Consider the following 72,089-nt stretch of genomic DNA (forward strand, 5'->3'; position numbering starts at 1 on the left):
GAGTATGTGTCTGATACAAGATATCAACTTTCTGACACCAATACACACACTGTATGGCGGCATCACAGGCCACATGCCATTACATTTATATTGCAGGACACACCCACCCAGAGGGTTGTATTCCTCACACAGGCCAACAGCTGCTTATCCACACTAATTAGTCTATCATGTACCATATGTGTACACCGGTATTTGCGCTTTCCGTCAGTGGCAGAGCTCACGTACGAGTATGGGGGACTGGACATTGTAACGGTGACACTGCATGACACCCTGAGGGACACATTTCTTTTGAGTCTATTAACCTTCCACATTGACTTTCACAGGGCATACGTTGTCATTCACATTTGTCGGAGTACATGCGTATGACTTGTACATGTTTTGTCATTTGTCCTGATGTCTTTCTTCTCACCTGTCCACCTAGTATCAGTAGTTCTGTACATGTATTTTGGACAGGTTACCTTCATACCCCTAACCTGCACACATTATGGGTAAATGGCCTGACGTTTGACCTTTGCTCTTGTTACATTTGTCATAGGAATGTGCCTTTCTGGTAAATTACTGGCAAGGCATTACGAACTGTGCGGTTAGAAAATAGTGACTGACATTTCTATGTCATGATTAGTAACACTCATAACATTCATATTCCTGGCTACGCCAGTATTCTATCAACGTTCTGACTTTGTCTGGGGTATATCTAATATAGTCCCTATTTGTATTTCATGTACTATGCCTTAGTGCAGCTGTCTTATTCTGACAGTTTGCCAGTTATGGTTACCATCTTGGTAGTACGCATGTCCATCCATGATAATCGCCTACATGACACTGATATAGGGCCCTACATATTCCCACAATGGTTTACGCAATATCCAGTGGATGGTTTGCCCCATTATTGAGAATATAGGTGTGTGCTATACCCACATCACTCCCACGGGGCGGGCCTACTAAATCTCTGCCAAACAACACCTAGGCCCATTTCTGCATACCCATGATTCCCATACCTGACACCCCTCCACAGTACCCATTACACATGTTTAATGTGAGTGGTACTGAAGTGTGGTGACACTTATATGCACTCCCCACTCTCCGGATATCAGTTCGTACGTCATACATTCTATCGACACATGTGTCATTACCCTTGCACCTGCTACTGTTGCATGTACAGCTATATCGTATTTGATGAGGTCACTTATTTTGCGTCAATGTCGGTTGACACTACGTATGGATCAATTTTTGGGGTCCTGCAATGGACACCTATATGCATGTTTAAAGTGTAGAACTTGCTGGACTGTCACTTTCTGGCCAATGGTTTGGAAGGCAGTGGTTTATTCACCTTTCGTGCATGTCTGTTTGTCTACCCATATTAGCTATGCGTGCCTATTTATGTACATATGTCATATCTACGGGACATATGTTTGTTGTGTATACATATATACATGTACAGTCCTCATTTCATAATTTGCTTTGGTTTACGTCTGTGGATTATGTGTATACACATATATCTATATCCATACCATACCTTTCCACTGTACAGATTGTCGCAGAGTGTACAGCTGGTTGCCTCTTTATCTTCGGTGTGTTTTTCATAAACTTGTGTCTATCTGGCAATGTAGTGGCATTTCATTTAAAACTTACGTTGGGAAATACTTGCAAGCAGTTCAGGTTACGACTGCATACCCTTCAGAGAATCCATGCTACTGACACACCCATTATTCTATCCACTTTCTATGTTTGTTCTGGCACATATCTGAGAAGAAGAAATAGGAGGAGAATTAGAAAAAGAAGAAGAAGAGCATAGACACCAGTCACATCACCTGCACAGACACCAGTCACATCTCCTGCACAGACACCAGTCACATCACCTGCACAGACAACACTCACATCTCCTGCACAGACACCAGTCACATCACCTGCACAGACACCACTCACATCACCTGCACAGACACCACTCACATCTCCTGCACAGACACCAGTCACATCACCTGCACAGACACCACTCACATCTCCTGCACAGACAACAGTCACATCTCCTGCAGAGACACCAGTCACATCACCTGCAAAGACACCACTCACATCTCCTGCACAGACACCAGTCACATCTCCTGCACAGACACCAGTCACATCTCCTCCACAGACACAATTCACATCTCCTGCACAGACACCACTCACATCTCCGGCAAAGATACCACTCACATCTCCTGCATAGACACCAGTCACATCTTCTGCACAGACACCAGTCACATCTCCTGCACAGACACCACTCACATCTCCTGCAAAGACACCACTCACATCTCCTGCATAGACACCAGTCACATCTCCTGCATAGACAACACTCACATCTCCTGCACAGACACTACTCACACCTCCTGCACACACACCAGTCACATCTCCTGCATAGACACCACTAACATATCCTGCACAGACACCAGTCACATCTCCTGCATATACACCAGTCACATCTCCTGCATAGACACCAGTCACATCTCCTGCATAGACACCACTCATACCTCCTGCACAGACACCAGTCACATCTCTTGCATAGACACCAGCCACATCTCCTGCACAGACACCACTCACATCTCCTGCACATATACCACTCACATATCCTGCATAGACACCAGTCACATCTCCTGCACAGATATCACTCACATCTCCTGCATAGACACCAGTCACATCTCCTGCACGTATACCACTCACATCTCCTGCATAGACACCAGTCACATCTCCAGCACATAAACCACTCACATCACATGTGTAGACACCAGTCACATCTCCTGCATAGACACCAGTCACATCTTCTGCATAGACACCAGTCAAATCTCCTGCAAAGACAGAAGTCACATCTCCTGCATAGACACCACTCACATCTCCTACACAGACACTAGTTACACCTCCTGCATAGACACCAGTCACATCTCCTGCACATATACCACTCACATCTCCTGGATAGACACCAGTCACATCTCCTGCACAGACACCAATCACATCTCCTGCACAGATATCACTCACATCTCCTGCATAGACACCAGTCACATCTCCTGCACATATACCACTCACATCTCCTGCATAAACACCAGTCACATCTCCTGCACAGATATCACTCACATCTCCTGCATAGACACCATTCACATCTCCTGCACAAACACCAGTCACATCTCCTGCATAGACACCAGTCACATCTCCCGCATAGACACCAGTCACATCCCCTGCACAGACAGCAGTCACATCTCCTGCATAGACACCACTCACATCTCCTGCATAGACACCATTCACATCTCCTGCACAAACACCAGTCACCTCTCCTGACATAAACCACTCACATCTCCTACATAGACACCAGTCACATCTCCTGCACATATACTCCTGCATAGACACCAGCCAAATCTCCTGCATAGACACAAGTCACATCTCCTGCATAGGCACCAGTCACATCTCCTGCATAAACACCAGTCACATCTCTTGCATAGACACCACTCACATCTCCTGCACAGACACAAGTCACATCTCCTGCATAGGCACCAGTCAAATTTCCTGCACAGACACCAGTCACATCTCCTGCATAGACACCAATCACATCTCCTGCACAGACACCACTCACGTCACCTGCACAGACACCAGTCACATCTCCTGCAGACACCAGTCACATCACCTGCACAGACACCAGTCACAACTCCTGCATAGAAACCAGTCACATTTCCTGCATAGACACTGGTCCACATCTCCTGCATAGACACCAGTCACATCTCCTGCACAGACACCATTCACATCTCCTACATAGACACCAGTCACAACTCCTGCATAGACACCAGTCAAATCTACTGCATAGACACCAATCACATCTCCTGCATAGACACCAGTCACGTCTCCTGCACATATACCACTCACATCTCCTGCATAGACATAGGTCACATCTTCTGCATATACCACCCAAATCTCCTGCATAGACACCAGTCAAATCTCCTGCACATATACCACTCACATCTCATGCATAGACACCAGTCACATCTCCTGCATAGACACCAGTCAGATCTTTTGCATAGACACCACTCACATCTCCTGCATAGACACCAGTCATATCTCCTGCATATGCACCTCTCACATCTCCTGCACAGACACCACTCACATCTCCTTCACATATACAACTCACATATCTTGCACATGTACCACTCACATCTCCTGCATAGACACCAGTCACAAATCCTGCATAGCCACCAGTCACATCTCCTGCACAGACACCAGTCACATCTCCTGCATAGATATCAGTCACATCTCCTGCACAGACACAAGTCACATTTCCTACATAGACACAAGTCACATCTCCTGCACAGACACCAGTCACAACTCCTGCATAGACACCAGTCACAACTCCTGCATAGAAACCAGTCACATCTCCTGCATAGACACTGGTCCACATCTCCTGCATAGACACCAGTCACATCTCCTGCACAGACACCATTCACATCTCCTACATAGACACCAGTCACAACTCCTGCATAGAAACCAGTCAAATCTCCTGCATAGACACCAATCACATCTCCTGCATAGACACCAGTCACGTCTCCTGCACATATACCACTCACATCTCCTGCATAGACATAGGTCACATCTCCTGCACATATACCACTCACATCTCATGCATAGACACCAGTCACATCTCCTGCAAATATACCACTCACATCTCATGCATAGACATCGGTCACATCTCCTGCACAGATATCACTCACATCTCCTGCATAGACACCAGTCACATCTCCTGCACATATACCATTCACATCACTTGCATAGACACCAGTCACATCTCCTGCACATATACCACTCACATGTCCTACATAAACACCAGTCACATGTTCTGCACATATACAACTCATATCTCATGCATAGACACCAGTCACACCTCCTGCGCAGATATCACTCACATCTCCTGCATAGACACCAGTCACATCTCCTGCATGGACAACGCTCACATCTCCTGCATAGACACCAGTCTCATCTCCTGCATAGACACCACTCATGTCTCCAGCATAGACACCAGTCATATCTCCTGAGCATATGCCACTCACATCTCCTGCATAGACACCAGTCACGTCACCTGCACATATACCACTCACATCTCCTGCATAGACACCAGTCACATCTCCTGCACATATACCACTCACATCTCTTGCATAGACACCAGTCAAATCTCCTGCATGGATACCAGTCACAAATCCTGCATAGACACCAGTCACATCTCCTGCATAGACAGCACTCACATCTCCTGCATAGACACCAGTCACATGTCTTGCACATATACCACTCACATATCATGCATAGACATAAGTCACACCTCCTCTACAGATATCACTCACATCACCTGCATAGACACCAGTCACATCTTCTGCATGGACACCACTCACATCTCCTGCATAGACACCAGTGACATTTCCAGCAAAGACTCCAGTTACATCTCCTGCAAATATACCACTCACATATCTTGCATAGACACCAGTCAAATCTCCAGCATAGACACCAGTCACAACTCCTGCATAGACACAAGTCAAATCTCCTGCATAGACACCAGTCACATCTCTTGCACATATACCACTCACGTCTCCTGTATAGACACCAGTCACATCTCTTGCACATATACCACTCACATCTCCTGCATAGACACCAGTCACATCTCCTGCACATATACTACTCACATCTCCTGTATAGACACCAGTCACATCTCCTGCACATGTACCACTCACATCTCCTGCATAGACACCAGTCACATGGCCTGCAAATATACCACTCACATCTCATGCATAAACACCAGACACACCTCCTGAACAGATATCACTAACATCTCCTGCATAGACACCAGTCACATCTCCTGCATGGATACCACTCAGATCTCGTGCATAGACAATAGTCACATCTCATGCATAGACACCACTCACATCTCCAGCATAGACACCAGTCAGATCTCCTGCACATATGTCACTCACATCTCCTGCATAGACACCAGTCACATCTCCTGCACATACACCACTCACATCTATTGCATAGACATAAGTCAAATCTACTGCATAGACAACAGTCACAACTCCTGCATAGACACCAGTCACATCTCCTGCATAGACACCACTCACATCTCCTGCATAGACACCAGTCACATGTCCTGCACACATACCACTCCCATCTCATGCATAGACAGCAGTCACACCTCCTGCATATGTATCACTCACATATCATGCATAGACACCAGTCACATCTCCTGCACAGATATCACTCACATCTCCTGCATAGATACCAGTGACATCTCCTGCACATATGCCACTCACATCTCCTGCATAGACACCAGTCACAACACCTGCATAGACACCAGTGACATTTCCAGCAAAGACACCAGTCACATCTCCTGCAAATATACCACTCACATCTCTTGCACAGACACCAGTCAAATCTCCAGCATAGTTATCAGTCACAACTCCTGCATAGACACAAGTCAAATCTCCTGCATAGACACCAGTCACATCTCCTGCACATATACCACTCACATCTCTGTATAGACACCAGTCACATCTCCTGCACATATACCACTCACATCTCCTGTATAGACACCAGTCGCATCTCCTGCACATGTACCACTCACATCTACTGCATAGACACCAGTCACATGTCCTGCAAATATACCACTCACATCTCATGCATAAACACCAGTCACACCTCCTGCACAGATATCACTCACATCTCCTGCATAGACACCAGTCACATCTCCTGCATGGACACCACTTCACATCCCCTGCACAGAAAACAGTCACATCTCATGCACATATACCACTCACATCTATTGGATAGACATAAGTCAAATCTCCTGCATAGACAACAGTCACAACTCCTGCATAGGCACCAGTCACATCTCCTGCATAGACACCACTCACATCTCCCGCATAGACACCAGTCACATGTCCTGCACATATACCACTCCCATCTCATGCATAGACAACAGTCACACCTCCTGCACAGATATCACTGACATTTCCTGCATAAACAGCAGTCACATCTCCTGCATAGACACCACTCACATCTCCAGCATAGACACCAGTCACATCTCCTGCACATATGCCACTCACATCTCCTGCATTGACACTAGTCACATCTCTTGCACATATACCACTCAAATCTCGTGCATAGACACCAGTTACATCTCCTGCACACATACCACTCACATCTCTTGCATAGACTGCAGACAAATCTCCTGCATAGACACAAGTCACAACTCCTGCATAGACACCAGCCAAATCCCTGCATAGACACCAGTCACATCTCTTGCACATATACCACTCACATCTCCTGCATAGACACCAGTCACATCTCCTGCACATGTACCACTCACATCTCCTGCATAGACACCAGTCACATCTCCTGAACATATACCACTCACATCTCCTGCATAGACACCACTCACACCTCCTGCACAGATATCACTCACATCTCCTGCATAGACACCAGTCAGATCTCTTGCATAGACACCACTCACATCTCCTGCATAGTCACCAGTCGCATCTCCTGCATATGCACCACTCACATCTCCTGCATAGACACCAGTCACATCTCTTGCATAGACAACAGTCACAACTCCTGCATAGACACCAGTCACATTTATTGCATAGACACTAGTCACATCTCCTGCATTGACACCAGTCACATCTCCTGCACATATACCACTCACGTCTCCTGCATAGACACCAGTCACCTCTCCTGCACATATACCACTCACATCTCCTGTATAGACACCAGTCACATCTACACATGTACCACTCACATCTACTGCATAGACACCAGTCACATGTCCTGCAAATATATCACTCACATCTCATGCATAAACACCAGTCACACCTCCTGCACAGATATCACTCACATCTCCTGCATAGACACCAGTCACATCTCCTCCATGGACACCACTCACATCTCCTGCATAGACAATAGTCACATCTAATGCATAGACACCACTCGCATCTCCAGCAAAGACACCAGTCACATCTCCTGCACATATGCCATTCACATCTCCTGCATAGACACCAGTCACATCTCCTGCACATAAACCACTCACATCTCCAGCATAGAAAACAGTCACATCTCCTGCACATATACCACTCACATCTATTGCATAGACATAAGTCAAATCTCCTGCATAGACAACAGTCACAACTTCTGCATAGACAACAGTCACATCTGCTGCATAGACACCACTCACATCTCCTGCATAGACACCAGTCACATGTCCTGCACACATGCCATTCCCATCTCATGCATAGACAACAGTCACACCTCCTGCAAAGATATCACTTACATTTCCTGCATAGACACCAGTCACATCTCCTGCATGGACACCACTCACATTTCCTGCATAAACATCAGTCACATCTCCTGCATATACACCACTCACATCTCCAGCATAGACACCAGTCACATCTCCTGCACATATGCCACTCACATCTCCTGCATTGACACCAGTCACATCTCCTGCACACATACCACTCACATCTCTTGCATAGACTGCAGTCAAATCTCCTGCGTAGACACCAGTCACAACTCCTGCATAGACACCAGTCAAATCCCTGCATAGACACCAGTCACATCTCTTGCACATATACCACTCACATCTCCTGCATAGACACCAGTCACATCTCCTGCACATGTACCACTCACATCTCCTGCATAGACACCAGTCACATCTCCTGCATATATACCACTCACATCTCATGCATAAACACCAGTCACACCTCCTGCACAGATATCACTCACATCTCCTGCATAGACACCAGTTACATCTCCTGCATGGACACCACTCACATCTCCTGCATAGACAATAGTCACATCTCCTGCACAGACACCACTCACATCTCCAGCATAAACACCAGTCACATTTCCTGCACATATGCCACTCACATCTCCTACATAGACACCAATCACATCTCCTGCACATAAACCACTCACATCTCCTGCACAGAAAACTGTCACATCTAATGCACATATACCACTCACATCTATTGGATAGACATAAGTCAAGTCTCCTGCATAGACAACAGTCACAACTCCTGCATAGGCACCAGTCACATCTCCTGCATATACACCACTCACATCTCCTGCAAAGACACCAGTCGCATGTCCTGCACATATACCACTCACATCTCTGCATAGACACCAGTCACATCTCCTGCACATATACCACTCACATCTCCTGTATAGACACCAGTCACATCTCCTGCACATGTACCACTCACATATACTGCATAGACACCAGTCACATGTCCTGCAAATATACCATTCACATCTCATGCATAAACACCAGTCACACCTCCTGCACAGATATCACCCACATCTCCTGCATAGACACCAGTCACATCTCCTGCATGGACGCCATTCACATCTCCTGCATAGACAATAGTCACATCTCCTGCACAGACAACACTCACATCTCCAGCATAGACACCAGTCACATCTCCTGCACATATGCCACTCACATCTCCTGCATAGACACCAGTCACAACTCCTGCACATAAACCACTCACATCTCCTGCACATAAAACAGTCACATCTCATGCACATATACCACTCACATCTATTGGATAGACATAAGTCAAATCTCCTGCATAGATAACAGTCACAACTCCTGCATACGCACCAGTCACATCTCCTGCATAGACACCACTCACATCTCCTGCATAGACACCAGTCATGTGTCCTGCACATATACCACTCCCATCTCATGTATAGACACCAGTCACAACTCCTGCACATAAACCACTCACATCTCCTGCACAGAAAACAGTCACATCTCATGCACATATACCACTCACATCTATTGGATATACATAAGTCAAATCTCCTGCATAGACAACAGTCACAACTCCTGCATAGGCACCAGTCACATCTCCTGCATAGACACCACTCACATCTCCTGCATAGACACCAGTCACATGTCCTGCACATATACCACTCCCATCTCATGCATAGACAACAGTCACACCTCCTGCACAGATATCACTCACATCTCCTGCATAGACACCAGTCACATCTCCTGCATGGACACCACTCACATTTCCTGCATAAACACCAGTCACATCTCCTGCATAGACACCACTCACATCTCCAGCATAGACACCAGTCACATCTCCTGCACATATGCCACTCACATCTCCTGCATTGACACCAGTCACATCTCTTGCACATATACCACTCAAATCTCGTGCATAGACACCAGTCACATCTCCTGCACACATACCACTCACATCTCTTGCATATACTACAGTCAAATCTCCTGCATAGACACAAGTCACAACTCCTGCATAGACACCAGTCAAATCCCTGCATAGACACCAGTCACATCTCTTGCACATATACCACCCACATCTCCTGCATAGACACCAGTCACATCTCCTGCACATGTACCACTCACATCTCCTGCATAGACACCAGTCACATCTCCTGAACATATACCACTCACATCTCCTGCATAGACACCACTCACACCTCCTGCACAGATATCACTCACATCTCCTGCATAGACACCAGTCAGATCTCTTGCATAGACACCACTCACATCTCCTGCATAGTCACCAGTCGCATCTCCTGCATATGCACCACTCACATCTCCTGCATAGACACCAGTCACATCTCTTGCATAGACAACAGTCACAACTCCTGCATAGACACCAGTCACATTTATTGCATAGACACTAGTCACATCTCCTGCATTGACACCAGTCACATCTCCTGCACATATACCACTCACGTCTCCTGCATAGACACCAGTCACCTCTCCTGCACATATACCACTCACATCTCCTGTATAGACACCAGTCACATCTACACATGTACCACTCACATCTACTGCATAGACACCAGTCACATGTCCTGCAAATATACCACTCACATCTCATGCATAAACACCAGTTACACCTCCTGCACAGATATCACTCACATCTCCTGCATAGACACCAGTCACATCTCCTCCATGGACACCACTCACATCTCCTGCATAGACAATAGTCACATCTCCTGCATAGACACCACTCACATCTCCAGCAAAGACACCAGTCACATCTCCTGCACATATGCCACTCACATCTCCTGCATAGACACCAGTCACATCTCCTGCACATAAACCACTCACATCTCCAGCATAGAAAACAGTCACATCTCCTGCACATATACCACTCACATCTATTGCATAGACATAAGTCAAATCTCCTGCATAGACAACAGTCACAACTTCTGCATAGACAACAGTCACATCTGCTGCATAGACACCACTCACATCTCCTGCATATACACCAGTCACATGTCCTGCACACATGCCATTCCAATCTCATGCATAGACAACAGTCACACCTCCTGCAAAGATATCACTTACATTTCCTGCATAGACACCAGTCACATCTCCTGCATGGACACCACTCACATTTCCTGCATAAACATCAGTCACATCTCCTGCATATACACCACTCACATCTCCAGCATAGACACCAGTCACATCTCCTGCACATATGCCACTCACATCTCCTGCATTGACACCAGTCACATCTCCTGCACACATACCACTCACATCTCTTGCATAGACTGCAGTCAAATCTCCTGTGTAGACACCAGTCACAACTCCTGCATAGACACCAGTCAAATCCCTGCATAGACACCAGTCACATCTCTTGCACATATACCACTCACATCTCCTGCATAGACACCAGTCACATCTCCTGCACATGTACCACTCACATCTCCTGCATAGACACCAGTCACATCTCCTGCATATATACCACTCACATCTCATGCATAAACACCAGCCACACCTCCTGCACAGATATCACTCACATCTCCTGCATAGACACCAGTTACATCTCCTGCATGGACACCACTCACATCTCCTGCATAGACAATAGTCACATCTCCTGCACAGACACCACTCACATCTCCAGCATAAACACCAGTCACATTTCCTGCACATATGCCACTCACATCTCCTACATAGACACCAATCACATCTCCTGCACATAAACCACTCACATCTCCTGCACAGAAAACAGTCACATCTAATGCACATATACCACTCACATCTATTGGATAGACATAAGTCAAGTCTCCTGCATAGACAACAGTCACAACTCCTGCATAGGCACCAGTCACATCTCCTGCATATACACCACTCACATCTCCTGCATAGACACCAGTCACATGTCCTGCACATATACCACTCACATCTCTGCATAGACACCAGTCACATCTCCTGCACATATACCACTCACATCTCCTGTATAGACACCAGTCACATCTCCTGCACATGTACCACTCACATATACTGCATAGACACCAGTCACATGTCCTGCAAATATACCATTCACATCTCATGCATAAACACCAGTCACACCTCCTGCACAGATATCACCCACATCTCCTGCATAGACACCAGTCACATCTCCTGCATGGACGCCATTCACATCTCCTGCATAGACAATAGTCACATCTCCTGCACAGACAACACTCACATCTCCAGCATAGACACCAGTCACATCTCCTGCACATATGCCACTCACATCTCCTGCATAGACACCAATCACAACTCCTGCACATAAACCACTCACATCTCCTGCACAGAAAACAGTCACATCTCATGCACATATACCACTCACATCTATTGGATAGACATAAGTCAAATCTCCTGCATAGACAACAGTCACAACTCCTGCATAGGCACCAGTCACATCTCCTGCATAGACACCACTCACATCTCCTGCATAGACACCAGTCATGTGTCCTGCACATATACCACTCCCATCTCATGTATAGACACCAGTCACAACTCCTGCACATAAACCACTCACATCTCCTGCACAGAAAACAGTCACATCTCATGCACATATACCACTCACATCTATTGGATATACATAAGTCAAATCTCCTGCATAGACAACAGTCACAACTCCTGCATAGGCACCAGTCACATCTCCTGCATAGACACCACTCACATCTCCTGCATAGACACCAGTCACATGTCCTGCACATATACCACTCCCATCTCATGCATAGACAACAGTCACACCTCCTGCACAGATATCACTCACATCTCCTGCATAGACACCAGTCACATCTCCTGCATGGACACCACTCACATTTCCTGCATAAACACCAGTCACATCTCCTGCATAGACACCACTCACATCTCCAGCATAGACACCAGTCACATCTCCTGCACATATGCCACTCACATCTCCTGCATTGACACCAGTCACATCTCTTGCACATATACCACTCAAATCTCGTGCATAGACACCAGTCACATCTCCTGCACACATACCACTCACATCTCTTGCATATACTACAGTCAAATCTCCTGCATAGACACACGTCACAACTCCTGCATAGACACCAGTCAAATCCCTGCATAGACACCAGTCACATCTCTTGCACATATACCACTCACATCTCCTGCATAGACACCAGTCACATCTCCTGCACATGTACCACTCACATCTCCTGCATAGACACCAGTCACATCTCCTGAACATATACCACTCACATCTCCTGCATAGACACCACTCACACCTCCTGCACAGATATCACTCACATCTCCTGCATAGACACCAGTCAGATCTCTTGCATAGACACCACTCACATCTCCTGCATAGTCACCAGTCACATCTCCTGCATATGCACCACTCACATCTCCTGCATAGACACCAGTCACATCTCTTGCATAGACACCAGTCACAACTCCTGCATAGATACCAGTCACATCTATTGCATAGACACTAGTCACATCTCCTGCACATATACCACTCACGCCTCCTGCATAGACACCAGTCACATCTCCTGCACATATGCCACTCACATCTCCTGCATATACACCAGTCACATCTCCTGCACATGTACCACTCACATCTCCTGCATAGACACCAGTCACATCTACTGCACATATACCACTCACATCTCCTGCATATACACAAGTCACATCTCCTGCATAGACACAAGTCACACCTCCTGCACAGATATCACTCACATCTCCTGCATAGACACCAGTCAGATCTCTTGCATAGACACCTCTCACATCTTCTGCATAGACACCAGTCACATATCCTGTATATGCACCACTCACATCTCCTGCATAGACACCAGTCACATTCCTTGCATAGACACCAGTCACAACTCCTGCATAGACACCAGTCACATCTATTGCATAGACACTTGTCACATCTCCTGCATTGACACCAGTCCCATCTCCTGCACATATACCACAAACATCTCCTGCATAGTCACTAGTCACATCTCTTGCACATATACCACTCACATCTCCTGCATAGACACCAGTCACATCTCCTGCACATATACCACTCACATCTCCTGCAAAGACACCAGTCAAATCTCCACATGCACCACTCACATCTCCTGCATAGACACCAGTCACATCTCTTGCATAGACACCAGTCACAACTCCTGCATAGACACCAGTCACATCTATTGCATAGACACTAGTCACATCTCCTGCATTGACACCAGTCACATCACCTGCACATATACCACAAGCTTCTCCTGCATAGTCACCAGTCACATCTCTTGCACATATACCACTCACATCTCCTGCATAGACACCAGTCAAATCTCCTGCACATATACCACTCACATCTCCTGAATAGACACCAGTCACATCTCCACATGTACCACTCACATCTCCTGCATAGACACCAGTCACATCTCTTGCATAGACACCAGTCACAACTCCTGCATAGACACCAGTCACATCTATTGCATAGACACTAGTCACATCTCCTGCATTGACACCAGTCACATCTCCTGCACATATACCACAAACATCTCCTGCATAGTCACCAGTCACATCTCTTGCACAAATACCACTCACGTCTCCTGCATAGACACCAGTCACATCTCCTGCACATATACCACTCACGTCTCCTGCATAGACACCAGTCACATCTCCACATGTACCACTCACATCTACTGCATAGACACCAGTCACATGTCCTGCAAATATACCACTCACATCTCATGCATAAACACCAGTCACACCTCCTGCACATATACCACTCACATCTCCTGCATAGACACCAGTCACATCTCCACATGTACCACTCACATCTCCTGCATAGACACCAGTCACATCTCTTGCATAGACACCAGTCACAACTCCTGCATAGACACCAGTCACATCTATTGCATAGACACTAGTCACGTCTCCTGCATTGACACCAGTCACATCTCCTGCACATATACCACAAACATCTCCTGCATAGTCACCAGTCACATCTCTTGCACATATACCACTCACGTCTCCTGCATAGACACCAGTCACATCTCCTGCACATATACCACTCACGTCTCCTGCATAGACACCAGTCACATCTCCACATGTACCACTCACATCTACTGCATAGACACCAGTCACATGTCCTGCAAATATACCACTCACATCTCATGCATAAACACCAGTCACACCTCCTGCACAGATATCACTCACATCTCCTGCATAGACACCAGTCAGATCTCTTGCATAGACACCACTCACATCTCCTGCATAGACACCAGTCACATCTCCTGCATATGCACCACTCACATCTCCTGCATAGACACCAGTCACATCTCTTGCATAGACACCAGTCACAACTCCTGCATAGACACCAGTCACATCTCCACATGTACTCCAGCACTACCAGACTATACCTCGTATCATGCTTTTCGGCCCCAAAACCCAGACTGAACCACAAAAGGAGGAGGAGTTTCCATATTTATCAAGGATATCCACACCTCCAGGTTAGTGGCATTGCACGAAGTATCGGAGACCATCCATGTGCAACTAACAGTGGGCAAGACTGCTTTTCAGTTTATAGCATCCTACAGACCACCCTCTCAAAGTCAGGAATCCCATTCGGCTTTCCTGAAAACATTAGAGAACATGAAGATCTCTCCGAACACCATTATATTGGGTGACTTCAACTACCCAAACATTGACTGGGAGCACTACTCAAGCCCCAGCAGCTTAGCCCAAAGATTCCTGGAAATTATAAACTCAAATGCTATGGAACAACTAGTCACCACTCCCACAAGAGGGGACAACATACTAGACCTGATCATTACCAACATGGGGACTCTATGCTCCACACCAGAAGTATATCCCTCATTGGTAAGATCAGACCATAAATTAATTTCACTGGATGTCCACATCCCGACCCCACCCCCAGCCCAGAAAATCACAGTGAAAAACTTCTCAAAAGTGAACTTCTCACTTTTCAAAACCGAAGTGGAATCCTTCAAGGCACCAGGGCCAGTGGAAACTACAGCCCAAACTGCAGAATCCTATATAAATGCATTCTACTGACATCTCCAGGAATGCATGGATCATGCTATCCCAAACAAAACCAAGACCCAATCATCCAAAGGCAGGCATCAAGTCTGGCGGACCCCTGCCATAAATAAACTGTACAACAGAAGGAGGAAGCTACTACATGATAGAGCAAAATCCCTAATAGGGAAGGCATCTCTGATCAGTACTAGCAAAAAATTACGATCCCTCATAAAATCCTCCAAGGCCAGCTCCGAGAGAAAAATTGCACAGGACACCAAAGACAATCATAAGACTTTTTTCAGTTATGTTAGAAACCTGGGATGCAACTCTCAGACTTGTTCTGAGTTGATTCTTATCGACAAAAAATACACTGAACCCACAGACATCGCCAATATCCTGGCAGACAGGTTCAGTGCAAACTTCTCCACCCCCTCCCCCCCAAAAGAGCAAGTATCTATCCCGGAAGAGGGCTGCCTCTCAAACGTCTCAGATGCTCAGGTGAAGGCTGCCCCCTCCAAAGCAAAAAACACTGCTTCCATGGGACCAGATGGCGTCCCAGGTTGCATCCTACATGAACTACTAGAGGAACTAATCCCTCAAATTAAACAGCTATACAATATCAGCCTCACTACAGGATATGTGCCCACAGAATGGCGTACAGCAACAGTGGTCCCACTCCACAAAGGTGGAGCCTCTACAGACCCTGGAAACTATTGCCTCATAAGCCTGACTAACTTAGTCTGCAAGGCTATGGAGAGGATCATCATGGAGCTCATAAACAAAGACATTGGGGACCTACAGACACTAGATCCTACCCAGTTCGGCTTTGTCAAGGGCAGATCCTGCCTTTTGAACCTGGTTGACTTCTTTGAAACAGTCACCAAAGCCATAGATGAAGGGAAGGTAGTCCACACAGCCTATCTGGACCTTGCAAAGGCATTTGACACAATACCCCACTCGGGCATCATAAATAAGCTATCCAGCTTAAATATAAACCCCTATGTCACAAGATGGGTCGCAAACTGGCTCAAAGACAGAACCCACAGAGTGAGAGTTGCTGGAGCCATGTCAGACTCGAAACCGGTCACAAGTGGCGTCCCACAGGGTTCTGTCCTGGGACCACTCTTGTTCGGTATATACTTTTCCGAGGTACATGCAAACGTGGGAGGACTATGGCTCACCAAGTTCGCAGACGAATTGGGCGCCATAATCAACTCTCCAGCTGACACAAACATCCTTCAAAAAGGTCTCACAGAGACAGATAACTGGTGCCAGCGCCATGGTTTAAAGCTAAATGCCAAAAAATGTATAGTCATACCCTTTGGCAAAAACAATGTGCCCACAAATTACCACATAGGCAGAAACCCATTAAGTACAGAGAAAGTTATTAGGGACCTGGGGACCCAAGTTGATAGCAATCTCTCCTTTGAAAACCACATTGCCAAAGTGGTTAGAAAGACCTTCTACATAGCCCACCTCATCACGAAGGGTTTCACATCTAGATCAAGAGAGGTAATCGTGCCCCTTTATTCATCCCTCATCAGGCCCATCATATAATACAATGCCCCTTTTGGGATGTACCTTACCCGACACCTGCAGCAATTAGAAAGACCCCAAAAGTATCTCACCAAGAGGATCAAGGGTCTCAAACAGATGCCATATGCTGCTCGGTTAAAAAATCTCCAGCTCTACGCAGTTGCATACCGCCTACTTCGAGGCGATCTATGCCTGACATAAAAACCTATGTCAAATCCAGAATTAATGGACATGATCCACCTCAGTAAATCTAAATCCCTTAGAGCCACACACTCGAGGGACTTGAACCTCAGCAGAGAAATAAATAGAACTTGCTGGAGGGACAGGTTCATAACCCAGAGGCTCCCTTCGCTCTGGAATAGAATTCCAGTTCATGTGAGGCAGAGCACCTCACTGAATCTCTTCAAGAAGAATCTCGATAAGTGGATGGGGATCGTAGGTTTGTCCCAGGGATTAAAAAATGCTAGAACCAAATAGACCAAGTAAATAAAGTAACCAGCTGAGTGTAAGATGAGCACCACAACACAAAGGTAATAGCGTAGTCAAAAAGTTTAATATCCGCTTTCGTCAGTGGACTTCCTCAGAATACACAACTAACACAGTTTGAAACATTTAAATATCCCAACAATTGTTATATTCATTAATCAATCACACCTTAATTAAATAATTAAAACACATAAAATACATAAAAAACAGGAATATTGATGTTTAAGAAAAGAAATTTAAAGGAACAAGTTTTTTTATTAACCTGTAGTTTCCTGTATTTTAAAAAACATTTAATATTGATATAATCATTTAAGCCTGGAGATTTGTCAGCGTTAAGTCTAATTTGCCATATTGTTTCACGCTGCTCTAGAAAATTTTTAAAATCTCCAGCTCTAAGATCAGGATGTGCCACCTCTAAGACAGAAAATAAAAATTTTTTGTATGAACTACAAATTCTAGTGTGTTTATAAAGGGCGTTGTTCTCATCATTAGTTTTAATACTATAAATGTGTTCTCTAATCCTGACGTTCAAACTACGGGTGGTCATGCCGATGTAAAAGGCAGAACAACCAGAACATTGACTGATGTAAACTACCCCTTTAGTTTTGCAGTTAACATACCCAGGGACTTTGAACGTATTGTCAAAATTTTCTATCATTATATATGGCCCCTCTAAAATAAATCGACACATATTACAATTGTGACAGCAATGCATCCCAGTTTGCTTATTGTTAATGTCTAAGTTCATCGTAGTTTTACTTTCTAAAATCCCCTTTAAGGTGTTATGGTTCCTAAAGATGAAAGACGGAGTACTACCAAAAGTCCTTTTCATCTCCTCATTCCCCTCGATGATTTTCCAATTCTCAGCAATCACCTGTCTAATTAAAGAACCATCGGAACTCGTCTCAAGTGAACATATAAGTGATGTTTTTATATTATTCTTACTGTCACCTTCCCCAATATTTTTAGTATTGGGAGTGGGGAAGTCAATGATAGATCTGAAACTACTGGAACGTTTCTGTAAAATTTCATTCATAGTTGTACATAAACTTTTTAATCCATACCCCCTGTCGTGAAACAATGAAACAATGGTGTAAAATTCCTCAAGTAGGTCTTCATGTTTAGATGTCATCCTGCTTGCTCTAATGAACTGTCCACGTGGGATGTTTTTAATAACATGCTGGGGATGATTACTGGAATGGTGTAAGTAACCATTGGTGAAGGTCTCCTTGCGGTAGATCTTACTATGTAACCGTCTGTCTTCACTGTCCCAGTATAAGAGTATGTCCAAAAAGTTCACCTTCGTTCCCACAGCCCCCATGGTGAACTTCAAAAAATCTGAAGTGTTATTGATGTATGTGAACAAGTCATTGACAACAAATGAATTGCCTTCAATGACAAAAAATAAATCATCAATGTATCGGCAAAAAAACCTGATGTTAAACTTGAGCTTCAAAATAGGTATCACCTCGTGTTCCCACGTGGCCATAACTAAATTGGCAAAAGCAGGGGCGGCTGGAGACCCCATTGCCACCCCTTTCTTCTGCCTGTAGTGTTTTTTGTCAAAAAGAAAAATATTGTTTTCTAAAATTAATTCCAAAAACAATCTAGTTGTAGAAACAAAACTAGGCGTAAATCTGTCACCTTTCCTTGTTAAAAAATCACAAACTGCTTCTACTCCCTCATAATGTGGAATACAAGTATAAAGGGAGATAACATCAATTGTGAAAATGATGTGTTTGGAGGGGTCAAATCCTTGTTCTTGAACATACCTACCAAACTTACTTAAGAAATCCCATGAATCCCTTACATAGGAAAGTTCTTCACATAGAATAGGGCCCAGTATTGCATCTATAACCAAAGAAATGCCTTCAGTGACAGAATGAGGGCTGGACACGATAGGTCTTAAAGGGGGATCATTGGTGTTCTTGTGGGTTTTAGGTATCCCAAAGATTACCCCTATACGTGGCTCAACCACTACACAAAATTCATATACTTCTGATGTTATTTCCCCTGTCATGAATAAGGCATATAGTTCAGAATGTATGAAACGGACCCTTTTGTTAAAATCCCAAAGACTGATTGTTTCATATTCGTCTTGGTTATTAATAATTTCTAACATTTTGGTCTGATAAACTTTCTGATTCATTATCACAATGTTTCCCCCTTTGTCGCTCTTCATGAACCTGAATTCACTGTTTATTGACCTCAGATTCCTCAAGGCTTGTCTTTCTTCTTTTGTAAGGTTGTCAAATGTGTACCTGTGTTTGCATAACGCCTTGTTAACTTCCGCTATACATTGTTCCTCAAATGTCTTAATTGTATAGTGTAAATGAGGAGTGAAAACAGAAGGTTTTATTAAAAACTTACTTTGTTGATTTGTTTTTGCTAAAAAATCCAACATATAAGTTACATTCAGTTTTCTAGAAAACTTCTTAATGTCAATAATGGTGGTAGAAATATTTGCCCTAACAGTGGGAATGAAATTTAAACCACGTTTTAAAACACTAATTTCACTGTCAGAAAAATTGTGTTCAGTTAAATTAATCACTTTAAACTCGTCAAATGTCCTGTTTAAATTTCGTCCCCCGAAGAATTGGACCCCAAAAAGGTTCGACTGCGGGTTAAGACAATGTTCTTGTTGCTCTGGTTTCCTCTTTTGTTTAAAAAAAACAGAACCAGAGGTTGTACCATTTCCAGCCTTCCCTGTCATGTTGTTACCAGTCATAGTTTTGGGTCGAACTGAAACATCAGGGTTACTACTATGTCTATTTGTAGTTGTTGGGATATTTAAATGTTTCAAACTGTGTTAGTTGTGTATTCTGAGGAAGTCCACTGACGAAAGCGGATATTAAACTTTTTGACTACGCTATTACCTTTGTGTTGTGGTGCTCATCTTACACTCAGCTGGTTACTTTATTTACTTGTCCCAGGGATTACTCCCGTGTCACTATTAGACAGAGGCACAGTAAACTAAACCATAAAAAGGGCACAGTATACTCAAATCAAGGGGTGGTGTAAGCCATACAGAATCAGGCTAGGCTTATAATTGCCACGGCAGATAGCCTAGTATGAACCTATGAACCTATGAACCTATGAACCATTTACATCTACTGCATAGACACCAGTCACATGTCCAGTAAATATACCACTCAGATCTCATGCATAAACACCAGTTACACCTCCTGCACAGATATCACTCACATCTCCTGCATAGATACCAGTCACCTCTACTGCATGGACACCACTCACATTTCCTGCATAGACAACAGTCACATCTCCTGCATAGACACCACTCACATCTCCGGCATATACACCAGTCACATCTCCTGCACATATGCCACTCACATCTCCTGCATAAACACCAGTTACACCTCCTGCACAGATATCACTCACATCTCCTGCATAGACACCAGTCACATATCTTGCATGGACATCACTCACATCTCCAGCATAGAAAACAGTCACATCTCCTGCACATATACCACTCACATCTATTGCATAGACATAAGTCAAATCTCCTGCATAGACAACAGTCACAACTTCTGCATAGACACCAGTCACATCTGCTGCATAGACAGCACTCACATCTACTGCATAGACACCAGTCACATGTCCTGCACATATACCATTCCCATCTCATGCATAGACAACAGTCACACCTCCTGCAAAGATATCACTCACATCTCATGCATAGACACCAGTCACATCTCCTGCATGGACACCATTCACATTTCCTGCATAAACACCAGTCACATCTCCTGCATAGACACCACTCACATCTCCAGCAAAGACACCAGTCACATCTCCTGCACATATGCCACTCACATCTCCTGCATTGATACCAGTCACATCTCCTGCACACATACCACTCACATCTCTTGCATAGACTGCAGTCAAATCTCCTGCATAGACACCAGTCACAACTCCTGCATAGACACCAGTCAAATCCCTGCATAGACACCAGTCACATCTCTTCAACATATACCACTCACATCTCCTGCATAGACACCAGTCACATCTCCTGCACATGTACCACTCACATCTCCTGCATAGACACCAGTCACATCTTCTGCACATATACCACTCACATCTCCTGCATAGACACCACTCACACCTCCTGCACAGATATCACTCACATCTCCTGCATAGACACCAGTCAGATCTCTTGCATAGACAACACTCACATCTCCTGCATAGACAACAGTCAAATGTCCTGCACACATACCATTCCCATCTCATGCATAGACAACAGTCACACCTCCTGCAAAGATATCACTCACATCCCCTGCATAGACACCAGTCAGATCTATTGCATAGACACCACTCACATCTCCTGCATAGACAACAGTCACATCACCTGCATATGCACCACTCACATCTCCTGCATAGACACCAGGCACATCTCCTGCATATATACCACTCACATCTCCTGCATAAACACCAATCACATCTCCTGCACATATACCACTCACATCTCCTGCATAGACACCAGTCACATCTCTTGCATAGATACCAGTCACAACTCCTGCATAGACACCAGTCACATCTATTGCATAGACACTAGTCACATCTCCTGCATTGACACCAGTCACATCTCCTGCACATATACCACAAACAACTCCTGCATAGTCACCAGTCACATCACCTGCACATATACCACTAACATTTCCTGCATAGACACCAGTCACATCTCCTGCACATATACCACTCACATCTCCTGAATAGACACCAGTCACATCCCCTGCATAGACACCAGTCACAACTCCTGCATAGACACCAGTCACATCTCCTGCATAGAAAACAGTCACAACTCCTGCATAGACACCAGTCACATCTCCTGCATAGAAAACAGTCACATCTCCTGCACAGACACCAGTCACATCTCCTGCATAGACACCAGTAACATCTCCTGCACAGATAACAGTCACATCTCCTGCATAGACACCAGTCACGTCTCCTGCACATATGCCACTCACATCTCATGAATAGACACCAGTCACATCTCCTGCACATACACCACTCACATCTCCGGCATAGACACCAGTCACATCTCCTACACATATACCACGCACATCTCCTGCACAGACACCAGTCACATCCCCTGCATAGACACCAATCACAACTCCTGCATAGACACCAGTCACATCTCCTGCATAGAAAACAGTCACATCTCCTGCACAGACACCAGTCACATCTCCTGCATAGACACCAGTCACATCTCCTGCATAGACACCACTCACATCTCCTGAAAGACAACAGTCACATACCCTGCACATATACCACTCACATCTCTTGCATAGACATAAATCAAATCTCCTGCATAAACACCAGTCACAACTCCTGCATAGACACCACTCACATCTCCTGCATAGACACCAGTCAAACGTCCTGCACATATACCACTCCCATCTCATGCTTAGACAACAGTCACACCTCCTGCACAGATATCACCACATCTCCTGCGTAGACACCAGTCACATCTCCTGCATGGACACTACTCACATCTTCTGCATAAACACCAGTCACATCTCCTGCATAGACACCAGTCACATCTCCAGCACATATACCACTCCCATCTCCTGCATAGACACCAGTCACATGTCCTGCACACATACCATTCCCATCTCATGCATAGACAACAGTCACACCTCCTGCAAAGATATCACTCACATCCCCTGCATAGACACCAGTCAGATCTTTTGCATAGACACCACTCACATCTCCTGCATAGACACCAGTCACATCTCCTGCATATGCACCACTCACATCTCCTGCATATACACCAGGCACATCTCCTGCACATATACCACTCACATCTCCTGCATAAACATGAATCACATATCCTGCATGTATACCACTCACATCTCCTGCATAGACACCAGTCACATCTCTTGCATAGATACCAGTCACAACTCCTGCATAGACACCAGTCACATCTATTGCATAGACACTAGTCACATCTCCTGCATTAACACCACTCACATCTCCTGCACATATACCACAAACATCTCCTGCATAGTCACCAGTCACATCTCCTACACATATACCACTCATATCTCCTGCATAGACACCAGTCACATCTCCTGCACATATACCACTCACATCTCCTGTATAGACACCAGTCACATCCCCTGCATAGACACCAGTCACAACTCCTGCATAGACACCAGTCACATCTCCTGCATAGAAAACAGTCACATCTCCTGCACAGACACCAGTCACGTCTCCTGCATAGACACCAGTCACATCTCCTGCACAGATAACAGTCACATCTCCTGCATAGACACCAGTCACATCTCCTGCACATATGCCACTCACATCTCAGGCATAGACACCAGGCAGATCTCCTGCACATATACCACTCACATCTCAGGCATAGACACCAGTCACATCTCCTGCATAGAAAACAGTCACATCTCCTGCACAGACACCAGCCACATCTCCTGCATAGACACCAGTCACATCTCCTGCATAGACACCACTCACATCTCCTGAAAGACAACAGTCACATATCCTGCACATATACCACTCACATCTATTGCATAGACATAAGTCAAATCTCCTGCATAAACATCAGTCACAACTCCTGCATAGACACCAGTCACATCTCCTGCATAGACACCACTCACATCTCCTGCATAGACACCAGTCAAATGTCCTGCACATATACCACTTCCATCTCATGCTTAGACAACAGTCACACCTCCTGCACAGATATCACTCACATCTCCGGCATAGACACCAGTCACATCTCCTGCATGGACACTACTCACATCTTCTGCATAAACACCAGTCACATCTCCTGCATAGACACCACTCACATCTCCAGCATAGACACCAGTCACATCTCCTGCACATATGCCACTCACATCTCCTGCATTGACACCAGTCACATCTCCTGCACATATACCACAAACAACTCCTGCATAGTCACCAGTCACATCTCCTGCACATATACCACTAACATCTCCTGCATAGACACCAGTCACATCTCCTGCACATATACCACTCACATCTCCTGAATAGACACCAGTCACATCCCCTGCATTGACACCAGTCACAACTCCTGCATAGACACCAGTCACATCTCCTGCATAGAAAACAGTCACATCTCCTGCACAGACACCAGTCACATCTCCTGCATAGACACCAGTCACATCTCCTGCACAGATAACAGTCACATCTCCTGCATAGACACCAGTCACATCTCCTGCACATATGCCACTCACATCTCATGAATAGACACCAGTCAGATCTCCTGCACATACACCACTCACATCTCAGGCATAGACACCAGTCACATCTCCTACACATATACCACTCACATCTCCTGCACAGACACCAGTCACATCCCCTGCATAGACACCAATCACAACTCCTGCATAGACACCAGTCACATCTCCTGCATAGAAAACAGTCACATCTCCTGCACAGACACCAGTCACATCTCCTGCATAGACACCAGTCACATCTCCTTCATAGACACCACTCACATCTCCTGAAAGACAACAGTCACATATCCTGCACATATACCACTCACATCTCTTGCATAGACATAAATCAAACCTCCTGCATAAACACCAGTCACAACTCCTGCATAGACACCACTCACATCTCCTGCATAGACACGACTCACATCTCCTGCATAGACACCAGTTACATGTCCTGCACATATGCCACTCCCATCTCATGCTTAGACAACAGTCACACCTCCTGCACAGATATCACCACATCTCCTGCAAAGACACAAGTCACATCTCCTGCATGGACACTACTCACATCTTCTGCATAAACACCAGTCACATCTCCTGCATAGACACCACTCACATCTCCAGCATAGACACCAATCACATCTCCTGCACATATGCCACTTACATCTCCTGCATTGACACCAGTAACATCTCCTGCACATATATAACTCAGATCTCGTGCATAGACACCAGTCACATCTCCTGCACATATACCACTCACATCTCTTGTATAGACACTAGTCAAATCTCCTGCATAGACACCAGTCACAACTCCTGCATAGACAGCAGTCACATCTCCTGCATAGACATCAGTCACATCTCCTGCACATATGCCACTCACATCTCCTGCATAGACACCAGTCACATCTCCAGCACATATACCACTCACATCTCCTGCATAGACACCAGTCACATGTCCTGCACACATACCATTCCCATCTCATGCATAGACAACAGTCACACCTCCTGCAAAGATATCACTCACAACCCCTGCATAGACACCAGTCAGATCTTTTGCATAGACACCACTCACATCTCCTGCATAGACACCAGTCACATCTCCTGCATATGCACCACTCACATCTCCTGCATAGACACCAGGCACATCTCCTGCACATATACCACTCGCATCTCCTGCATAAACATGAATCACATATCCTGCATATATACCACTCACATCTCCTGCATAGACACCAGTCACATCTCTTGCATAGATACCAGTCACAACTCCTGCATAGACACCAGTCACATCTATTGCATAGACACTAGTCACATCTCCTGCATTAACACCAGTCACATCTCCTACACATATACCACAAACATCTCCTGCATAGTCAAGAGTCACATCTCCTGCACATATACCACTCACATCTCCTGCATAGACACCAGTCACATCTCCTGCACATATACCACTCACATCTCATGCATCAACACCAGTTACACCTCCTGCACAGATATCACTCACATCTCCTGCATAGACACCAGTCAACTCTACTGCATGGACACCACTCACATTTCCTGCATAGACAATAGTCACATCTCCTGCATAGACACCACTCACATCTCCAGCATAGACACCAGTCACATCTCCTGCACATATGCCACTCACATCTCCTGCATAAACACAAGTTACACCTCCTGCACAGATATCACTCACATCTCCTGCATAGACATCAGTCACATCTCCTGCATGGACACCACTCACATCTCCAGCATAGAAAACAGTCACATCTCCTGCACATATACCACTCACATCTATTGCATAGATATAAGTCAAATCTCCTGCATAGACAACAGTCACAACTTCTGCATAGACACCAGTCACATCTGCTGCATAGACACCACTCACATCTCCTGCATAGACACCAGTCACATGTCCTACACACATATCATTCCCATCTCATGCATAGACAACAGTCACACCTTCTGCAAAGATATCACTCACATATCCTGCATAGACACCAGTCACATCTCCTGCATGGACACCATTCACATTTCCTGCATAAACACCAGTCACATCTCCTGCATAGACACCACTCACATCTCCAGCATAGACACCAGTCACATCTCCTGCACATATGCCACTCACATCTCCTGCATTGACACCAGTCACATCTCCTGCACACATACCACTCACATCTCTTGCATAGACTGCAGTCAAATCTCCTGCATAGACACCAGTCACAACTCCTGCATAGACACCAGTCAAATCCCTACATAGACACCAGTCACATCTCTTGCACATATACCACTCACATCTCCTGCATAGACACCAGTCACATCTCCTGCACATGTACCACTCACATCTCTTGCATAGACACCAGTCACATCTCCTGCACATATACCACTCACATCTCCTGCATAGACACCACTCACACCTCCTGCACAGATATCACTCACATCTCCTGCATAGACACCAGTCAGATCTCTTGCATAGACAACACTCACATCTCCTGCATAGACACCAGTCACATGTCCTGAACACATACCATTCCCATCTCATGCATAGACAACAGTCACACCTCCTGCAAAGATATCACTCACATCCCCTGCATAGACACCAGTCAGATCTTTTGCATAGACACCACTCACATCTCCTGCATAGACACCAGTCACATCTCCTGCATATGCACCACTCACATCTCCTGCATAGACAACAGGCACATCTCCTGCACATATACCACTCACATCTCCTGCATAAACATGAATCACATCTCCTGCACATATACCACTCACATCTCCTGCATAGACACCAGTCACACCTCTTGCATAGATGCCAGTCACAACTCCTGCATAGACACCAGTCACATCTATTGCATAGACACTAGTCACATCACCTGCATTGACACCAGTCAGTTCTCCTGCACATATACCACAAACATCTAATGCATAGTCACCAGTCACATCTCCTGCACATATACCACTCACATCTCCTGCACAGACACCAGTCACATCTCCTGCACATATACCACTCACATCTCCTGCATAGACACCAGTCACATCCCCTGCATAGACACCAGTCACAACTCCTGCATAGACACTAGTCACATCTCCTGCATAGAAAACAGTCACATCTCCTGCACAGACACCAGTCACGTCTTCTGCATAGACACCAGTCACATCTGCACAGATAACAGTCACATCTCCTGCATAGACACCAGTCACATCTCCTGCACATATGCCACTCACATCTCATGCATAGACACCAGGCAGATCTCCTGCACATATACCACTCACATCTCAGGCATAGACACCAGTCACATCTCCTACACATATACCACTCACATCTCCTGCACAGACACCAGTCACATCCCCTGCATAGACACCAATCACAACTCCTGCATAGACACCAGTCACATCTCCTGCATAGAAAACAGTCACATCTCCTGCACAGACACCAGTCACATCTCCTGCATAGACACCAGTCACATCTCCTGCATAGACACCACTCACATCTCCTGAAAGACAACAGTCACATATCCTGCACATATACCACTCACATCTCTTGCATAGACATAAGTCAAATCTCCTGCATAAACATCAGTCACAACTCCTGCATAGACACCAACCACATCTCCTGCATAGACACCAGTCACATCTCCTGCATATGCACCACTCACATCTCCTGCATAGACACCAGTCACATCTCCTGCATAGACACCACTCACATCTCCTGAAAGACAACAGTCACATATCCTGCACATATACCACTCACATCTCTTGCATAGACATAAGTCAAATCTCCTGCATAAACATCAGTCACAACTCCTGCATAGACACCAACCACATCTCCTGCATAGACACCACTCACATCTCCTGCATAGACACCAGTCAAATGTCCTGCACATATACCACTTCCATCTCATGCTTAGACAACAGTCACACCTCCTGCACAGACATCACTCACATTTCCTGCATAGACACCAGTCACATCTCCTGCATGGACACTACTCATATCTTCTGCATAAACACCAGTCACATCTCCTGCATAGACACCACTCACATCTCCAGCATTGACAACAGTCACATCTCCTGCACATATACCACTCAGATCTCGTGCATAGACACCAGTCACATCTCCTGCACATATACCACTCACATCTCTAGTATAGACCCTAGTCAAATCTCCTGCATAGACACCAGTCACAACTCCTGCTTAGACAGCAGTCACATCTCCTGCATAGACATTAGTCACATCTCCTGCACATATGCCACTCACATCTCCTGCACAGACACCAGTCACATCTCCTGCATAGACACCAGTCACATCTCCTGCATAGACACCACTCACATCTCCTGAAAGACAACAGTCACATATCCTGCACATATACCACTCACATCTCTTGCATAGACATAAGTCAAATCTCCTGAATAAACACCAGTCACAACTCCTGCATTGACACCAGTCACATCTCCTGCACATATACCACTCAGATCTAGTGCATAGACACCAGTCACATCTCCTGCACATATACCACTCACATCTCCTGCAGACACCAGTCACATCTCCAGCACATATACCACTCACATCTCCTGCATAGACACCAGTCACATCTCCTGCACATATACCACTCACATCTCTTGCATAGACTGCAGTCAAATCTCCTGCATAGTCACCAGTCAAAACTCCTGCATAGACACCAGTCAAATCTCCTGCATAGACACCAGTCACATCTCTTGCACATATACCACTCACATCTCATGCATAGACACCAGTCACATCTCCTGCACATATACCACTCACATCTCCTGCATAGAAACCAGTCACATCTCCTGCACATATACCACTCACATCTCCTGCACAGACACCACTCACACCTCCTGCACAGATATCACTCACATCTCCTGCATAGACATCAGTCAGATCTCTTACATAGACACCACTCACATCTCCTGCATAGACACCAGTTACATCTCCTGCATATACACCACTCACATCTCCTGCATAGACACCAGTCACATCTCCTGCATATATACCACTCACATCTCCTGCATAGACACCAATCACATCTTCTGCACATATACCACTCACATCTCCTGCATAGACACCAGTCAGATATCTTGCATAGACACCACTCACATCTCCTGCATAGACACCAGTCACATCTCCTGCATATGCACCACTCACATCTCCTGCATAGACACCAGTCACATCTCTTGCATAGACACCAGTCACAACGCCTGCATAGACACCAGTCACATCTATTGCATAGACACTAGTCACATCGCCTGCATTGAAACCAGTCACATCTCCTGTACATATACCACAAACATTTCCTGCATAGTCACCAGTCACATCTCTTGCACATATACCACTCACGTCTCCTGCATAGACACCAGTCACATCTCCTGCACATATACCACTCACATCTCCTGCACAGACACCAGTCACATCTACACATGTACCACTCACATCTACTGCATAGACACCAGTCACATGTCCTGCACATATACCACTCACATCTCATGCATAAACACCAGTCACACCTCCTGCACAGATATCACTCACATCTCCTGCATAGACACCAGTCACATCTCCTGCATGGACACCACTCACATCTCCTGCATAGACAATAGTCACATCTCCTTCATAGACACCACTCACATCTCCAGCATAGACACCAGTCACATCTCCTGCACATATGCCAGTCACATCTACTGCATAGACACCAGTCACATCTCCTGCTCATAAACCACTCACATCTCCAACATAGAAAACAGTCACATCTCCTGCACAGATACCACTCACATTTATTGCATAGACATAAGGCAAATCTCCTGCATAGACAATAGTCACAACTTCTGCATACACACCAGTCACATCTGCTGCATAGACACCACTCACATCTCCTGTATAGACATCAGTCACATGTCCTGCACACGTACCATTCCCATCTCATGCATAGACAACAGTCACACCTCCTGCAAAGATATCACTCACATCTCCTGCATGGACACCAGTCACATCCCCTGCATGGACACCACTCACATTTCCTGCATAAACACCACTCACATCTCCTGCATAGACACCACTCACATCTCCAGCATAGACACCAGTCACATCTCCTGCACATATGCCACTCACATCTCCTGCATTGACACAAGTCACACCTCTTGCACACATACCCCTCACAGCTCTTGCATAGACTGCAGTCAAATCTCCTGCATAGACACCAGTCACAACTCCTGCATAGACACCAGTCAAATCCCTACATAGACACCAATCACATCTCTTGCACATATACCACTCACATCTCCTGCATAGACACCAGTCACATCTCCTGCACATGTACCACTCACATCTCCTGCATAGACAACAGTCACATCTCCTGCACTTATACCACTCACATATCCTGCATAGACACCACTCACACCTCCTGCACAGATATCACTCACATCTCCTGCATAGACACCAGTCAGATCTCTTGCATAGACACCACTCACATCTCCTGCATAGACACCAGTCACATGTCCTGCACACATACCATTCCCATCTCATGCATATACAACAGTCACACCTCCTGCAAAGATATCACTCACATCTCCTGTATAGACACCAGTCAGATCTTTTGCATAGACACCAATCACATCTCCTGCATAAACACCAGTCACATCTCCTGCATATGCACCACTCACATCTCCTGCATAGACACCAGTCACATCTCCTGCACATACACCACTCACATCTCCTGCATAGACACCAGTCATATCTCTTGCATAGACACCAATCACAACTCATGCATAGACACCAGTCACATATATTGGATAGACACTAGTCCCATCTCCTGCATAGACACCAGTCACATCACCTGCACATATACCACAAACATCTCCTGCATAATCACCAGTCACATCTCCTGCACATATGCCACTCACATCTCCTGCATAGACACCAGTCACATCTCCTGCACATATACCACCCACATCTCCTGCATAGAAACCAGTCAAATCCCCTGTATAGACACCAGTCACAACTCCTGCATAGACACCAGTCACATCTCCTGCATAGAAAACAGTCACATCTCCTGCACAGACAACAGTCACGTCTCCTGCATAGACACCAGTCACATCTCCTGCACAGATACCAGTCACATCTCCTGCATAGACATCAGTCACATCTCCTGCACGTATACCACTCACATCTCATGGATAGACACCTGTCAAATCTCCTGCACATATACCACTCACATCTAATGCATAGACACCAGTCACATCTCCTACACATATACCACTAACATCTCCTGCATAGACACCAGTCACATCCCCTGCATAGACACCAATTACAACTCCTGCATAGACACCAGTCACATCTCCTGCATAGAAAACAGTCACTTCTCCTGCACAGACACCAGTCACATCTCCTGCATAAACACCAATCACATCTCCTGCACATATACCACTCAGATCTCCTGCATAGACACCAGTCATATCTCTTGCATAGACACCAGTCACAACTCCTGCATAGACACCAGTCACATCTATTGGATAGACACTAGTCCCATCTCCTGCATAGACACCAGTCACATCTCCTGCACATATACCACAAACATCTCCTGCATAGTCACCAGTCACATCTCCTGCACATATGCCACTCACATCTCCTGTATAGACACCAGTCACATCTCCTGCACATATACCACTCACATCTCCTGCATAGAAACCAGTCACATCCCCTGCATAGACACCAGTCACAACTCCTGCATAGACACCAGTCACATCTCCTGCATAGAAAACAGTCACATCTCCTGCACAGACACCAGTCACGTCTCCTGCATAGACAACAGTCAAATCTCCTGCACAGATACCACTCACATCTCATGTATAGACACCTGTCAAATCTCCTGCACATATACCACTCACATCTCCTGCATAGACACCAGTCACATGTCCTGCACACATACCATTCCCATTTCATGCATATACAACAGTCACACCTCCTGCAAAGATATCACTCACATCTCCTGCATAGACACCAGTCAGATCTTTTGCATAGACACCAATCACATCTCCTGCATAAACACCAGTCACATCTCCTGCATATGCACCACTCACATCTCCTGCATAGACACCAGTCACATCTCCTGCACATACACCACTCACATCTCCTGCATAGACACCTGTCATATCTCTTGCATAGACACCAATCACAACTCATGCATAGACACCAGTCACATATATTGGATAGACACAAGTCCCATCTCCTGCATAGACACCAGTCACATCACCTGCACATATAGCACAAACATCTCCTGCATAGACACCACTCACACCTCCTGCACAGATATCACTCACATCTCCTGCATAGACACCAGTCAGATCTCTTGCATAGACAACACTCACATCTCCTGCATAGACACCAGTCACATGTCCTGAACACATACCATTCCCATCTCATGCATAGACAACAGTCACACCTCCTGCAAAGATATCACTCACATCCCCTGCATAGACACCAGTCAGATCTTTTGCATAGACACCACTCACATCTCCTGCATAGACACCAGTCACATCTCCTGCATATGCACCACTCACATCTCCTGCATAGACACCAGTCACATCTCCTGCACATGTACCACTCACATCTCCTGCATAGACACCAGTCACATCTCCTGCACATATACCACTCACATCTCCTGCATAGACACCACTCACACCTCCTGCACAGATATCACTCACATCTCCTGCATAGACACCAGTCAGATCTCTTGCATAGACAACACTCACATCTCCTGCATAGACACCAGTCACATGTCCTGAACACATACCATTCCCATCTCATGCATAGACAACAGTCACACCTCCTTCAAAGATATCACTCACATCCCCTGCATAGACACCAGTCAGATCTTTTGCATAGACACCACTCACATCTCCTGCATAGACACCAGTCACATCTCCTGCATATGCACCACTCACATCTCCTGCATAGACAACAGGCACATCTCCTGCACATATACCACTCACATCTCCTGCATAAACATGAATCACATCTCCTGCACATATACCACTCAAATCTCCTGCATAGACACCAGTCACATCTCTTGCATAGATGCCAGTCACAACTCCTGCATAGACACCAGTCACATCTATTGCATAGACACTAGTCACATCACCTGCATTGACACCAGTCACATCTCCTGCACATATACCACAAACATCTAATGCATAGTCACCAGTCACATCTCCTGCACATATACCACTCACATCTCCTGCATAGACACCAGTCACATCTCCTGCACATATACCACTCACATCTCCTGCATAGACACCAGTCACATCCCCTGCATAGACACCAGTCACAACTCCTGCATAGACACCAGTCACATCTCCTGCATAGACACCAGTCACATCCCCTGCATAGACACCAGTCACAACTCCTGCATAGACACCAGTCACATCTCCTGCATAGAAAACAGTCACATCTCCTGCACAGACACCAGTCACATCTCCTGCACAGATAACAGTCACATCTCCTGCATAGACACCAGTCACATCTCCTGCACATATGCCACTCACATCTCATGCATAGACACCAGGCAGATCTCCTGCACATATACCACTCACATCTCAGGCATAGACACCAGTCACATCTCCTACACATATACCACTCACATCTCCTGCACAGACACCAGTCACATCCCCTGCATAGACACCAATCACAACTCCTGCATAGACACCAGTCACATCTCCTGCATAGAAAACAGTCACATCTCCTGCACAGACACCAGTCACATCTCCTGCATAGACACCAGTCACATCTCCTGCATAGACACCACTCACATCTCCTGAAAGACAACAGTCACATATCCTGCACATATACCACTCACATCTCTTGCATAGACATAAGTCAAATCTCCTGCATAAACATCAGTCACAACTACTGCATAGACACCAGTCACATCTCCTGCATAGACACCACTCACATCTCATGCATAGACACCAGTCAAATGTCCTGCACATATACCACTTCCATCTCATGCTTAGACAACAGTCACACCTCCTGCACAGATATCACTCACATCTCCTGCATAGACACCAGTCACATCTCCTGCATGGACACTACTCATATCTTCTGCATAAACACCAGTCACATCTCCTGCATAGACACCACTCACATCTCCAGCATAGACACCACTCACATCTCCTGCACATATGCCACTCACATCTCCTGCATTGACAACAGTCACATCTCCTGCACATATACCACTCAGATCTCGTGCATAGACACCAGTCACATCTCCTGCACATATACCACTCACATCTCTAGTATAGACCCTAGTCAAATCTCCTGCATAGACACCAGTCACAACTCCTGCTTAGACAGCAGTCGCATCTCCTGCATAGACATTAGTCACATCTCCTGCACAGATGCCACTCACATCTCCTGCACAGACACCAGTCACATCTCCTGCATAGACACCAGTCACATCTCCTGCATAGACACCACTCACATCTCCTGAAAGACAACAGTCACATATCCTGCACATATACCACTCACATCTCTTGCATAGACATAAGTCAAATCTCCTGAATAAACACCAGTCACAACTCCTGCATTGACACCAGTCACATCTCCTGCACATATACCACTCAGATCTTGTGCATAGACACCAGTCACATCTCCTGCACATATACCACTCACATCTCCTGCAGACACCAGTCACATCTCCAGCACATATACCACTCACATCTCCTGCATAGACACCAGTCACATCTCCTGCACATATACCACTCACATCTCTTGCATAGACTGCAGTCAAATCTCCTGCATAGTCACCAGTCAAAACTCCTGCATAGACACCAGTCAAATCTCCTGCATAGACACCAGTCACATCTCTTGCACATATACCACTCACATCTCATGCATAGACACCAGTCACATCTCCTGCACATATACCACTCACATCTCCTGCATAGAAACCAGTCACATCTCCTGCACATATACCACTCACATCTCCTGCACAGACACCACTCACACCTCCTGCACAGATATCACTCACATCTCCTGCATAGACATCAGTCAGATCTCTTACATAGACACCACTCACATCTCCTGCATAGACACCAGTTACATCTCCTGCATATACACCACTCACATCTCCTGCATAGACACCAGTCACATCTCCTGCATATATACCACTCACATCTCCTGCATAGACACCAATCACATCTTCTGCACATATACCACTCACATCTCCTGCATAGACACCAGTCAGATATCTTGCATAGACACCACTCACATCTCCTGCATAGACACCAGTCACATCTCCTGCATATGCACCACTCACATCTCCTGCATAGACACCAGTCACATCTCTTGCATAGACACCAGTCACAACGCCTGCATAGACACCAGTCACATCTATTGCATAGACACTAGTCACATCGCCTGCATTGAAACCAGTCACATCTCCTGCACATATACCACAAACATCTCCTGCATAGTCACCAGTCACATCTCTTGCACATATACCACTCACGTCTCCTGCATAGACACCAGTCACATCTCCTGCACATATACCACTCACATCTCCTGCACAGACACCAGTCACATCTACACATGTACCACTCACATCTACTGCATAGACACCAGTCACATGTCCTGCACATATACCACTCACATCTCATGCATAAACACCAGTCACACCTCCTGCACAGATATCACTCACATCTCCTGCATAGACACCAGTCACATCTCCTGCATGGACACCACTCACATCTCCTGCATAGACAATAGTCACATCTCCTTCATAGACACCACTCACATCTCCAGCATAGACACCAGTCACATCTCCTGCACATATGCCAGTCACATCTACTGCATAGACACCAGTCACATCTCCTGCTCATAAACCACTCACATCTCCAACATAGAAAACAGTCACATCTCCTGCACAGATACCGCTCACATTTATTGCATAGACATAAGTCAAATCTCCTGCATAGACAACAGTCACAACTTCTGCATAGACACCAGTCACATCTGCTGCATAGACACCACTCACATCTCCTGTATAGACATCAGTCACATGTCCTGCACACGTACCATTCCCATCTCATGCATAGACAACAGTCAAACCTCCTGCAAAGATATCACTCACATCTCCTGCATGGACACCACTCACATCTCCTGCATAGACACCACTCACATCTCCAGCATAGACACCAGTCACATCTCCTGCACATATGCCACTCACATCTCCAGCATTGACACCAGTCACACCTCTTGCACACATACCACTCACAGCTCTTGCATAGACTGCAGTCAAATCTCCTGCATAGACACCAGTCACAACTCCTGCATAGACACCAGTCAAATCCCTACATAGACACCAGTCACATCTCTTGCACATATACCACTCACATCTCCTGCATAGACACCAGTCACATCTCCTGCACATGTACCACTCACATCTCCTGCATAGACAACAGTCACATCTCCTGCACATATACCACTCACATATCCTGCATAGACACCACTCACACCTCCTGCACAGATATCACTCACATCTCCTGCATAGACACCAGTCAGATCTCTTGCATAGACACCACTCACATCTCCTGCATAGACACCAGTCACATGTCCTGCACACATACCATTCCCATCTCATGCATATACAACAGTCACACCTCCTGCAAAGATATCACTCACATCTCCTGCATAGACACCAGTCAGATCTTTTGCATAGACACCAATCACATCTCCTGCATAAACACCAGTCACATCTCCTGCATATGCACCACTCACATCTCCTGCATAGACACCAGTCATCTCCTGCACATACACCACTCACATCTCCTGCATAGACACCAGTCATATCTCTTGCATAGACACCAATCACAACTCATGCATAGACACCAGTCACATATATTGGATAGACACTAGTCCCATCTCCTGCATAGACACCAGTCACATCACCTGCACATATACCACAAACATCTCCTGCATAGTCACCAGTCACATCTCCTGCACATATGCCACTCACATCTCCTGCATAGACACCAGTCACATCTCCTGCACATATACCACTCACATCTCCTGCATAGAAACCAGTCAAATCCCCTGTATAGACACCAGTCACAACTCCTGCATAGACACCAGTCACATCTCCTGCATAGAAAACAGTCACATCTCCTGCACAGACAACAGTCACGTCTCCTGCATAGACACCAGTCACATCTCCTGCACAGATTCCAGTCACATCTCCTGCATAGACATCAGTCACATCTCCTGCACGTATACCACTCACATCTCATGGATAGACACCTGTCAAATCTCCTGCACATATACCACTCACATCTCATGCATAGACACCAGTCACATCTCCTACACATATACCACTAACATCTCCTGCATAGACACCAGTCACATCCCCTGCATAGACACCAATTATGACTCCTGCATAGACACCAGTCACATCTCCTGCATAGAAAACAGTCACTTCTCCTGCACAGACACCAGTCACATCTCCTGCATAAACACCAATCACATCTCCTGCACATATACCACTCACATCTCCTGCATAGACACCAGTCATATCTCTTGCATAGACACCAATCACAACTCCTGCATAGACACCAGTCACATCTATTGGATAGACACTAGTCCCATCTCCTGCATAGACACCAGTCACATCTCCTGCACATATACCACAAACATCTCCTGCATAGTCACCAGTCACATCTCCTGCACATATGCCACTCACATCTCCTGTATAGACACCAGTCACATCTCCTGCACATATACCACTCACATCTCCTGCATAGAAACCAGTCACATCCCCTGCATAGGCACCAATCACAACTCCTGCATAGACACCAGTCACATCTCCTACATAGAAAACAGTCACATCTCCTGCACAGACACCAGTCAAGTCTCCTGCATAGACACCAGTCAAATCTCCTGCACATACACCACTCACATCTCCTGCATAGACACCAGTCACATGTCCTGCACACATACCATTCCCATCTCAAGCATATACAACAGTCACACCTCCTGCAAAGATATCACTCACATCTCCTACATAGACACCAGTCAGATCTTTTGCATAGACACCAATCACATCTCCTGCATAAACACCAGTCACATCTCCTGCATATGCACCACTCACATCTCCTGCATAGACACCAGTCACATCTCCTGCACATACACCACTCACATCTCCTGCATAGACACCAGTCATATCTCTTGCATAGACACCAATCACAACTCATGCATAGACACCAGTCACATATATTGGATAGACACTAGTCCCATCTCCTGCATAGACACCAGTCACATCACCTGCACATATACCACAAACATCTCCTGCATAGTCACCAGTCACATCTCCTGCACATATGCCACTCACATCTCCTGCATAGACACCAGTCACATCTCCTGCACATATACCACTCACATCTCCTGCATAGAAACCAGTCAAATCCCCTGTATAGACACCAGTCACAACTCCTGCATAGACACCAGTCACATCTCCTGCATAGAAAACAGTCACATCTCCTGCACAGACACCAGTCACGTCTCCTGCATAGATACCAGTCACATCTCCTGCACAGATACCAGTCACATCTCCTGCATAGACATCAGTCACATCTCCTGCACGTATACCACTCACATCTCATGGATAGACACCTGTCAAATCTCCTGCACATATACCACTCACATCTCATGCATAGACACCAGTCACATCTCCTACACATATACCACTAACATCTCCTGCATAGACACCAGTCACATCCCCTGCATAGACACCAATTACAACTCCTGCATAGACACCAGTCACATCTCCTGCATAGAAAACAGTCACTTCTCCTGCACAGACACCAGTCACATCTCCTGCATAAACACCAATCACATCTCCTGCACATATACCACTCACATCTCCTGCATAGACACCAGTCATATCTCTTGCATAGACACCAATCACAACTCCTGCATAGACACCAGTCACATCTATTGAATAGACACTAGTCCCATCTCCTGCATAGACACCAGTCACATCTCCTGCACATATACCACAAACATCTCCTGCATAGTCACCAGTCACATCTCCTGCACATATGCCACTCACATCTCCTGCATAGACACCAGTCACATCTCCTGCACATATACCACTCACATCTCCTGCATAGAAAACAGTCACATCTCCTGCACAGACACCAGTCACGTCTCCTGCATAGACACCAGTCACATCTCCTGCACAGATACCAGTCACATCTCATGGATAGACACCTGTCAAATCTCCTGCACATATACCACTCACATCTCATGCATAGACACCAGTCACATCTCCTACACATATACCAATAACATCTCCTGCATAGACACCAGTCACATCCCCTGCATAGACACCAATTACAACTCCTGCATAGACACCAGTCACATCTCCTGCATAGAAAACAGTCACTTCTCCTGCACATATACCAATAACATCTCCTGCATAGACACCAGTCACATCCCCTGCATAGACACCAATTACAACTCCTGCATAGACACCAGTCACATCTCCTGCATAGAAAACAGTCACATATCCTGCACATATACCACTCACATCTCTTGCATAGACATAAGTCAAATCTCCTGTATAAACACCAGTCACAACTCCTGCATAGACACCAGTCACATCTCCTGCATAGACACGACTCACATCTCCTGCATAGACACCAGTTACATGTCCTGCACATATGCCACTCCCATCTCATGCTTAGACAACAGTCACACCTCCTTCACAGATATCACTCACATCTCCTGCATAGACACCAGTCACATCTCCTGCATGGACACCACTAACATCTTCTGTATAAACACCAGTCACATCTCCTGCATAGACACCACTCACATCACCAGCATAGACCCCAGTCACATCTCTTAAACATATGCCACTAACATCTCCTGCATTGACACCAGTCACATCTCCTGCACATATACCACTCATATCTCGTGCATAGATCTCCTGCACATATACCACTCACATCTCTTGCATAGACACTAGTCAAATCTCCTGCATAGACACCAGTCACATCTCCTGCATAGACATCAATCACATCTCCTGCACATATGCCACTCACATCTCCTGCATAGACACCAGTCACATCTCCTGCACATATGCCACTCACATCTCCTGCATATACACAAGTCACATCTCCTGCATAGACACCACTCACACCTCCTGCACAGATATCACTCACATCTCCTGCATAGACACCCGTCAGATCTCTTGCATAGACACCACTCACATCTCCTGCATAGACACCAGTCACATCTCCACATGCACCACTCACATCTCCTGCATAGACACCAGTCACATCTCTTGCATAGACACCAGTCACAACTCCTGCATAGACACCAGTCACATCTATTCCATAGACACTAGTCACATCTCCTGCATTGACACCAGTCACATCTCCTGCACATATACCACAAACATCTCCTGCATAGTCACCAGTCACATCTCTTGCACATATACCACTCACGTCTCCTGCATAGACACCAGTCACATCTCCTGCACATATACCACTCACATCTCCTGCATAGACACCAGTCACATCTCCACATGTACCACTCACATCTCCTGCATAGACACCAGTCACATCTCTTGCATAGACAACAGTCACAACTCCTGCATAGACTCCAGTCACATCTATTGCATAGACACTATTCACATCTCCTGCATTGACACCAGTCACATCTCCTGCACATATACCACAAACATCTCCTGCATAGTCACCAGTCACATCTCTTGCACATATACCACTCACGTCTCCTGCATAGACACCAGTCACATCTCCTGCACATATACCACTCACATCTCCTGCATAGACACCAGTCACAACTCCACATGTACCACTCACATCTACTTCATAGACACCAGTCACATGTCCTGCACATATACCACTCACATCTCATGCGTAAACACCAGTCACACCTCCTGCACAGATATCACTCACATCTCCTGCATAGACACCAGTCAGATCTCTTCCATAGTCACCACTCGCATCTCCTGCATAGACACCAGTCACATCTCCTGCATATGCACCACTCACATCTCCTGCAAAGACAGCAGTCACATCTCTTGCATAGACACCAGTCACAACTCCTGCATAGACACCAGTCACATCTATTGCATAGACACTAGTCACATCTCCTGCATTGAAACCAGTCACATCTCCTGCACATATACCACAAACATCTCCTGCATAGTCATGAGTAACATCTCCTGCACATATACCACTCACAGCTCCTGCATAGACACCAGCCACATCTCCACATGTACCATTCACATCTACTGCATAGACACCAGTCACATGTCCTGCAAATATACCACACACATCTCATGCATAAACACCAGTTACACCTCCTGCACATATATCACTCACATCTCCTGCATAGACACCAGTCACATCTCCTGCCCATAAACCACTCCCATCTCCAGCATAGAAAACAGTCTCATCTCCTGCACATATACCACTCACATTTATTGCATAGACATAAGTCAAATCTCCTGCATAGACAATAGTCACAACTTCTGCATAGGCACCAGTCACATCTGCTGCATAGACACCACTCACATCTCCTGCATAGACACAATTCACATGTCCTGCACACATACCATTCCCATCTCATGCATAGACAACAGTCACACCTCCTGCAAAGATATCACTCACATCTCCTGCATAGACACCGGACAAATCTCCTGCATAGACACCACTCACATCTCCAGCATAGCCATCAGTCACATCTCCTGCACATATACCACTCACATATCCTGCATAGACACCACTCACACCTCCTGCACAGATATCACTCACATCTCCTGCATAGACACCAGTCAGATCTCTTGCATAGACACCACTCACATCTCTTGCATAGACACCAGTCACATGTCCTGCACACATACCATTCCCATCTCATGCATATACAACAGTCACACCTCCTGCAAAGATATCACTCACATCTCCTGCATAGACACCAGTCACATCTCCTGCATGGACACCACTTACATTTCCTGCATAGACACCAGTCACATCTCCTGCACATATACCACTCACATCTCCTGCATAGACACCAGTCACATCTCCTGCACATATACCACTCACATCTCCTGCATAGACACCAGTCATATCTCTTGCATAGACACCAATCACAACTCATGCATAGACACCAGTCACATATATTGGATAGACACAAGTCACATCTCCTGCATTGACACCAGTCACATCTCCTGCACATATACCACAAACATCTCCTGCATAGTCACCACTCACATCTCCTGCACATATACCACTCACATCTCCTGCATAGACACCAGTCACATCTCCTGCACATATACCACTCACATCTCCTGCATAGACACCAGTCACATCCCCTGCATAGACACCAGTCACAACTCCTGCATAGACACCAGTCACATCTCCTACATAGAAAACAGTCACATCTCCTGCACAGACACCAGTCACGTCTCCTGCATAGACACCAGTCACATCTCCTGCACAGATACCAGTCACATCTCCTGCATAGACACCAGTCACATCTCCTGCACATATACCACTCACATCTCATGCATAGACACCAGTCAAATCTCCTGCACATATACCACTCACATCTCTGGCATAGACACCATTCACATCTCCTACACATATACCACTCACATCTCCTGCATAGACACCAGTCACATCCCCTGCATAGACACCAATCACAACTCCTGCATAGACACCAGTCACATCTCCTGCATAGAAAACAGTCACATCTCCTGCACAGACACCAGTCACATTTCCTGCATAGACACCAGTCACATCTCCTGCACAGAAACCACTCACATCTCCTGCATAGACAACAGTCACATCTCCTGCACAGACACCAGTCACGTCTCCTGCCTAGACACCAGTCACATCTCCTGCACAGACACCAGTCACATCTCCTGCATAGACACCAGTCACATCTCCTGCACATATACCACTCACATCTCCTGCATAGACACCAGTCACATCTCCTGCACATATACCACTCACATCTCCTGCATAGACACCAGTCACATCTCCTGCACATATACCACTCACATCTCCTGCATAGACACCAGTCAAATCTCATACATAGACACCAATCACAACTCCTGCATATACACCAGTCAAATCTCCTGCATAGAAAACAGTCACATCTCTTGCACAGACATAAGTCACATCTCCTGCATAGACATCTGTCACATCTCCTGCACAGACACCACTCACATCTCTTGCATAGACACCAGTCACATCTCCTGCACATATACCACTCACATCTCCTGCATAGACACCAGTCACATCTCCTGCACATATACCACTCACATCTGCTGCATAGACACCAGTCACATGTCCTGCAAATATACCACTCACATCTCCTGCATAGACATCAGTCAGATCTCTTGCATAGACACCACTCACATCTCCTGCATAGACACCAGTCACATCTCCTGCATATGCACCACTCACATCTCCTGCATAGACATCAGTCACATCTCTTGCATAGACACCAGTCACAACTCCTGCTAGACACACGTCACATCTATTGCATAGACACTACTCACATCTCCTGCATTGACACCAGTCACATCTCCTGCACATATACCACTCAGATCTCGTGCATAGACACCAGTCACATCTCCTGCAAATATACCACTCACATCTCTTGCATAGACACTAGTCAATTCTCCTGCATAGACACCAGTCACAACTCCTGCATAGACATCAGTCACATCTCCTGCACATATGCCACTCACATCTCTTGCATAGACACCAGTCACATGTCCTGCACACATACCATTCCCATCTCATGCATAGACAACAGTCACATCTCCTGCAAAGATATCACTCACATCTCCTGCATAGACACTAATCACATCTCCTGCATGGACACCACTCACATTTCCTGCATAAACACCAGTCACATCTCCTGCATAGACACCACTCACATCTCCAGCATAGACACCAGTCACATCTCCTGCACATATGCCACTCACATCTCCTGCATTGACACCAGTCACATGTCCTGCAAATATACCACTCACATCTCATACATAAACACCAGTCACACCTCCTGCACAGATATCACTCACATCTCCTGCATAGACACCAGTCAGATCTCTTGCATAGAGACCACTCACATCTCCTGCATAGACACCAGTCACATGTACTGCACACATACCATTCCCATCTCATGCATAGACAACAGTCACACCTCCTGCAAAGATATCACTCACATCTCCTGCATAGACACCAGTCAGATCTTTTGCATAGACACCACTCACATCTCCTGCGTAGACACCAGTCACATCTCCTGCATATGCATCACTCACATCTCCTGCATAGACACCAGTCACATCTCCTGCACATATACCACTCACATCTCCTGCATAAACACCAATCACATCTCCTGCACATATACCACTCACATCTCCTGCATAGACACCAGTCACATCTCTTGCATAGACATCAGTCACAACTCATGCATAGACACCAGTCACATCTATTGCATAGAAACTAGTCACATCTCCTGCATTGACACCAGTCACATCTCCTGCACATATACCACAAACATCTCCTGCATAGTCACTAGTCACATCTCCTGCACATATACCACTCACATCTCCTACATAGACACCAGTCACATATCCTGCACATATACCACTCACATCTCCTGCATAGACACCAGTCACATCCCCTGCATAGACACCAGTCACATCTCCTGCATAGAAAACAGTCACATCTCCTGCACAGACACCAGCCACATCTCCTGAACATATACCACTCACATCTCATGCATAGACACCAGTCGAATCTCCTGCACATATACCACTCACATCTCAGGCATAGACACCATTCACATCTCCTACACATATACCACTCACATCTCCTGCATAGACACCAGTCACATCCCCTGCACAGACACGAATCACAACTCCTGCATAGACACCACTCCTGCATAGACACCAGTCACATCTCCTGCACAGACACCACTCACATCTCCTGAAAGACAACAGTCACATATACTGCACATATACCACTCACATCTCTTGCATAGACATAAGTCAAATCTCCTGCATAAACACCAGTCACAACTCCTGCATAGACACCAGTCACATCTCCTGCATAGACACCACTCACATCTCCTGCATAGACACCAGTCAAATGTCCTGCACATATACCACTCCCATCTCATGCTTAGACAACAGTCACACCTCCTGCACAGATATCACTCACATCTTCTGCATAGACACCAGTCACATCTCCTGCATGGACACCACTAACATCTTCCGCATAAACACCAGTCACATCTCCTGCATAGACACCACTCACATCTCCAGCATAGACACCACTCACATCTCCTGCACATATGCCACTCACATCTCCTGTATTGACACCTTCGCATCTCCTGCACATATACCACTCTGATCTCGTGCATAGGCACCAGTCACATCTCCTGCACATATACCACTCACATCTCTTGCATAGACACTAGTCAATTCTCCTGCATAGACACCAGTCACAACTCCTGCATAGACATCAGTCACATGTCCTGCAAATATACCACTCACGTCTCATGCATAAACACCAGTCACACCTCCTGCACAGATATCACTCACATCTCCTGCATAGACACCAGTCAGATCTCTTACATAGACACCACTCACATCTCCTGCATAGACACCAGTCACATCTCCTGAATAGACACCAGTCACAACTCCTGCATAGACATCAGTCACATCTCCTGCATAGACACCACTCACATCTCCAGCATAGACAACAGTCACATCTCCTTCAAAGATATCACTCACATCTCCTGCATAAACACCAGTCACATCTCCTGCATGGACACCACTCACATTTCCTGCATAAACACCAGTCACATCTCCTGCATAAACACCAGTCACATCTCCTGCACAGACACCACTCACATCTCCAGCATATACACCAGTCACATCTCCTGCACATATGCCACTCACATCTCCTGCATTGACACCAGTCACATCTCCTGCATATATACCACTCAGATCTCGTGCATAGACACCAGTCACATCTCCTGCACATATACCACTCACATCTCTTGCATAGACACTAGTCAATTCTCCTGCATAGACACCAGTCACAACTCCTGCATAGACAAGAGTCACATCTCCTGCACATATACCACTCACATCTCCTGCATAGACACCAGTCACATCTCCTGCATACATACCACTCACATCTCCTGCATAGACAACAGTCACATCTCCTGCACATATACCACTCACATCTCCTGCATAGACACCAGTCACATCTCCTGCATGGACACCACTCACATTTGCTGCATAAACACCAGTCACATCTCCTGCATAGACACCACTCACATCTCCAGCATAGACACCAGTCACATCTACACCAGTCACATCTCCTGCACATATGCCACTCACATCTCCTGCATTGACACCAGTCACATGTCCTGCAAATATACCACTCACGTCTCATGCATAAACACCAGTCACACCTCCTGCACAGATATCACTCACATCTCCTGCATAGACACCAGTCAGATCTCTTACATAGACACCACTCACATCTCCTGCATAGACACCAGTCACATCTCCTGAATAGACACCAGTCACAACTCCTGCATAGACATCAGTCACATCTCCTGCACATATGCCACTCACATTTCCTGCATAAACACCAGTCACATCTCCTGCATAGACACCACTCACATCTCCAGCATAGACAACAGTCACATCTCCTTCAAAGATATCACTCACATCTCCTGCATAGACACCAGTCACATCTCCTGCATGGACACCACTCACATTTCCTGCATAAACACCAGTCACATCTCCTGCATAAACACCAGTCACATCTCCTGCATAGACACCACTCACATCTCCAGCATATACACCAGTCACATCTCCTGCACATATGCCACTCACATCTCCTGCATTGACACCAGTCACATCTCCTGCACATATACCACTCAGATCTCGTGCATAGACACCAGTCACATCTCCTGCACATATACCACTCACATCTCTTGCATAGACACTAGTCAATTCTCCTGCATAGACACCAGTCACAACTCCTGCATAGACATCAGTCACATCTCCTGCACATATGCCACTCACATCTCCTGCATAGACACCAGTCACATGTCCTGCACACATACCATTCCCATCTCATGCATAGACAACAGTCACATCTCCTGCAAAGATATCACTCACATCTCCTGCATAGACACCAGTCACATCTCCTGCATGGACACCACTCACATTTGCTGCATAAACACCAGTCACATCTCCTGCATAGACACCACACACATCTCCAGCATAGACACCAGTCACATCTCCTGCACATATGCCACTCACATCTCCTGCATTGACACCAGTCACATGTCCTGCAAATATACCACTCACGTCTCATGCATAAACACCAGTCACACCTCCTGCACAGATATCACTCACATCTCCTGCATAGACACCAGTCAGATCTCTTACATAGACACCACTCACATCTCCTGCATAGACACCAGTCACATCTCCTGAATAGACACCAGTCACAACTCCTGCATAGACATCAGTCACATCTCCTGCACATATGTCACTCACATTTCCTGCATAAACACCAGTCACATCTCCTGCATAGACACCACTCATATCTCCAGCATAGACAACAGTCACATCTCCTTCAAAGATATCACTCACATCTCCTGCATAGACACCAGTCACATCTCCTGCATGGACACCACTCACATTTCCTGCATAAACCCCAGTCACATCTCTTGCATAAACACCAGTCACATCTCCTGCATAGACACCACTCACATCTCCAGCATATACACCAGTCACATCTCCTGCACATATGCCACTCACATCTCCTGCATTGACACCAGTCACATCTCCTGCACATATACCACTCAGATCTCGTGCATAGACACCAGTCACATCTCCTGCACATATACCACTCACATCTCTTGCATAGACACTAGTCAATTCTCCTGCATAGAAACCAGTCACAACTCCTGCATAGACATCAGTCACATCTCCTGCACATATGCCACTCACATCTCCTGCATAGACACCAGTCACATGTCCTGCACACATACCATTCCCATCTCATGCATAGACAACAGTCACATCTCCTGCACACATACTACTTACATCTCTTGCATAGACTGCAGTCACATCTCCTGCATAGGCACCAGTCACAACTCCTGCATAGACACCAGTCAAATCCCTGCATAGACACCAGTCACATCTCTTGCACATATACCAGTCACACCTCCTGCATAGACACCAGTCACATCTCCTGCACATGTACCACTCACATCTCCTGCATAGACACCAGTAACATCTCCTGCACATATACCACTCACATCTCCTGCATAGACACCACTCACACCTCCTGCACAGATATCACTCACATCTCCTGCATAGACAACAGTCAGATCTCTTGCATAGACACCACTCACATCTCCTGCATAGACACCAGTCACATCTCTTGCATAGACACCAGTCACAACTCCTGCATAGACACCAGTCACATCTCCTGCACAGACACCACTCACATCTTTTGAAAGACAACAGTCACATATCCTGCACATATACCACTCACATCTCTTGCATAGACATAAGTCAAATTTCCTGCATAAACACCATTCACAACTCCTGCATAGACACCAGTCACATCTCCTGCATGGACACCACTAACATCTTCTGCATAAACACCAGTCACATCTCCTGCATAGACACAACTCACATCTCCAGCATAGACACCAGTCACATCTCCTGCACATATGCCACACACATCTCCTGCATTGACACCAGTCACATCTCCTGCACATATACCACTCATATCTCGTGCATAGACACCAGTCACATCTCCTGCACATATACCACTCACATCTCTTGCATAGACACTAGTCAATTCTCCTGCATAGACACCAGTCACAACTCCTGCATAGACAGCAGTCAACCCTCTTGCATTGACATCAGTCACATCTCCTGCACATATGCCACTCACATCTCCTGCATAGACACCAGTCACATATCCAGCACATATACCACTCACATCTCCTGCATAGACACCAGTCACATCTCCTGCACATATACCACTCACATCTCCTGCATAGACACCAGTCACATCTCCTGCACATATACCACTCACATCTCTTGCATAGACTGCAGTCAAATCTCCTGCATAGACACCAGTCAAATCTCCTGCATAGACACCAGTCACATCTCTCACACATTTACCACTCACATCTCATGCATAGACACCAGTCACATCTCCTGCACATATACCACTCACATCTCCTGCATAGACACCACTCACACCTCCTGCACAGATATCACTCACATCTCCTGCATAGACATCAGTCAGATCTCTTGCATAGACACCACTCACATCTCCTGCATAGACACCAGTCACATCTCCTGCACATATACCACTCACATCTCTTGCATAGACTGCAGTCAAATCTCCTGCATAGACACCAGTCAAATCTCCTGCATAGACGCCAGTCACATCTCTCACACATATACCACTCACATCTCATGCATAGACACCAGTCACATCTCCTGCACATATACCACTCACATCTCCTGCATAGACACCAATCACATCTACTGCACATATATCACTCACATCTCCTGCATAGACACCAGTCACATCTCTTGCACAGACACCAGTCACAACTCCTGCATAGACACCAGTTACATCTATTGCATAGACACTAGTCACATCTCCTGCATTGACACCAGTCACATCTCTTGCACATATACCACTTACGTCTCCTGCATAGACACCAGTCACATCTCCTGCACATATACCACTCACATCTCCTGCATAGACACCAGTCACATCTCCAAGTGTACCACTCACATCTACTGCATAGACACCAGTCACATCTTCTGCAAATATACCACTCACATCTTATGCATAAACACCAGTCACACCTCCTGCACAGATATCACTCCCATCTCCTGCATAGACACCAGTCAGATATCTTGCATAGACACCACTCAAATCTCCTGCATAGACACCAGTCACATCTCCTGCATATGCACCACTGACATCTCCTGCATAGACACCAGTCACATTTCATACATAGACATCAGTCACAACTCCTGCATAGACACCAGTCACATCTATTGCATAGACACTAGTCACATCTCCTGCACATATACCACAAATATCTCCTGCATAGTCAACAGTCACATCTCTTGCACATAAACCACTCACGTCTCCTCCATAGACACCAGTCACATCTCCTGCACATATACCACTCACATCTCCTGCATAGACACCAGTCACATCTCTACATGTACCACTCACATCTACTGCATAGACACCAGTCACATGTCCTGCAAATATACCACTCACATCTCATGCATAAACACCAGTCACACCTCCTGCACAGATATCACTCACATCTCCTGCATAGACACCAGTCATATCTCCTGCATGGACACCACTCACATCTCCTGCATAGACACCACTCACATCTCCAGCATAGACACCACTCACATTTCCAGCATAGACACCAGTCACATCTCCTGCACATATGCCACTCACATGTCCTGCATTGACACCAGTCACACCTCCTGCACATATACCACTCACATCTCCTGCATAGACACATTAGGTCTCCCAGGTGGATTCCACCTATCTTTGTGAATTTTTGGGATGGCAAAAAACAATGACTCTCTGGGTCTCTCAATATACAATTTCCTGATATCTGAAGCTGCTGACATTAGGAATCAAAGGAGGGAAAGCCCTGTAGTTGAACATTTTCTTCGAAAACATGGTGGTAATAGGGCTTCTCTGTTTTTTAGTATTTTGGCACAACTGGTAGGACTGAGGGGTGATTTCCATTCCAAACTAAATCAGTTGGAAATTACTTATATTCTTAACTATGGAACCTTTCACCCTGGTGGACTGAATCTAGAATTTTGTTTGAATTTCTGAGGATTTCAAATATGTATTTTTATATGGAGTATCTGCATTTTATGTGCTTAATTTTTTTTAAAGTTTATTAAAAATTGCATATTTTTCATTGTATTTATATTTCAACAATGTCCATGGGGTTATAATATGATGTAATTTCTGGTGGGGTATTTTCATTGTTTAATTATTGGAGTGTCACTTGAATTGTTTTAACCGTTTTTTTGATTGATTGATTAACTAATTAGAGTATGTATTTAAAGTTGCTGGTTTTTGTGATGAGTTATTCCTTGAAGGCGAAAAGCCGAGGTACCAGGAGAATAAAGTGATACATTGATTTCTGTGCAGTTTGTTTATTATTTTTTTTTTATTCTTAGTGAGTGTTGTTTTTGCTGAGTTGTAGTATGAGCCAGTTTATAAATAGAGAGTAGAGAAGTGGACCTTGTACTGAGCCTTGTGGTACTCCAGTATTAAGAGTATCAATGTAAGAGAATAGGCCATTTGTAGCTGTTTGAAAGGATCCATTGTTTAGATAGTTCGTGAACCAGGAAATGGTATTGTCACCATTAGCTTGTTTGCTAAATAGGGGGCCATGAAACTGTCATAATCATTAGTCATCACGTTGATAGTGACACTGATGATGACGATGCCTTCGTTAATGATGTAGAAGATGTCCTCAGAGGCAGTGACAAGGGCTTGCGGTGGTGCTGAATGCATTCCAGAAACCATGCTGCTGGTCACAGAGTAAACTGCAGCTATCAATGTGTTTAAGGAGTTGTTTGTACAGATTTCCAAAGATTTTAGAAATGGGGCAGAGATCTGTGGAAGGATTATATTGTCTTGACTGGATGAGAAGGAGGTAGTTTTAGGTTAGGAAATAATGACAGAGTGTTTAAAAACAGGTGGCACTATGCCTGATGTTAATGACAGGTTAAAGATTCAACTTGGTCATTGGGCGTGTTTGTCCACTGCTAGCTTAAAGAAGGTATGGTGGAGTTTATTAAATTTGGCACTGGATTTGTTAAGTTTATTAAACTGTTTATTGGTTTCTTTTGAAGTTGTAGATCTGAAGTGAATTGTAGCAGCATAACAGGCCAGGAGAGTATAGCTGAGATGCAGCGTTGTCTTGCACTGCCGAACTGCTTGAAGGTGAGTTTGAAAAATTGTTAGTGATATTGTTTTGGTAGGAAACAGGCACTGTTTATATTTGCTGGCAAATGTGTCAGAAATATTATTCTGGGGCTTAGTGTGTGAAGTTGCAAGGGAGAAGATTTGAAGGTTTGGCCTGTATATAGTTTTTCTTTCCATAAGCATTTTGGGCTGTTATGCACATAATGCTATTAAATAAATACCACTATTTGTATGATGTTTACAGTACAAAGATATTAGGAATTCTTTAAAATGAATATACTTATAAAACATTTATTACATTGTTTACATCACATACAGCATTAGATGCTCTAAAATGCTAATAGACAGATGGATAGATAGAGAAATAGATGTATATCAATATAGTAAATATTACTGAAATTAAAAATGACTAATCCTGTAACACAGACATTTGAAAATGTAGAACCAACACATTTGGTGAAATTTCCTGTTTCTACTGAAATAGCTGGCAACTTATTCCACTGAAGCCAGGCAATGAAATGTTCTGCAGCAAAGCTAGCATATATGTTATAAATGTTCGATACTTTGCCACAGTATCATTTAAAAAGTAATATTAATAAAGGGCATGTCTTTGTTGATATTTGTTTATGTGCTATACACCCCAGTGACTAAACTTGAGTAGATGTTTTTATTCAGCAACACACCTGAAATGAAAAGTGGCCCTAAGTGCTGTATCTATTAGTCATATGATCTCATGTTCTGACAAAAACAATACAAAACTTTCAGTGAATTTGTTTTAATATTTCACTGATTTCTTTGTGTCAGAAAGTTGGGTATGTGAACTGTATATTTTAAACTCCTTTTGAAAGCATTATTACTAAAATTGTAGTGTTATTCATGTACTGACATTAAATATGTGTTAGTGGATTTCTCCTTATTTGTCAGAGACAACGACAAAGTAATTTTCTGGATTTGTCTGTGTTTAGTGTCTGTGTTTCATCAGTAACTGCAAAAGCACTAAAGATGTTTTCAAATAGATCTTTTTTTAAAATTTCAGTATTTAGTGTCAACATATGATTACCCTGTCTGGTACATGTATTGTTTTCAGTACATTAAAATGCATCCATCTAACATGACTATTCAGCTTTTCTGTTTAAATTCCCTATTAAAATTCCAGCTGCACACTCTTAATTGCTTCTCTGAATGAAGCATGCCATGATTTTTTTCAGACACATTATTATTTTTCAGTATGTCTACTATGCCATTGAAATAACAGAAGTCCAAATAGCTATCCAAAAAATTAAAAACAAAACAAGTGAAACAACCTGTAAAGGCTGTTATCCCCTTTGTAATTCTTTTCAACCAGTTAATTTATTATACATAGTTGACAAATAAAGATGTACAAATCTCATAGTTAGGTATTCTACCCACATAAATCCACCAAACCGTATTTTGCTAAATAATAGCATAACATTTTTTTTATTCTGAGCAGATGCCTGTGATGTTTCTTGAAGTTATAAATGCGTGCCAAAATGAAAGGTATCATCCTCAGCAAAATAGGGATAATTAGGTCTCTCCTGGATTTCAGAAACTCTTAAAATGTGTGTTGAATTTTTTCCTCTTCTTGGCAGATGTAAATCTGTCGTGCAGATTACTGCGATATCATTATGAAAAACTCCGCTTATTGTGGGTCAGGATTTTAAGCAGAATCCAAATAAACTGTTTTTTGATGATGCATTTTAAAGGAAAGCTGGACAAAGACACAAGTCCTGCAGGTAACATTTTTGATAATGGCTCTGAATAAGATTCTCGTTAGACTTGCGGTAGAAGTAACTTGCTTCTTTAAGTAGCACTTATTGTGATAAAGCCCTGAATGAAACTGTTAATCCTTTGGGGTCACAACATAAGTGTTACAAGTATGGGAACACCCATGTAAATATCTACAGATCCAGAACACAACAGAGAAAGAGAGATGATACTTCTTAAGCCAGAATGAGAATCTCCCTTGGGTAACCAGAGGAAGCGTTCATCTAGTAATAACAGAATTATTTACTAGATCAAATGCCTTTGTTAGATCTGCAGACAGAACTGAGGTAAGACATCCTTTGTATGCAGTATTCTTCATACATTTGTTAAAATTTTATAAAATTTTAACACAAACTAGGCTGAGCCTGGTTTAGAAGTGATTTTTCTGTAAGCCAGTTAACAACTTGCAAAGAGTTCAGTTAGTGTATAAATTTAGCCAACAGTACATATTTTTTAAATATATATATATATATATATATATATATATATATATATATATATATATATATATATAGGTTTACTATCAAAAGTGTGAAAATCTCGTCGAGTTATTACTTAGCTGAACTGAATGAGTGAAAAAGACATCCAGTGAGTCCTCACACCATTGAACATGATAATATCGATAATGTCGACTTCGACATTATAAACATTACCCAACTTACCTTCACATCCAGAGATGTCCTACACACATTTTGCAGGGGAGCAAGCCCCCCTGCACCCCCCACACCCCTTGTTAACTATATATATTCCAACTCCAAGATTGCACTACAGTGAGGAAAAGGGTAATTTTCCCGATCCCCACTGTAGCGCAATCCATTGTAAGCAGTGACACTCATAACAATGAATGTAAGCTACGTCTCAACATTCCAGAGGCAACGTGATTTCAGGTCGAGATTTTCAAATTTTGTACCTTTACCCACAACCATAAATTGCCTTTCACACTTTTAATAGTAAACTATATATATATATATATATATATATATATTTTTTTTTTCCATGCTAGGCAAAGATAACAAATAGTGATATCAGAGCTAATATATTAAAATGATATACTAAAGATGAAAATAGGGGTCATGGTATGGATTTAGGGGTCATGCTACCTTGAGAAGTTTAACGAGCACCAGCATTTGATGTAATCAGGAGTGTGGTGAAGCACACCTGGGACACCCAGGCTTTAGAAACAGGTTAGACCTAATAAGAAAGAGTTTGTTTAATGTTTGTAGCATAATTTACTATGTCTGCGACACCCAGTAATAATATCAGAAAATAATTACAACTATAAAAATATAAAGTGATTACAGCTCCATAAATATTAAAGTAGTATGATTCGCTAAGTCTAGCAGTTCCTGAAGTTGCATGACTGTTTTGTTGTTAAGGTATTTTATTATCCTGTATAAAATATTCCATTTCATAGCACTTAGAAATTAAAATTTATGGATAGTGTATGGTCTCTAAGTTAATGAGGCACGAAAAAGTCTTGGATTTACCCATGATGATCAAAATGGCTGCCACCTCTTAATATGGTAACACCAAAACTGGATTGAAAAATATCGGAAGTATATATAACCTAAAAGAAGATAAGCGCTGAATGATATATATATATATCTATATATATATATATATATATATATATATATATATATATGTGTGTGTGTGTGTGTGTGTATATATATATATATATATATATATATATATATATATATATATATATATATATATATATATATATAAAATTGAAACAAAGAATTTGTGTCAATTCCCTTAATGGTTGTTGTTGTGTCTTTCGGCTTTTCCCGGTTAGGGGTTGCCACAGCGGAACTCCGGTCCGCTAATGATTGGCAGATAGATTTTTACATGCCGAGTTGCCAGCCCTGATGCACAACCTTCAACGAAGGAACTCCCATTCATGCATGTCACCATGCAGAAGATGCTCTAGCTGAGAATCGAACCGGACAGCGTCTTACTGTGAGGCGACAACACTACCGCAGCACCACCACCACATCTACTCAGTTCCCTTAATGGTAATCAAGCCAATTCGCAGGAGTATAAGAGCAAAGGAAGGCAAATAAATGTCAAAGACCAGTTATGTCTTTGCAATATTTACTCAATACTCACCCTCATGCTGTGCCTCCCATCCCCAGATGGGTAAAGCAGGTTAGTACAGGGCTAAATTTCTAAGAATCCGTCAAACCTTCTGGGTTTGATCTGAATAATGCAGTTAGATTAATTTATATGGAAAGTATGATCCAGAGTTAAGGTTGACACTAGGGAATAAATATGTCCCTACAGCAGGTTTATTTTCATGCTGATTGAGATTTATGTCCTTAGTTCTGGTATCTGTAGAACTAGTGGTCTTGCAAAAGTGCAAGAGATCAAGGTGGGTGGGATCCTTAAATGAATGGAACACAAGACACAAATCTGCATTTAGCGACCTGTAAGATATCGAGTATAGTGATAAGAGTTTCAAGCCTCTTCTGGTAGCTCAGGGTTTTTGGTTCAGTAAACTTTTTAGTTAGAAATCTCTGGGGGGTTTCCTAGCTGCTTGATGTGTCTAGATACACATATCTCAAAGGCAGAATTGTACTCAATAAATGGCCTAATTAGGGCAGCACACAGAAGGATGAATAACTTCTTTAGATTTGAATCATATGCCTTTAGATTCCAGTTAAGTTAAATAGAAGGATTGTCTGGCTACCATTGCAATACAGTGATCAAAAGAGAGTGAATTATCAATCCAGGGAATGAAATCCTTTACTTCCTTGTCATTATGGGGTAGACTACAGGCTGTACACTATATCTTGAAGGAGAGGGTATTTTATCAAACGTGACAATACTGCACTTTTTTGAATTCAGATTTAGCCCCTTTTTAAGTACACAATTAGTCTTTCAGGGTACCACTGTGATTGGGTATCAAAGGAGTATTGATAGCAACACTGACCATACAGTTATCTGAAAACTTAGTTGGGGGGTTGGTATAATAGTTAAGGTGTTCACCCCACAGGCACAAGGTACAGGTTTTGATTCTCACATTTAAGAGGAAAATTGGTAAGGCTTAAAATGGCCCACAAGGACAGCTAGACTAGTACTTGCCAATGAACCTATGACATAAGGTATTAGTTTCCAGGCTAGAAATCAGAGAAGTAAATGAAAAAAATGAGAGGTTCCAGTGCCAAACCCTAAGGGACACTACTATTTATCTTCCTTCATACTGTCAGATGAGGCACTGACCACCTTAACTGTGTGCGTTCTGTCTTTAAACCATGTGGCTGTCTACCTCACCATATAAGTATCAACATTTAGGAATCTTAAAGTATTTTCAGTGCTATCATGGGGTGTAGTGTTGATTACCATGGCTTGTTCCAAACAAGCTGTGTGACAGAATGACCTCTATATATCTGTGACATTCTCAAAAATACCTCCTTTTAATGAAATCATACTGCTAGAGGTCTAGTCCAATGAGTTTTTTTGGGTCTATATTAGAAGACCGAAGACACATTTTTTCGAATGCATCTTGGTCAAACTGAAAAGGCTGAAAACAGAAAATATTGAAGTGGCTGTTAAGCGAATTCTTTCCCTGGGAAAGAATTTGCTTGGCCGCTTTGGTACTTTGCCATTTTCGGCACTGTAGTGCGGTCTCTGAGTTGGTATATTTAAGTAGGGGGGATGGAGGCACAGCCCCCCACATCGTGGTGTGTGGGGGGGTGAAGCCCCCCACTTAATGTAATGTTTGTAATTGATTTTTTTTTTTTTTGTTGGAACAGCGATTTTTTTTCCCTTGGAAAAAAATCGCTGTTCTGACACTTCAATATTGTAAGCTTTTGCTTACATAGGGTTGATTAAACACCGTTCGCCTTTTTAAGCATTCGGTGATTTAAAATAGACCTTTTTTTAATATTGCAGTTTATGAAGTCATAGATGATGCAAAAACAAAGCCACCTGCCTACCTTAGTAATGCATACTAACCCTAACCCTGCCCCCTTCCTGAACCCTAACATGCAGCGTACCTTACAATAAAGCCTTTTCCATAACACTATCAATATTCAGACAAATTTGAGCTAAATGTGTGGTAGGGTTATGGGTAGTACATTTGAAAAGGAGATTTATTTCCCCTTTTTTAAGTACTTTGTGTTGATCTGGTGTGTTGTCACTATAATAAATGGTCGATGTATTTTGGTTGATTTTTTTTGTGTCGATCATGAAACAGTTCTACTATTTTTTTTATATAATCCTTTCACCTGCATTTCTTTGAATATCTAAGTATTAATCACATGAACTATTATCTATTTGATAAACCCACTAATATACCTCTTCATACACTCATTGTGCAACATCTACTAATTCATAAGTATCTTTTATACTGTAATAACTGCCTTTATTTCTAAGAATGTAATCTAATTAGAAAATTAGCATGGATATGTGTCATATGATCAAACAATTATTTATTTATTTAATTATTTATTTCCAGTTTGATGACCGGGGAGGTCCACTGGGCTCAGGGGCCCCATTTTCAGTGGAGGCCCGGGGAGAAAAGTTCTACACTACATAGTTTAGTTACATATACAATCATAGTAAAGAAGACACAATTACAATTTCATTTCATGCTACAGAACAGGAATAAATTCTTTGGTTACATAGTACCTAAATATTTAGGATGGCAGTGGTAACGTAATTGAGAGGGAGAATAAAGACTTAGAAGGAAAAGAGAGAAAAAAAAAGTGGGATGGGTTATTATAGCAATAACCCACGCCTGGGTGTGGGTAATGCTGGATTTACCCATGGTTGGTGTGGTTTGGTCATGAGGGCGAAGGCCGAGTGGCCAAACAAAGACAACCGTGGGTAAATCCAGCATTACCCACACCCAGAAGTGGGTTATTGCTATTATACAATGACATTATTAAAGAAAAAAAATAATTACTTTTCTTAAATAATGGCATTGTATAATGTCTCCTTGCTGCCCTTCTGCAGCTGTCTGGTATTCTGCGGCAGTTCTGATGTACTGCGCATGCTTACGCAGTACATCAGAGCTGTGGGTGGAAGCAATGGAGAAAGCAATATCTCCGTTGCTTTTTTAAAGCTGTCTCGCTATGGTAAACCCATTTACCATAGCGAGACAGCTTTTAAAAAAGCAACGGAGAAACCAAGATCTCCGTTGCTTTTTACAAAGTGTCTCGCTATGTTAAAGGAGTTTAACATAGTGAGACAGCTTTAAAAAAAGCAACGGATAATCTCTGTTGCTTTTTTTAAAGCTGTCTCCCTATGTCAAACCCATTTAACATAGCGAGACAGCTTTAAAAAAAACTGTCTCGCTATGTTAAACTCCTTTAACATAGCGAGACAGTGTGGTAAAAAGACTTATACTAATGGAAAAAGTCCGAGCGACCAGATCTTTTTCCATTAGTATAACTCTGATTTACAACGTGCACGCTGACCAATCAGCATGCACATTTTAGAATATTAATGGGGGGGGTCATTGTATAATATTTTATTTACAATATGTACATATATGTTAGGTTAGCTTGTATGTTATTTACAATATGTACATATGTTAGGTTAGCTTGTATGTTATTTACAATATGTATATATTTGTTAGGTTAGCTTGTATGTTATTTACAATATATACATATATGTTAGGTTAGCGTGTATGTTATTTACAATATGTACATACATGTTAGGTTAGCTTGTATGTTATTTACAACATGCACATATATGTTAGGTTAGCTTGTATGTTATTTACAATATGTACATATATGTTAGGTTAGCTTGTATGTTATTTACAATATGTACATATATGTTAGGTTAGTCTGTATGTTATTTACAATATTATTTACAATATGTACATATATGTTAGGTTAGCTTGTATGTTATTTACAATATGTACATATATGTTAGGTTAGTCTGTATGTTATTTACAATATGTACGTATACGTTAGGTTAGCTTGTATGTTATTTACAATATGTACATATATGTTAGGTTAGCTTGTATGTTATTTACAATATGTACATATATGTTAGGTTAGCTCGTATGTTATTTACAATATGTACATATATGTTAGGTTAGCTTGTATGTTATTTACAATATGTACATATACGTTAGGTTAGCTTGTATGTTATTTACAATATGTACATATATGTTAGGTTAGCTTGTACTCAGAATTAGTCAGGAGTTTAAGGAGTGGATTGATTATTAGGCTAGGTGGGGAGAGTGCAGTTGCATTTCCTGTTAGAGGAAAGGTAGGAATGTAGCTGAGTTTTAAACTTTTCAATGTTTTCACAAGTCCTTAGAGAGGAAGGAAGATAATTCCATTTTGTAGCCAAGGAAAAGGATAGCAGAAGCTGACCAGCAGGACGACTGGGTTTGCGTACAGTGATTAGGTTTTGGTGAGTAGATCTTAGAGTTCTCTGAGGGGTGTAAGGTTGAAGGATGTTGGTTGGTGCTGGGCACTTAGTAGGTTGAAAAATTACTCTGTGGGCTGTAGTAACGTGGAGATAGTCTAGAAGGTTGGAGAGTTCAAGTCAATTTAACAAATGAAGGGCAGTACAATGATGGGAGGAGAATTTGGCTTTGGTTGCAAATTTAGAAATCTTATAACAGACTTCCAATTTGGAGGAGAGAGAGGCAGATAAGTTTGTTAGTAGAGGAGCACCATACATTAGTGAGGGGAGTAGATAGGTGGTGGGAGAGAGTTTGTCTGGTGGAAGGAGAGAGAGCAAGTGGATGTTTCTGTATAGCATTTATATAGGTTTTCTTAATGTTTTGCTGGATGTGAGTGTCGAATTTTAGGTGTTCATCAATAGTAATCCCAAGTAGTTTAGCGAAGAGAACAACCTCTATAGTAGAGTTGTTTTGGCTAATAATTTGGAATGAATTGTTATCAAGAGGGGAAGCTGTTCAGGGAGAGAATAATAGTATTTTGGATTTGTTGGCATTTAGTGAGAGGTGGTTTTGGAGCATCCAGTTTTCAGTGGTGAAAGCAGTTTGGGTCACTGTTTGAATCTCTGAGAGGTTAGAGGTGCAGCAGACTAAAGTTGAATCATCTGCATATTGTACAATTTTGGTGTTGGGTATGGCTTTGTGGAAATCATTAATAAAGATGTTGAATAGCATTGGACCGAGTATGGATCCCTGGGGTACCCATTGGGGGTAGGAAGGTAGGTTGTGGTGCCTTTCCCCCATTTCACAGCTTGGAGCCTGTCAGAGAGGTAGCTTGAGAGCCAGGATAAGGTATTCTGGGAGAGATTAAGGTTAGAAAGATGGTTCAAGAGGTGGGTGTGGGAGACGGTATCGAATCCTCAGACAGATCTAGTAGAACTGTTGATGCTATGTTTCCAGAGTCACGGACATGATTTATTGTGTCTAAGAAGGAGAGAAGGGCAGTGATAGTACTATGGCCAGGTCAAAAGCCATGCTGGGTTGGAGTGATTAGTTGGTGATTGGCTAGGAATGGCATAAGCTGAAGGTGGATGCATTTTTCCAGAAGTTTTGAGATTGGGGAGAGGATAACTATGGGGTGGTAGTTAGAGATGCTATTGTTTTTGCCTCCTTTATGGAGAGGTAGAATAAAGGCAGCATGCCATAATTTGGGCACATAAGATTCCTGACATAAGATTCCTGCATGGATCTATTGATCAAGATACTAATGGGGAGAGCGATACAATCCGCAGCTATTTTTAGGAAGGAAGATGGGATATTGTCAGGGGCATTGGAGCATGGTTTTAATTTAGAGAGTATTTTTTTATATGGGAGGTTGAGATGGGTTTAAGTTCAAATATTGGAGGAGGATTGGGGGCAGATGGTGGTGTAGAGGATGAGGAAGACTGCATAGGCTGAGGGGAAGTGTTATTGTTAGGGAAGGTCTTGGTCAGTTCTACTATGGAGTTGGTGAAGAAGGAGTTGAATAGAGAGGCTATTCCAGGATCAGATTTGCTGGTGTTAGGGCAGGGGTTTTTGGTACCTGGGTTGAGAAGAGAATTAAAGGAATTCCAGAAATGTTTGGGTTTTTTTGATTGGTTATACTAGAGTTTGATATAGTAGGACTTTTTGTCTCTGATGATTTGTTTTTTAGTGAGGTTGCGGAGTTCTTTATATTTAAGAAAAGATTCTGGCTGCTTGTTTTGATGATATATGTTCCAGGATTTATCTCTTTGTAGCATAAGTGTTTTGGTATCTTTGGTTAGCCATGGGATGGTCTTGGTTTTTACTCTTTTTGTTCTTGGAGGAGCTAGGGAGTTGAGGACGTTTAAGAAGGTTGAGTTAAAAAATTCTACTGCATTGTCTAGTGGAAGAGTTTTTAGGATGTTCCAGTTAGTTTGTTTTAGGGAGTCAGAGAAAGTAGTGGGGTTAAAGTTTGTAAGATTACATGTGTGAATATATTGGTGTAGGTGAGGAGAGGAGTGGGTAGCTCGGTGTATGAACGCTGGTAAGTGGTCTCCTATAGTGTCAGGTATAATGCCAGAGTTTATGACTTTATTAGGATGAGATACTAGGGTCCAGTCTAGTGTTGTACCTGGGGGGTTGTTTTGTTTGGTCTGGTAATGGAGTTAGTTAGTTGGGTATAGTTAAATAGATTGATGGATATGTTGAGATTAGAGTTACTGATTTGATTCCAATCGATATTTACATCTCCAAGTATGAATGTCTCTAGTTTAATATTGGTAGAGGTCCAGAGGAGAATTTCTTCAAGAGTAGGGGTGTTATTACCAGGAGGTATGTAGAGGGCAATGATACAAATGCTTTTGTGGTTATTTATTTTTAGTAGGCCTATTACTAGTTCTGCATGGTTGAATGGAGGGATAGGATTGGGGTAGGGGGTGATGGATAGCAGGTTAGAATAGATTAAGGCTACCCCACCCCTTTTCTATTTAAGCGATTGTGTCTGAGGGATTGGAATCCAGAAGGGAGGATTTCAGAGTCACAAATATGAGGTTTTAGCCAGGTTTCTGTGATGGCTACAATGTTGGGTAAGTTGTAGTTTAGCCAAGTATGAAAGTGGGCTACTTTATTTCTTAGACTTTGGGCATAGATGGTGAAGAATTTGAGGTATTTATGGTTGGTTTTATTGCTTGTGACAGGGAGATTGGGACTAGAGGAAGTATTTGGTCCAGGATTTGGGTGTATGTCCCCTGCTAAGCAGAGGTAGTTGAGGAAGGGTAGTAGTATTTTTGATTTGGTCTTTAATAGTTGTGGACAGTAAGGTATTAGCTTAGGTTTGTAGTATTTAATTGAGGGGGAAAAAAGTTTTATCCTGAAGTAGTAGAGTGGGTTGGGTTGAACTAGAGAGGTGGATATGTTGTGGAAGTGTGTTTTAGTGGGATGAGGAAGGAGGTTGAGAGTGGGGTGGGTAGGACAGAAAGGAGGGGTGGAGTAAATTATAGGAGTAGGAGATAGCATGGTATATAGGGAGTAAGAATAGAATGCAGATAGCTGGGGTGAGAATGATTTGAGGTAGAAGACAAGGCATGGTAGAGGAGTATATGTGTATATTAGCTGTTTAAAATGAGTAGGGCAGATTGTATATGTGTATAGATGGAGTAGACATAGATGTTTATAAGGACTTTGATGGGCGGGGTTGGAGAGGATGTGATTGGCAGGTGGAGGTAGAGATGGGAGAAGTTACAGAGTGGAGATGATTGGTTGGTTGAGAGAGGGAGGGGTTTGGAGTTAAAATAAATGTAGGAGTAGTGGGGGTGGGTGAGAATTGGGGGTAGGGTAGGGGAGCGGAGTGAGCCCGTAGGGCAAACGGAGTGGGAAGAGCTGGAGAGAAGGTGGCTGGCGGAAACCAATCAGCCAGCTGTAGCTGAAACGTGGGAGGTTAGGGGAAGTACAGGAACAGCAGAGGTGAGTCTAGGCTGGGGAGTGTGGGGGGAGAAAAGTAATAAAACAAAGCACAAGTCAAAGCAGGCCAGTGGGGTAAATATGCTATGAAAGTGGGGGATTGCTTGGGAGAGAACAGAAAAATAATATAAGTGATCAAGTGGTTGAGCAGTGCCACCTAGTGACAAAATATATAAAATATAGCTTGGTGGGTATGGGAATTAAGGGAAAAGAAAAAAGAAAAAAAGATTAAAACATTGAACCTCGCTTTAGCAAGATAAGAGCATTCAATGTCTTAATCATCAGAAGCCAACATCAGCGAATCTCACCACATCAAATAGCAATAGTTAAACAATAGCTGTGTGTAAGTTGGAAAGAATATGCATATTTACTACCATCATGTTATAGATACCAAAAGTAACAAGTAAGATACTAACATCATAGTTGTTGGCCAACTATTGGTATTCCATGTGGTGAGATTCACTGATGTCGGTTTTCGATGATTAAGACGGTTGATGCTCTCATCTCGCTGAAGTGAAGTTTGATGTTTTAATCATTCAATCATATGACATAAATCCATATAGACTACTTAATGCATGTTCATGTATATTATTGAATTTCTCTTTAAAAATGCTTGTAATATCATGGAGTCTTTCTCCATTTTTGATTAAACTTACATGGACAAACCCAGTGAACAAAAACAAAATAAAAGCAAAAAATAAGAAAATTATTCAATCAGCCTAGCAAGAAAGATTAACCAAACACATTCAAAGTTTTTGAAGAGAAGTGTCTCCTTATTGGAATATATAGAGAGGAATAACAGAAAACTACAGGAACTCAAATAAGTTTTAGCCAGGCATTCATTGAAAGCAACTGTTATGCAAACTGATGAAATGAAGATAAAAGAAAAATAGTGGAACAGCAATTAAAATATGAACAAATGGTAAATAAACTGGTCGGACATGAGGAAAGGTCACCATGTAGTGTCAGTTTTGAGGTTTATAGCATCACCAGAACAAATTAAGGTGAAGGATTGTAAAAATGTTATGAGAAATGGCCTCAGCAGATGAATTGGACTTTCTTTTGTTGATACTGAAATATAAAGAGGATGCAAAGTAACTTGTGACTGAAAAGGTAGCCGTGATACCTACATTGATTAAAGTGTAGACATACTGGCTAAAGGACAAAATTATTTCTATTTTGTGAAGGAAGGAAACAATCATAAATGTTGGATTTGCAAGGCTTTATGTGAATAATTACATTTAATTACAAACATGGCCTAGCAAAAATGCATTTATTCCTTCCATAAGACTGTAAAGAAATGAAACTTTACTTCAGGTTATTTTGTCATACATTACTTCACATTTTCTGTCTGTTTGAATTGCAAACCTACATAGACCTTCAACAAGCATAAGATCACCTTGCAAAAAGAAAAATAGAAAGGAAAAGAATAAACTGAAGCAGGCAAAAGTGGTGCTGGAACAAGTACCAGTCAACAAATGTAGAAAAGGAAGCCATTGACACGAACAAGTACCAGTCAACAAACCTAGAAAAGCAAAACACTGACATGAACAAGTATCAGTCAACAAATGTATAAAAGCAAACCATTCACAAGAACAAGTACCAGTCAACAAATGTAGAAAAGCTAACCACTGGCAAGAACAAGTACCAGTCAACAAATGTAGAAAAGCAAACCATTGACACGAACAAGTACTAGTCAACAAATGTAGAAAAGCAAATCATTGACACAAACAAGTACCAGTCAACAAATGTAGAAAAGCTAACCATTGACATGAACAAGTACCAGTCAACAAATGTAGAAAAGCAAACCATTGACACAAACAAGTACCAGTCAACAAATGTAGAAAAGCAAACCATTGACATGAACAAGTACCAGTCAACAAATGTAGAAAAGCAAACCATTGACATGAACAAGTACCAGTCAACAAATGTAGAAAAGCAAACCACTGACACGAACAAGTACTAGTCAACAAATGTAGAAAAGCAAATCATTGACACAAACAAGTACCAGTCAACAAATGTAGAAAAGCTAACCATTGACATGAACAAGTACCAGTCAACAAATGTAGAAAAGCAAACCATTGACACAAACAAGTACCAGTCAACAAATGTAGAAAAACAAACCATTGGCAAGAACAAGTACCAGTCAACAAATGTATAAAAGCCTACCATTGACATGAACAAGTACCAGTCAACAAATGTAGAAAAGCAAACCATTGACATGAACAAGTACCAGTCAACAAATGTAGAAAGGCAAACCATTGACATGAACAAGTACCAGTCAACAAATGTAGAAAAGCAAATCATTGACACGAACAAGTACCAGTCAACAAATGTAGAAAAGCAAACCATTGACACGAACAAGTACCAGTCAACAAATGTAGAAAAGCAAACCACTGACACGCACAAGTACCAGTCAACAAATGTAGAAAAGCAAACCATTGACATGAACAAGTACCAGTCAACAAAGGTAGAAAAGCAAACCATTGACACAAACATGTACCAGTCAACAAATGTAGAAAAGCAAACCATTGACACGAACAAGCACCAGTCAACAAATGTAGAAAAGCTAACTATTGGCATGAACAAGTACCAGTCAACAAATGTAGAAAAGCAAATCATCGACACGAACAAATACCAGTCAACAAATGCAGAAAAGCAACCATCGACACGAACAAGTACCAGTCAACAAATGTAGAAAAGCAAACCATTGACACGAACAAGTACCAGTCAACAAATGTAGAAAAGCAAACCATTGACACAAACATGTACCAGTCAACAAATGTAGAAAAGCAAACCAATGACACGAACAAGTACCAGTCAACAAATGTAGAAAAGCAAACCATTGACATGAACAAGTACCAGTCAACAAATGTAGAAAAGCAAACCATTGACACGAACAAGTACCAGTCAACAAATGTAGAAAAGCAAACCATTGACACAAACAAGCACCAGTCAACAAATGTAGAAAAGCTAACCATTGGCACGAACAAGTACCAGTCAACAAATGTAGAAAAGCAAACCACTGACATGAACAAGTACCAGTTAACAAATGTAGAAAAGCAAACTATTGACACGAACAAGTACCAATCAATAAATGTAGAAAAGCAAACCATTGACACGAACAAGTATCAGTCAACAAATATAGAAAAGCAAACCATTGACATGAACATGTAAAAGTCAACAAATGTAGAAAAGCAAACCAATGACACGAACAAGTACCAGTCAACAAATGTAGAAAAGCAAACCATTGACACAAACAAGTACCAGTCAACAAATGTAGAAACGCAAACCATTGACATGAACAAGTACCACTCAACAAATGTAGAAAAGCAAACCATTGACATGAACAAGAGCCACTCAACAAATGTAGAAAAGCAAACCATTGACACGAACAAGTACCAGTCAACAAATGTAGAAAAGCAAACAATTGACACGAACAAGTACCAGTCAACAAATGTAGAAAAGCAAACCATTCACATGTCATTTGAGAGATTTCCTGCAAAGCTTGTTCCTGTTTTCCAAAAGAAAATTATGAATAAGAGAAAGGAGATGAAACACTTTCCAAAATGTTAGACATTCCATAGACAAAAAACAGTGCCCTATGAACGTTGAGTGAGGAGGTACTTAAAAAAGAAGTTTTTATGGAAAGGGATGTGATAAAACCACAATTTGAATTATATTCTGAATAATACTTTTAAAATATTAAATTTAGTAAATATCATAGATAAATAGCTATTTCATTTATATGAGTGTAACAATCTAAGTGTTGTATAGCACATTTTACTTAAAAATGAAAGTCTATATCTAACTGAAGGGGAGCTATGCTATATACTGTTCGACAAAAGTCCTATTTATTTTTGAACTGCAAACTATGTTATAGTTCTTTCATTAATGGTTATATAAAAGTGTTGTGAGAAAGGGAGAAAAAGAAGCAAATGAATGATGAATAAAAAAGGAAAATAATAAATGGGGGAAAAAAACAAACAATACTGTATAAAGCTAATTCTAGTAATGTAGGTTGATGACATGCACGCTGGTTGAAGAGGTTAGAAAGCAAGTTTTACAAAAATAATGAACATGAAACACACTGACTGTGGAAAACTGTTTAAATGCTGGGAAATATATGTAAGGGCAAGTATGTTTGTATAATTGAAACATAAATAGGCACAGTGGAAGATATTTTAAAACAATTGAAATCCATAAGGAACAGTGAAAAATACCTACCTCATTTTATATGATGTTTGGTTACAGTTACATTTGTTAAAATACTTCAGGGTAGGAGAGCCTCATTCGACAGACTGCACTGTCTTCAGTGCTGTTGGAAAGCAAATTGTCTTCTTTGAAAAGCTCTGCTTGATTGCAAGAGAATAAAGTTGCTGTGTCTTTACAGCTGAGTTTGACCTTTTGGAAAAAGCTATAGAATTTGAAATATCTTATAAAAGTTGTAATGCTAAAAATGTACACTAACTGCAGTAATGAGCAATCTGTATAAATGAATATACTAAATTCAAAAATGTAGATAGCCTTGCTAGCTAACAACATAAGGATATTGAAACAGCTTCTGAAATAAAATATTGCAAGTAAATAAAATACACAGATTACTGAATTGTTCATAGTTTTATAGGTTCATAGGTTTATACTAAGTTAATGACCACTAGGCCCTTAAAAGCCTAGCCTTACAACCCAAATGTGACCCACAAATTTGATTTATATTTTATTGATAGCGGTGATTTACTGACTGCCTGTGTCCATCAGAGACATAAGAGCCAGACCAGGGGTGAGTTTCTGATTATCTATCTATTTATTTTTATTTTTTTACATTTTTTTGACCGAGATAGTCTGACTGGATACATGTCCATTTTCAGTGGAGCTCTGGGGATAAAAGCTCCAAGAATTATAAACAGATAAATAATAGCAAGTAAAGTATAATACAGAATAATAAACAAGAAGCAGGTACACAATTCAGAAATCTGTGCATAACTTGTTACAGTTTCACATATCACACAACATATACAACTGACAAACAAGACATAATCTATCCATTGAAAACAGATGATCTCCAACTTTAAGGCATAAAACATTTGAGTCTGATTACAAGAGACTAGAAGAAGCTTTATACTGCTGTTTGTGCATAGTGTTTAAAAGTGCCTTGAGAAAATATGTATATTGTTAAGCTATTTATTTATTTTGTAGAGAGGTAATTATGTGTTGTAATAAGAGATCAGGTTCATTTGGAACAATTGCATACAAAATAATATAAAATGACACAAAATGTGACAGAAACAAACAGTGAATAACCAGTTTGTAATAGAAAGACAAAGAATATAATTTAAGTAACATAAAATACAAGCTTTAATTTGGAATAATATGACTTATTCATTTGGAATGTTAATGGGTTGGTGGATAGGAATAAACAGAACAAGATACAAGCCAGAATTCATTAACAGCTACACAAATTATGGAAACTGTAAATAAAATAAAACTGTTATATCACTGATTACTCTCAGATCAACATAAATGCATGCCCTATGACTACACCCAAGGTATCCCCATCTAAACCCCACACCAACCCCCCCCCAAAAATAACAAAGTATATTTTGAACTTAATTATCTGCAAACATCATACATCACCTATGTAATACAGATAATACAGGTTTAAAGTTTAAACTTTGCAATACATTTCTGCATTAACAATTTATGAATTATCAATGCATCATTAGATAAGTAACACCAAACCATTATAACATCTATACCAACTGCTGTGGAGTCCAGTCTGGTACAAATACACAAACAGAAAATATTTTCCTTTTCCTGCCAACACAGATAATAACATCAGGCCTCCCTACTTATCTACAGTATCCCATTATCTGCACAAAACATGCAAACATGATATAAAATGAATACATTTGTTTTATAGCATTCAGTAGCATAACTGTAAGCATACAGAAATTGCTATAACAAAAGTAAGGGATATATGCAAATAAAAATTTATAGATATACTCTTCATTAGTCACTGCATTTTATCCTTGTAATGTCAAAATGAAAGCATTATTTAAGAAATAATAAAATACCTTGACAATACAGCACTGTAGAAAACAGTTAAATCCCCCAAACTCCTCCTATTCTACCAGTACTTAGCTTTGTGTTTCAAAACAGACTTTCCAGTATGGTAGATAGGCATTACCTACACCATTACCTTCATATAGTGTAGAGTCAGCTCTGTGAGCAGTATGAGTATGCAAATGTAGTGTGAAGTCATTAGAATTCCTGAATACCACAATCTGCACAAATTGTAGGGAATGTAAGCATGGTATAAGGAGCTACACAATTACATGCACACATGCTCAGCAAGGCAATGTTGGGCACTGAGAAGTGTTGCCTGTTAATGGTTTTCAGGTATCTCTGATTACCCTGACAGCATGAACAGTCAGCTTTCACAGTCTCCCCTCTTGATATATACATAGCAAGGGTGTGTCAGGGAGAAGGGGCATAAAAAAGTCTGCAAGTATATTGACTGATATATAGTTGCTCAACAGTGTATTTCAATGCTGGCTTCTTTATGTCTTGTTTCATCTTATAGTATTTGCACACTGCTTAGCAGTGTAAAAAATCACTTTCATGGCTTAAGATAAAATATGAATTTCTTTAGGCTGTCATAGGCTGTGCAAACCAGTCAAGTGGCACTGAGCAGTTGACAACACTCTGGATGGTATTCAAGGAAAAAAATACATCTGACATGTATCTTTCTCTGTGGCACAAGTTGTAAGTGCACTGAGTTGATAGATGAAGTATATATGATACTCACTTT

Source organism: Protopterus annectens, chromosome 7.part1 (genome assembly GCF_019279795.1).
Source record: "Protopterus annectens isolate FY-2018-M chromosome 7.part1, PAN1.0, whole genome shotgun sequence".
Lineage (NCBI taxonomy): Eukaryota > Metazoa > Chordata > Ceratodontiformes > Protopteridae > Protopterus > Protopterus annectens.